The sequence below is a fragment of the Meles meles genome, chromosome 5, assembly GCF_922984935.1.
Source record: "Meles meles chromosome 5, mMelMel3.1 paternal haplotype, whole genome shotgun sequence".
Lineage (NCBI taxonomy): Eukaryota > Metazoa > Chordata > Mammalia > Carnivora > Mustelidae > Meles > Meles meles.
In genome coordinates, this window is record NC_060070.1 from 151050206 (window position 1) to 151106068 (window position 55863).

The window sequence follows — 55863 nt, forward strand, 5'->3', positions numbered from 1 at the left end:
GTGGCCAGGCGGGGGGATGGAGGGTGGAGAATGGTGTTAAAATTCCAATCCCCAGGGGCACCTGGGTGGCTCAGTGGATTAAGCCACTGCCTTAGGCTCAGGTCATGATCTCAGGGTCCTGGGATCTAGCCCCACATTGGGTTCTCCACTCAGCGGGGAGCCTGCTTCCCCCTTCTCTCTGCCTGCCTCCCTGCCTACTTGTGGTCTCTCTCTCTCTCTCTGTCAAATAAATAAATAAAACCTTTAAAAAATATTCCAATCCCCAGGTAACACCGCACACCAATTAAGTCAATACCTGAAGTAAAAACGGCATCAACAGGTTCAGTGATTTTCCAGGTGATTTCAATGTGTTGTAAAGTTTGTGAAATCTCACTGTGTAAATTGTGAAAGATGTTTCAGTAGGTTCTAATTTATTAAACTTACGATTTCATTTTTTCTAATGTGGGAATAAAATGGACATTTTACACAAAAACCGTATTTTTAAGTTGAATAAACAGGATCGGCAAGCTGAACTTAAGATAAAAATGCTGAAAATGTATCGCTGACTTTTTAAATTCCTATTTAAGTATCGAATATCAGAAATTAGGCTATTTCGGTCGAAACACTGTTAAGCATACTCCCCCCCCCCCCCCATCAGCAACGTCCCGGTAGGCCTGAAAACCCCCAGGGACAGCTGGGTCACAGCGTTTCACAAGCCAGCGCTCGGGGCTGCAGGAGAGTTCAAGTTCAGGAGCCGCGTTTCCTCTCAGCCGCGGCCCCGGAAAAGGATCACACTGGCCAGGAAGTTTTGTCTGGTATCCCCGCAGCCCGGGCAGCGACTCCAGGGTGACTTGCTGGCCATGCCCGCGTCTTCGCCGCTCGGAGGCGGGTGAAGCTCCGGGACCCGCCGCGCCGAGATGGGCTCCGGAGCGCGGCGCGCGCTGCTCCTGCTGCTCCTGCTGCGGACCGTGGCCGAGCCCGGGCGGCCGCCGCGTGAGTCCGGGCCGCTGGGGGACGAGATCGAAACCGGCTTTGCTGAGCGCCGGGGGTCGCCAAGGGCGGGGGGCACGGCTCGGCCCCGAGCGCAGCCTGCCCCCGACTCTCCCGGGAGGGGCTCCACCGCCGGGGGCGGGCGGGTTTGCGGGTTCCCTCGCCCGGGACCTGTGCGGTCCCCAGCTGCGTCGCAGCTCCCCAGGGTGGCGCTCGGAGCCTCCCGCCCCCCTCCGCCGACTGCGACGCTTTTAACTACTTTTAACTCCAAATCTGCGCGTTTCTCCTCCAGGCTGAGCCGGGATCCCCGGGTCCTCGGACTCCGAGCTGGGTGCTGTTGCTCTGCTTTGGGCCACGCCGTGGTTTTCCCCGGTCGTCCCCAAACAGGAAGTTCTTCTCCCCAGAGACGACGTGGGCCCGGCCGGGTGTTGACACCCAGGGCTGGCAGAGGGCAGCGGGCCTCGGCTGAGCGACCCCCCCACCCCCACACAGCATCCAGCCTCGCAGACTCGTGGGGGCGCGTGATCGAGCGGGGGCTGGGCTTCCCCCTCCCCCCGCAACACACCCCTTTCCAACTCGGGGTGGGGAGAGGCCCCCGAGACAGATCTGACCGGAACCTTACTGACTCTCGGCGGTTATTCCTTTGCCTGGAAAAAATAACGTATCTGTGATTTCTGGACTTTTGAACTGAACGGAACAGTTCGCATTTTCAGCCGCGGGCGGGGGGGGGGGGGTTGGGGATTGATTTGCAAAGTTCATCGTAGTATATGTAACTGACGGGCCTTTAAAAGGATGCCAAGGTGATAACTGACATTGAACTCGGTTTTAAATCACCTTCCTCGCTTTGATCAGGTTTGACTCCGCTAAGCATTCGGGAAGTAGGAGCCGTGAAATTCCTCAGGCTCAGTTCCTTCCCCAGGTTAGAAAGAACTTAGGCGATCTGGTTCTCGGATGCAAAATGAAGAGCTATCACTGTTCCTAATCTCAGCTGAACGGGGACTCTTCACACACCTGTTTACACAGTCTCAGAACGCTGGGAGGGCAGGTCGAATGTGTGCCCACGTTTTACAGACATGGAGAATGACGCATGACCTGCTCTTGGGTAATTTTTTTCCACAGCACCCTGGGCTCTTGAGGCAGCACCCGTTTCTCCACAGCTGTGATTCTTAAATGTCACACCACAGTAGAGGCTGAATACTAAATTTGATGTGGAAGAGAAATATTCGTGGTTCACACTTATAAAGGGAGCAACGGAGCATGAGTTGCCCTGTTCTGGACCCCTGGAGATAGCAGGGAGCCAAGCCCTTGCCCTCTGGTATTTTGCATTTTAGAGGCAAGATGACAATAAACTAACAAACAAAAGGACACAGAGCCCCAGGTAGCAGCAGGAGCTGTGAAGATGGGTGAGGAGGGGAGGCTGGGGCAGGCTCCTTTCAGGCTGAAGGAAGTAGGGGTGAGCCTTCTAGAAGCACCGCTTCCCAGACAAGCTGAGGGGACCCGCAGGTTGAGTTGAAGCAGAGACTGCAACCTTAGGGAAACTGACACTTTGTGACGTGGGGACTGTTCTGTGCATCGCAGGATGTCGTTTACTCACTGGATGTTAGTAGTGTCCCCCCAGTTCTGACGGTCAGAAGTGTCTCCAGACACTGATGAGGGAGTCACAGCGTCCCAATTAGGAGTGGCTGGGGTGCAGGAGGAGCAGCGACCAGAGGTGGAGACTCGCGGGGGGCTCAGCCCCCCCCCACAGGCAAGGTCTCTTAGGACCTCACCGCTGCCATGCGGGTTCTAGCCGAGGAGGGACACGATCCGCCATAGGTCTGGCTGCTCTGTGGGAGGCAGGGGTGAAGGAAGTCACAGTCAGAGCTCGGGAGCAGCAAGGGAGCTGTTGCTGGGATGCAGGGGGGGAGATGGCAGTGGGGCCTGGGGCTAGCCGAGGAGGCGGTGAGCAGCAGGTGCTTTCTGGATGTCTTTAGAAGGAAGTTGGATCTCGGCACTGTGTGAGAGAAAGAGAAAAGTCAAAGGCGACTCTGTGATTTTAAATTATTTCAGATGTTTCATTGGCCTGAGCCATGGGGTGATGGGTGATGCCATTTCTGAGACGGTGAAGGCGGAAGAGCCCGCAGCTTGGGGGAAACCAAGAGTTAGACCGAAGTTGGAGTTTTCCAATGAGTTATCCAACCAGTGTGTCCTGTTGGCAGTTGGGTGCAAGAATCTGGAGTTCAGGGCCAGAGATAAACAGCAAGGAGTTATCATCCATTCATCTAACAAGGATGTACCGAGCCCTGAGTACATGCCCCGCGCTGTTCTAGGTATTGGGCGTCCATCCCAGAGTCCCTCTTTCCACAGCGGAAGGAAGGGAAACCCTCTCTTGCCCTTCCTGGGTCTTCTTCCGTGTTTGCTCTGAAAGTATCCTAGTGATGGGGCAGATCTGCCGGCATTTCACAGCAAACACTTACACAGGAAAGAGTTTAGAGATGGGAATTATGAAAAAACCAACCAACCAACCAACAACAACCCAGCAGTGAATTCCTCTGCACGTGGTTCTAATTCCCCGTGAGCGTCCTGAGCTCGGCTGCCCCAGTTAGAGACCCTTTGGGATCTTAGAGAGTTGGTGGGCCGCAGGGGAGATTGCCCTAAATGTGGGAACCGAACCGGGCAGAGGCTGGGAGCTCCAAGCGGGTGGTGGCAGCCCCGCCCCCCCCCCCCCCCCCCGGGGAGGGGAGAGCACCCAGGCCTGTGGGGGGTGGGGCCAAGAGGCCCCGCGGCTCACGTGTGGTGGGTGGGCCCAGACGGAGCAGAGGTGCAGCCCCTCTGCCCCCCAGCCCGTTTCGCGGCCCACAGAGATGTCCCCTTGCCTTCTCCCCAGGGTCCCATTCTCTGCGCTACCTCTTCATGGGCGCCTCAGTGCAGGATCTCGGGCTGCCCCTGTTTGAGGCCTTGGGCTACGTGGACGACCAGCTGTTCGTGTCCTACAGTCACGAGAGTCGCCGTGCAGAGCCCCGCGCCCAGTGGGTCCGGGGCGGGGCCACCGGCCAGCTGTGGCTGCAGCTGGGTCAGAGCCTGAAAGGCTGGGATCACATGTTCATCGTGGACTTCTGGACCATCATGGACAATCACAACCACAGCAAGGGTACATGGAGAGGGCGCTCTCCTTTCCCAGGGGGGCAGAGCGCTTCTCTACCTAGAAGAAGCATCTGGGGAGAGCAAGCGGGGAGTCTGCAGTTCCGAGGGAGGAGGGAAGGAGTCTGAGGTCCTAGGCTCCCTGGGGATGACGAGACAAGGACTTTCTCCTTTGGTTTCAGTAACGAAGCTCGGGGTGCTGTCGGAGTCCCACACCCTGCAAGTGATCCTGGGCTGTGAGGTACAAGAGGACAACAGCACCAGGGGGTTCTGGAAGTATGGGTACGACGGGCAGAACCATCTGGAATTCTGCCCCGAGACGCTGGACTGGAGAGCAGCAGAGCCCAAGGCCCAGGCCACCAAGCTGGAATGGGAAGTGAACAAGATTCGGGCCAAACAGAACAGGGCCTTCCTGGAGAGGGACTGCCCCGAGCAGCTGCAACGCTTGCTGGAGCTGGGGAGAGGGGTCCTGGGCCGGCGAGGTATGGTGGGGGCGTCCGGCTGCCCCTGGACTGTCCAGATGACGCGGAGGGGAATGCAGGGCGAGGTCCCGGGCTGGGCTTTCCCAGGTGGCCAGGGTCACATTGACTCTTGGGGCCAAGAGGTCTGAGGTCTGAGGGCTCCGCCTTAGAACTGAGATGTAGGACTCCGCTGAGGGTCAGTGTTTTAGGGTTTTTTTCTTCCTACGTATGGCCGAAGAAGCATCTGTGATCTCTTGATTTCCCCGAGAACCCTGTGTATATTTATACCTTTTAGGAATTTCAGAGATGTCAATTACTGCATGAAAGCCCAGCCAGGAAATTACCAAGAGGCAACCAATCAGAGTAGCAGAATCGTTTGGAGGTTAAAGGTCCCTGAGGGCTGCCCATCTTGGGAGACCCCTTCTTACAAGAACCCTTACTGGGTTGAGCCAGGGAGAATTTGCCAGTAGGGCTCATTCGATCACATCTGCACACTGAAATTTTATCTGATTCCACTTACTCTATTGACAAAGGACAGAAGCTGCATGCTGCAGGTAAGTGTGTTTATACATGGGCAGGAGAATGGCCTTGACTGTCCACCGTGCAGCTCCCCATCACAGCTGACGCTCCTGCGACATGGTTTAGGACACAAAACGAGGACTGTCCTGCAGCTGTGTCCGGACAGGGTTCGCTTCCTCCTCCAACCCATGGAGAAAGGGAAGTGAAAGTTCCAGTCTTCCTGGCAAGGGTAGAAAGCTCCCCTCTCCAGATCCTTCCTCCTTCCTGTGCAGTGTCCCCTCTGGTGAAGGTGACTCAGCGTGCGGCCTCGGCTGTGAGCACCCTGCGGTGTCAGGCCCTGAACTTCTATCCCGGGAACATCACCATGAAGTGGCTGAAGGACGGGCAGCCACTGGATGCCACGGACGTTGAGCCGAAGGATGTGCTGCCCAACGGGGATGGGACCTACCAGGCCTGGGCAGCATTGGCCGTGACCCCTGGGGAAGAGCAGAGATACACCTGCCAAGTGGAGCACCCCGGCCTGGATCAGCCCCTCGCTGCCGCCTGGGGTACAGGAGGGGGGGGCAAGTCCGTTGTTGGGGGAGGCAGAGGGCTCAGCCTGGCCTGCACCAGAGCTGGGCTGGGGCTGGAGTGCCAGCTTTCCCTTGCTTTTGCCTTTTTAGAGGCCCCGATGTCTGGCACCCTGGTCATTGGAGTCATCGGTGGGATCGCTGTTTGCGTCCTCCTCCTTTTTACTGGAATTCTGTTCAGAATCTTAAGGAAAAGACAGGCTTCAAGTGAGTAGGAGGAAGGAGGCCATCTCTCAGTTCCTCTGACCCGGGGACACACTAACGCGTCAGGAAGTGGGGCTGAGGGAGGGCAAAGGGACTTTGATATCCATCCAAGAGAAGCCTGGTCCTCTTTTTCTCTTTGGGAACATGTGTACGGCCCTGGGAGCAGGAATTCATGGTTTTCCTCAGACCGAAAGCTCCAAGTTCAACAAACTTCTCTGGAGAACCTACCATGTTGCAAGCTGCTACTTAAAGCAGTGCGCGGGCTGTAACGTTGAGTTCATAGCTATTGCTGTTCTCGAACCCACGTCCAGAAGAGAATGAAATCTAGCACAAGTTAACACAGGGAAAGGAGAGCCCCTGAGGTCCTAAGACAGACACGAAGAAGAGGGGCGGATGAAGCCAGCCTCATGGAGCTCTGGGGGCCTCGAGGCCAGTGAGCCCAGGGAAGCCAGTGCAGGAACGGTGGGTGGGGACAGACTCTTGGCAGTTCGGGAATGGGCATCAGGAGGTGAGACGGGACACAAGGAGGTCCAGTTAGAAAGCTGGTAAGCAACTCCGGGTGAGAGATGATGATGTGAACCCTGGGAGGTCTCCAGGCAGTCCCAGTTGAGGTGAATGGATGTGGGAGGTGAGGGCCAGGGACAAAGCAGCAGGGTGCTCGGGTCTGCGATGCCACTTTCCTGTCTCTTGTCTCTGCAGGAGGAGCCACGGGGGACTATGTCTTGGCCGAGTGTAAGTGATGGACAGCCTGCAGACCCCTTGTGGGGAGGAGATGTGGAGACTCAAAGAGAGGGTGCCACTGTGGCCCTCTTGGTGTTCCAGAGCAGGACTGGACTGAACGAACAGGAACCGCACCAGGAAATCTCTGCTTGCATCCTGCCTTCTTCATTTTTGGAAAGTTCCTCCCATTTCAGTTTTTGAGTTCTGGCGTGCCAAAGAGCCCCCGCGACGGCCGCTGGGCAGAACGGGCTCCCTTGAATCACCAGCTGCCTCTAGAGTCTGCCTTCGCTTCTGCATCACTTCCGACTCCGCATGGCCACGTCATCTCATCTCCTACCTCTGGAATAGCGCTCCTGAAATCTGGGGGACTCACGGTTCCTTTCAACATCTGAGATAAATGATGAACTTTCTCCTCGGGACATAACACTCTCATGCCCTTGCCAGAATTTTGCACATACATCCAGGCATTTCCTAGGCCCATCTGAGTTTCCTTTTGGTCCCCTCTCTCTCTGTTGTCCAGTAATTCACCTGTCACCAAGCTCTCTGATCTCTTCCATCAGAAGGTAAAGTGGGTTGGTGTACAGCAGCAAAGGCTGTGCACTGCACAACCCAAGGAGGCACCTTTCCCAGAAGAGCCACTGTGGATGTCTCTGTTTATTTATGATAGTTTTCCAGAAAGTGGGTGGGGAATGTCTTGAAGAGGGGTATCTTTTTCTATTTGGCAGCAAGTTGTCACAGATTCACACAGACTCACGATTTGCATTAATGCATTCACAGCGCCTCTCTGGTGTGCCAGGCTTGAAGTAATGCAGTCATTTCCTACCTGGTCTCTGCTAATGAAAGGACAATGAAAATGATCCTAAGAATGAAGACGGTGGTGATACAGGGGCCGACACTTATATATATATATTTTTTTAAAAAGGCATTTTACTTGCCACCAGACTGAGTTCTGAGCACCCACTTACAGTATAATTCTCACAATACTGCTCTGATGTAAGTACTGTTATCCTCGTCCTTTGTTTAAGTGAACAAAATGAGGTACAGAGTAGCTCACAGCCTGCCAGGGCTACAGATGGGTTTGCAGCTCGGTCAGTCTGACTCTGACCCATCTCACCCGCCTGGGCATTCAGTGTTTTAGCTGTGCCATGAAATGGAGAAGGGAGGGGCACGGCTCTTCCGTGGCCCCAGGGTCTTTATTTTGCCCGAGCTTGACCAAAACGAAGGGAAAGAGTAGAAAGTAATCTCCACCATTTCCTTTTGAAGTCTGGGCAAAGAAGTCTCTGGCACCCCAGGGTCGCGACAAGGGTCGGAGCTGTGTGTCAGTGGCTGTGTTGGACCCCACGGTGTTTTCGTTCCGCCTACACCTCCAGAGTCACAATCCTGATGGCATTTCCCTCCAGGAACCAGAGCGACATCTCTCATATTAAAGATGGCAAAATGGACTCTCTTCCCCAATTGTGCACATTAAGAAAAGAAACTCATCTCACCAAGCTGCCCAGGAATTACTCCGTTCTGAGAAAGTAATTCATCTGACCATGTTCAATAGAAAGTGACATGACGCCCAGATGGCGCGTGTCTCCTTTCTGCTGCTATGTACATTCGGCCGCAAACAGTGCAACAAGGCATTCTGTCTCCGCGGCAGGTGTCTCAAAAGTCCAAATATAGCTCAATAGTTTGGTAGGTATTGAATTTGGGCAAAGAGCTCAATGATTTTTTTTTTTTAACTTTTCTTTTTTTCTGGTTACAGAAGTTAAGTGGCTAAAAGTACATGTAATTTGTGCTTATTGTCAAAAAGTTGAAAATGAGTTCAATTGAAACTCTCGTTCCAATTAGCTAGTGATAAACGATCTGTGTATCTCCTCTCAGTTTTGCTATATAAACATATAAAATCAACATATACACTTTAATAAACATACAATCAGTGTGTTGCGTACTGCATGACTTTTTTAGGGGATTGAGGGGCAGAAGAGAGAATCGTACGCAGGCTCCACGCCTGCGTAAGTCCTCTGCAGAGTCCAGCGCAGGCTTCAATCTCACCACCCTGATATCACCACCTCAGTGAAAACCCAGAGTCAGATGCTTAACTGACTGAGCCGCTCATTTTTTTAATAATGGAAGTTATAAACCTCTATTTTCTTTCAGTGTTTCTTACCTTAATTTTTCTTCCCTTGTCCATCAATTCTTAAGATCAACTACATTTGAAAAATCAAAGACTTACATTTTAAATTCTGGATCCTACTTGGCCTCTAGCAAAACCAGCCACAGATCGCCGTCCGGTGGAGAAGGGTGCCACCTGGTGGCTACCGTCGAAAGTGTCACACTGGTCATGCTACTGTCTAGCTATGGGGTGGGGGCGGTGTTTCCTGCAGGAATAAGGAGACAGAAAGAGGAGAGGGCCACTGGACATCTTTTGTGGAGAAAAGCCCCAGAGAATTTGAGGAATTTGAGTCACCAGCTGGTTTCATCACAGCGTACTGCTGAGCTGCCTGAACAGAAGAAAACCTTTGGTAATCTTTGAAGTTCAGGTGCAGCTGATTAAGACCTGTTCCGGGGGGTGGGGGGGTGCACCTGGGTGGCTCAGTGGTTTAAAGCCTCTGCCTTTGGCTCAGGTCATGATCCCAGAGTCCTGGGATCGGGCCTCACATGGGGCCCCACATCGGGCTCTCTGCTCCATGGGAGCCTGCTTCCTCCCCTCTCTCTGCCTGCCTCTCTGCCTACTTGTAATCTCTGCCTGTCAAATAAATAATAAAATCCAAAAAAAAAAAAAAAAAAAAAGGACCTGCTGGGGGGTTAAGGCAGACATTCTTGCTCTACTTGAACAATATGGTCTTACAGGGCTAGTGGGCTTGACTCACTATGAAGCATTTTTCACGTTCTCACACACACACACACACACACACACACACACACACACACACACCCCTTCAAAAACATAATGCCATCTCTAAAATGCTGGAAAACTCTTATAAGCTACCATGTTTAAACTATAATTTTTTTTCTAATCTTACTCTAATCTAACAATGACTAGAACTAAGAATGCATGACTTTAAACATTGAAGATCTTCACATTGATGGACGGGTATCTGAGGTTTTGATTTCTATCTGTAGACTTTACATCATCATTTTTTTTTTTTTTTTTTGGTTTCTCTTTTGGAATCAATGTTAACAGGTAGAATGTCAACTCATTATTAATGATTATACCTGATGATTTTGTTACAAAGCCTGGATTGACTTGACATCCAACAGACGTGCCTTCCATGGCATGAATATTTTCTACAACTTTTTTTTCAGCTAATAATAAGTATGCATTTCCTAGGTGTCAGGCCTTGTTCAGGATATTTTTTGTGAAGAAAACAGTGAAGTAGGAACTATAGTCATTTCATTACCCTTATTTTGTTTTATGGAAACCAAAGCACAGAGAGGTTACCTAACTTGCTAAAGGTTGCACAGCTAGAAAATTATTGTGCTCAATTTTTATTTTCGCTTGTCTGGCTCAGAGTCAAGCTCATAACCTCTTTCTGTGTCAAGAAAAAATGTCATGGGGCACTGCTCCTGTCTCTCAGGGCTGCTCCTGGTGACCACACCTGTGATGTTTGCTGCAGTGGGGAGAGAATCTGTTTTAACATTTCAGAATTTGTCATATCCCTGTAACTTTTTCATAAATATTTGGAAACATTTTCTTTGGGTGTATTTTTTTTAAGGTTTTTTTTTTTTTTCAGTTAATAAACAAATTCCTAATGAATGAATTCTCATCTATTTATTCTCTTTCTCATTAATGGAGAAATTTGAGTATAAGTAGCCTTGAAACACCTGTGAATCCTTTTATTCAACAGATTTGGGTAGAAACTGTTGTTGCTGTTTGTGTTTTTGGTTTTTTTTTTAAAGTGTTGTTATTTTTTAAATATAAAATTCTAGCTTTTAATCCAAAGAGTCTAACAAACAGTTCTGGAATCTTCTGCATACTCTTGGTGGGACGGTGTGGGGGTGAGGGGAAGTACCAGTATCTGTATAAAGCCCAGTGGTCTCAGTTAACCTTACTCTAGGGTTGATTAAATGCCCTGAATTTAATTCCTTAAATAGTTACCACAATGGCATTTTCATAAAGCAGTGAATAACCAATTTTGATCCTGCCAAAACGTCTTGACAATGTGTGCAAAAGAGGGCATCTGTCTTAAATACAGATGTAACAGTTAGTGTAGTTTCCTTTTGTATACGTTTGGAATTACAGTTTTGCCATTAAAACAAGAGCAAAATACTTTTTGTGTTTTGTGTATGTGATTAAGAAAGTATCCAAAGGGGGCACCTGGGTGGCTCAGTGGGTTAAAGCCTCTGACTTCGGCTCAGGTATGATCCCAGAGTCCTGGGATCGAGCCCCACATCGAGCCCCACATCGAGCCCCACATTGAGCCCCACATCGAGCTCTCTGCTCAGCAGGGAACCTGCTTCCCCCCCCTCTCTCTCTGCTTCTCTGCCTACTTGTGATCTCTGTCTGTCAAATAAATAAATAAAATCCTAAAAACAAAAAAAAAGAAAGTATCCAAGGGAATTTGAAAATCAAATTTAATTAGAGACTTTTTAAAAAAATTTTTGAAACAAATAAATATATACAAAGGACATTTTCAGAAATTCTCTGTCCAAAGAACTTTTTTTAGTAGGTCAAAACAAATTCAGAATGTTTAATTAAGCGCCCACAAAGACAGCAGGCTGAGGAAGCAGATGGGACAAAACCTTTCAGTAGACTGTTTGTACTAAAAAGAAAACATAGAGCATTTTCTAGAACAGGACAGAGAGGAAGAAAAAAACTAAGGAAAGACTTTGTATATGTTATGGGCCACAGATAATCCAATGGGAATGAAAACTGAATTTAGGGAAAGTGACTAAGACAACGCATATTCATACCAGGGAAAAGAGAAATGTATTGAGGCCTTAAATTGCAGTAAGGTTCATCAGCCCAGGGCTGGAAGAGCTGTTCGCCCCAGACTAGCAGTGATGTCCCCAAATACCCAGAGATAACGAATGTTATAAAGCCCTGGAAAACTAAGTTGGGTCTGGCTGAACTTTACCCTTCTTTGACTATAATATAAGTCAAAAGTATTTCTACTCTAATATTTCCTCTCACTAAAGAACAATTATATTCTTTAAAATGATGATATATAGTGGTAGTTCTCAACCCTGGGCAAGTATCAGAATTATTTGCCAATTACAGGGGTGCCTGGGTGGCTTAATCAGTGTGTGCCTTGGGCTCAGGTCATGGTCCCAGGGTCCTGGGACCAAGTCCCTCATTGGGTTCCTTGCTCAGCAGGGAGCCTGCAATTCCCTCTCTGTCTCTCTGACAAACAAATAAAATCTTAAAAAAGAAATTGTTTGATACACACACACGTAATCTATACATGATTCCACAGCTCTGATAGTTTGATTGAGTCAGTCTGCTGCAGACGGTGGCTGTAGGCATTTCATATTTTTATCAGACCTTTCATTAACCTCATGGTTTTATTCATTCAAACGTGTGATGTGACCTATTAGCCACAACTTGTTTGTAGGGTTTTTAGCTGAAAGACGTACCTCACATGTTGAATGAACGGGGTTCTCTGAAGCCGGGTTCTCTGAAACCGGGTTCTCTTCTCTCTGAGGGTAAGAGAGGTGAAAAGAGAAGTCAGCCATAAAGGTTCCAGAGTGAGCCACCCCTCTCCCAAACCTTAAGACCAAGAAAGGCAGGCACTCCTCACCGAGTGGAAGGATCCATTTTCTTTCTTTCTTTTTTTTTTTTAAAAGAGTTTATTTGTCTGTCTGTCAGGAGAGAGAGAGCAGCAGGCAGAAAGAGAAGCAGGCTTCCCGCCAAGCAGGGAGCCGATGCAGGATTCCATCCCAGGTCGGGCATCACGACCTGAGCCCAAGACAGATGCCCAACCAAGGAAGGATCATCTTTACTATACATCTGTATCCACATATCTTTTTAAATATCTCCGTTCTGACATTCACAATTTTTGAGTCAACGTCATTGAGAAAAAAATGATTAAAAAGAACATTAGGAGAAGGGAATAGAAAAAAAGAATAAAATGTCAAAATAAAAGAGAGGTTTTATTAATGATAGAGTGGGCAAAATAAAATTGGGGGACAACTGGCCTGGATCTCTGGCTGAAATGCAGAGGGCACCTGCTGGGATGTGTATCCGCGGTTGCTCACACCACGGATTTTTGCATGGAATTACTGTATTATATACATGCTACTTTTATTTATTTCCATGAATTAAAAAGCATGTTGAGATTTCAGTTTTACTTATAAGCTCAGACCTTAGACCTTTTCTCTGTAGTGTTCGACATTTCTTCCTAGCTAAGTAAGTCCTCCTTGTAAAATATGTGTTGTGGTGGGGGAAGAGAGAATAAAAGTCAGGAACCTAAAAACCCTCAACCTAAAAACCCTCAATCTGGGGCAGAAGAATGCTTAATAATTCCAGATGTGTTACAAATCAGGGCTTTCCAACCCTCTCCTGGAACTCTTTTTTCATCTGAGAAAGTATGAGATTATATATACATATATATAATCGCTCTCAGGCCATAGTCTCATTCTAAGTATCCACAATAGACATTTATTTATTTATTTATTTTTTAAATTTATTTATTTGACAGAGAGAGATCACAAGTAGGTGGAGAGGCAGGCAGAGAGAGAGGAGGAAGCAGGCTCCCCGCTGAGCAGAGAGCCTGATGCGGGGCTCGATCCCAGGACCCTGAGACCATGACCTGAGCCGAAGGCAGAGGCTTTAACCCACAGAGCCACCCAGGCGCCCCTAGACATTTATTTATTAACTAGGATGAAGGGTTTGCACGCGCCCCCTTTCCGGTTTTGACTAGAGTAAGTCTCATCATGGAAATTTTCAAAAGCTGCAGCAGGAGGCTAAGGAGAAATGTTTTATTTGAAAAAACCCTTTTCCAAACCACATTCACATCCAATTCTGCTCTTTTTGGCTTTTTTTTCCCCTTAATGGGATTAGCCTTGTTTAAAACACCAATACTCTCATCAAAAGCCCTCCAGAAGAGGGCCCTGTAGGCCTTGTAATGACCTTAATCAAGTATTAGCAGGGCCCTACAGTTAATCCCCAACTCAACAAAACATTTGTTCTAGTCTCTAAACCTGAGAAGGCTGACAAGGCTTGAGTTAGGGAGGGAAGGGGAGGTTACTAGGAGTTGCAGGCAGATCCGACAGGCCCAGCAGGCCAGGAAGAGGGTCCAGGGGCAACTGGCTGTCCAAGCTTAGCTCCAGGTTTTTGTAGAAACATGAGTCACTCAATAATTTTGAAAGGGAACAGACGTTTTATTTTGCAATTGTTCGCCTTCCCACCCACCCCGCAGACACGGGGCCAGAGCTTTTAGATAGCCAGGCTTACACTTCGTCCAGCATAAAGAAGCCCTTCTAAATATGTCAGTTTCACAGGAGTATTAAAGAAACCGGAGGGAAAGTCCCTTGACCTATAAATCCACCGTCTTTCCCATATGACCTCTACATTCCCCCCAAGGGATCATTACATAACTTACTAGTTATTAAGTGGAAATAAAATGAAACGTTGAGTGGTTCTCTTTGCTCAGAGGCTTTACCGGATAAAACAGAACACATTCTATCTGCAAACGCGCCCGGAAAAAAAACAACCAGGACAGAAGAGGAAGGAGCTTCCAGTCAGAGGAGAGCCATACGCCTCCTCCAGCGCGCCGGCGCAGAGCGAAGTTTCACCGGCCAATGAAAACATCGATATGTTAATGAGGGTTCCTTGCCCCACCCTCGCTTACTGACCTAATATGGAAAGAACGCCAGAGCACGTGTTCTCAATCAGGTCCGCAGAAATGCTATTTAAAGGGCTGCGTAAAAACGGCACTGTCACTTCAGCGACGATCATGTCTGGTCGCGGCAAGGGCGGGAAGGGCCTGGGCAAGGGGGGCGCCAAGCGCCACCGCAAGGTGCTGCGCGACAACATCCAGGGCATCACCAAGCCCGCCATCCGGCGGCTGGCCCGGCGCGGCGGCGTCAAGCGCATCTCCGGCCTCATCTACGAGGAGACCCGCGGGGTGCTCAAGGTCTTCCTGGAGAACGTGATCCGCGACGCCGTCACCTACACGGAGCACGCCAAGCGCAAGACGGTCACGGCCATGGACGTGGTCTACGCGCTCAAGCGCCAGGGCCGCACCCTCTACGGTTTCGGGGGCTGAGCGCACGGGACCCGCCCACCATACTTTCAAACACAAAGGCCCTTTTCAGGGCCGCCCACAAAATCTTTTAAAGGGCTGTATGCTTAGTAGGCCTAATTTTGGGTAGTGTAAGTTTCGGTCATAATTGCTAAGCATAAATCTAGAAAGACTACGTTGGTAGTGTTTGTGGAGTGTGCTGTAGTCTCAGGTTATAGGGCATTTATACCATAGTAACAGTCGCAAGATTGATTTTAACGGTCAAGTGCTGGCAATGAGGTGTTTTCAGCACAGAAATGCGTGTACTTTACGCAATCGTGAGCACCCCGACCAAGGTCCTTTACATAAGCGCAGAGGCGGAAGCCCACGAAGCAACAAAGCTCTGTGGTCACAACAGCCGCGTCTTTGTAAATGAAGGTCCTCTGGGACAAGTTCTGATTGGATGATACTCGCTGTGGTGCGGCACGATTGCAGAGGGTGGGATTTTAGCACCATTTTCCTGTTGGCTGGAAAGGGTTTAATTGTTAGACTCGAAAGTGGAGGAAGAACCCTGGTTGGTTAACTTTGTTTTTAACCCGATGTATGCCAGGCGCTAAAAAGGAGAGAGGAACAAAGGCGCGCAGGATCGCGGGGTCAGCTCTAGACTGATTCGAGCAATGTCGGGCACCTGCCGGCTGCCTGGCGGAGGTCTGGGGTCAGTCCGCTGCTGGGCGCGGCAGTCGGACGGGGGACTCACGGCCTTCCCCGGTAAGTGAAGCATATTCCTGCGCCGCCTTTCCAACCTGAAAGAGAAACTGACCGCCATGTCCAAGCAAGACACAGGCTGTGGCTGATTCTATACAACTTTAAACCATTATGTGTATTCGTTTTCCCTTAAATAGAAGATTGTTAGAGGCTTAATTACATAGACGAGTTTAGAAAGGCAAGGCCCTGACGAGTTGTAATAAAAGCTTGCGCATGAAAGAATGCGTTACATAGTTTTTGCATGGGTCTTTGTTCAAGGTTGCTCCAAATACCAAAGCCCAAAATAAGATTAATAGTATGAATTTAATATAGTAATCTTTAAGAATGCTAACTCCCAAATTAAGTGAAAACTGAAAAACTGATTTTGCTTAAAATGAGAGATGCCTTCACTCAGACCCAAAGAATTTCCAAGTTTTTGTGATGTAGTTCAGTTTGGGCCCTAAAAAGTGTAGCCCCAGTATTTCCATAAAGATTTAGTATTCAGCCTGTGGAACACAATCTGGACAAGCCTATCCACTCTTCATAAAACAATTACAATTATGTTGGACTAATTGTATTAACAAACCAATTTCTTTAATGTGGCAATATAGTACTTTGGAAATGATATACGGTATTTCAATATTTTTTTAAAAATGTTATTTGAAAGATCACAAGTAGGCAGAGAGGCAGGCAGAGATGGGGAAGCAGGCCCCCTACTGAGCAGAGGTCCTCAGGCTAGGACCCTGAGATCATGACCTGGGCCTAAAACAGAGGCTTAACCCACTGAGCCACCCAGGTGCCCCTCAATATTCTTTCAACTGCAGACTGAAGGTACTTGCTATTTCTGTTTTTAAATGTTAAACCCAGGGGACCTGACTGGCTGAGTTGGTTAAGTATCTGACTCTTGATTTTGGCTCAGGTCATGACCTCAGGGTCTTGGGATGGAGCCCCCAGGTCAGCTTCCTGCTCAGCGGGGAGCCTGTTTCTCCCTCTCCAAGTCTTCAAAAAGTAAATGGAAAACTCCACAAAGATTTAAAATTCCAATCCTAATCTTGTTACAATTCCTATATATTGACCCACAGAAAGCTGTGGACAGTGAGTTCTGGAACCGTATTTTCAACAGTACCATGTAACAAGGTCAACTGGAATGCAAGCCCTTGGAATGTCAGCTACATTCCTGCAGAGCTGATCTCCACTCCAACCGCAACTTACTATGCCTTTCCAGAGAAACATGGCAACGCAAGGCCATGTTCCTTGTTTAACTCTACTGTACGACCTACTTTTGGGCGGGGCTACAGGATTTCCAAATACTGATAAACCTTTCTAGATCGGTACCTTCTCTAACAAGACCCTACTTCCTACAGTAGAATTCACTTAACGGACCACTATGCGGTTACCCAACTTATAGATACTATAAGTTTTCAGTGTCACGCCGTTTTTTAAGTACTTGAGGTGGCTCTTAAAAGAGCCTTTGGGTTCACAACAGAGCTTCTTTTGGCTTATTTCTTGGACGCCACTTTCCGCTTGTTGGTTTTCTGCTGGCTCAGCTTGGGCTTCCCGGCCTTCGCCTTCTCTGCTCTGGCCTTCCCCGGGCTCTTTCGTGCTTGCTTGCCCTTGGCCCCCATGGCCTTCTTGCCGCTCCTGGCCGTTTTCTGCGGTGCCGTTGCTCTGGGCTTCTTGGCTTTCTTGTTGGTCTTGGCACCTTTTGGGGATTTCGAATCTTTGGATAAAACCAGCTTCTTCGCCTTGGCGGAAGATGGCCTTTTGACCTTGCTCTTGGTAGGCCCAGGAAGGGCCTTCTTGCTGAGCTTGAAGGAGCCCGAGGCGCCGGTGCCCTTGGTCTGCACCAGGGTGCCCTTGCTCACCAGGCTCTTGAGGCCCAGCTTGATGCGGCTGTTGTTCTTCTCTACGTCGTAGCCGGCGGCCGCCAGCGCCTTCTTGAGCGCCGCCAGGGACATGCCTGCTCGCTCCTGGGACACAGACAGTGCCTCCGTGATCAGCTTGGACACGGAGAGGCTCGGGGCCTTGCGACTAGCGCCCGGCTGGCCCCCTGACTTCTTCCCCCTCTTCTTAACTGGAGGATTCTCCATTGAAGCCAAGACAGTGTCAGCTGTGGCTGCGGGAGCCGTCTCAGACATGGCACGAAGACAATCGAAGGGCGACTACCGACGAGCACAAGATGCCGCGCGGCCTCCAGGCCTTATATAGGGCAGGGCCTTCTGTGATTGGTGCGTCACCCGGGCATCGCCCCGCCCCTCGGGGGAGGAGCTTTTGTGTTTGTTTTACCCCCAAAAGTTGGATCCCGCAAAAATCCTCCGAGCAGAATCGTCCATCTTTCACGGCTGGGTCATCTGCGGAGACGCAGATTTCATGTGCCGTTTAACTTTTTCATGAAAAACGACCCTGAATGCCAAAACTGTTAGATAAAGCTCTCGATTTTCAGGAAAATTCAAGGAGAAGGAAATAACTTCCTCTTTCCTTGTAAATTTAAAAGGCATTTTGAACAAGGGGTTTACTTCAGCTCTTCTGAGTGGTTTTCTAAACGACTGGCTTCCAATCGATGGAAAAATAAATTATTCACACATTGATTTTTATTGGATATTATTTATGTATGTTAAGGAAGTAACACATCTCCTAAATGTCTCACGGCGTGCTTAGGAGATGCTTATAGAATTGTCTAGAAAATCGCAGAGTATGACTTTATTTGGGTAAACACAATCTAATGAACCATAATCTCCAAGGCATGTGAGTTGTTTGTGACTTAAACCAGTCTTAGGTCCCTGTGGCTTGAGGGAGTGAGTCAAGCGACCTAACGTGATATCTGTGTTCCCAAATCAGGTCACCTCCGTGAGCCGTGTCCTCAACTGAATTTTGCTTCTGGTTTCTTTAGGCCAAACCCCACCCCCACCCATACCCCGGTCTACCTCCTAAATGCCAAGTACACACAAAGAGAAAAAGATAGAGTCCCTACTCCCAATTAACTTGAAAATGGGAGTCAGGAAGAGCTCAGTGGGAGCATAACCCCAGATCTCCAGCAGGACTGGGCTGACCCGTGTGCTTGCAAAGCTGTGGGAGAGGAGTTACCGAGATAAGGTCTGGAATGCTTTTCTGGGCTTTTCCTCGGACTTGCCTTCGTAGGAGGTCCAGATGGGAATTTATCAAGGCCAGACCTTCTAGAAGGATGTTGAGAGAGGAGCGCAGTACGGCTGAAGCACAGGCTTCAGCAGAGAAAAACCCCGAAAAGACCATCTTGTGGAGATCCCCCATCACCAACCCCCCATGCCTGCATGAGAAGTTTGTTATTCTGCAGGCTGGGGAACGATCTGAAGTTTTTAAGGACAGGATCTGTGTATTGTTCTTGTAGCTGTCTTGGTTTTAGAATTTTCACATAAAAAATAATTCTTGGAAAGGGCTCAGTGTCAGAGGTTGGTAGTCTGTTGCAATAGTCTTAGAAGAGAGACAAGGGCTTCACCTAAAGAGACAGTGTGGGAAAGGAGAGCCCATGTTTGAAATATTTCTGAAGCGGAAATCAAATGAAGAGACTTTCCAACTTCTGGTTGCAAAGTGGAGTAGCAAAGTCTCTGCCTCTGTCTCATGGGCACATGCTTACACACACACCTGAAACAAAAATTCAGAAAACAACACCAACTTAAGTGTTGCTTTCTGATGCATTCCGATCTATTTCATTCTTTTAATGCTCCTCGTGAACTACGGGATTGATTTCACAACACAGTAAGGCGCTAATCTGACCAATTAATATGAAAAACCGTTCTTCTAAGAGAGATTACAGGTGCATCTCCCCAAGGACCCGAGGTTTTAACATGTGTTTGGTTTTTCTGACCCTGTGTGACCCCTGAGTATTTGTGCTTAGGGGTCAGGTTGTGAAGTAGCTTGAGCCTTATAATTCTAGGTTGACAGAACATATCATTCTATTGCTTTAAAAGTAATAAAGAATTGGAGAATTTAAAAAATTCTTACATTCCATAATTTAAGATACAGAGAAAGAACCATGATTCATACTTTGTATTGGAAATCTAAAAGCTACCACACACACAAACACATGCACACAGTGCTTACTGCTGTGTTAGTCATCATCCCAAGTTTTTCCCCTTCAAAAAATGAAAATGTATAGGGGCGCCTGGGTGGCTCAGTCGTTAAGCGTCTGCCTTCAGCTCAGGTCATGATCCTAGAGTCCTGGGATCGAGCCCTGCATCGGGCTGCCTACTCAGCGAGGCACCTGCTTCTCCCTCTTCCACCCGCCCTGCTTGTATTCCCTCTCTCTCTGTCAAATAAATAAATAAATAATCTTTAAAAAAAAATGAAAATGTATAGAAACTAATTTGGTCATTAAGAAACTGAATGACAGAAAAGTCATAAAACTCACCCAGGGTCCAAGAGCTAGGAAGCAGGAGGCTGGCTTTAAAAGGTACTAGCTAGTTATAAACATCACCGATGTTGGGTCATTTTTTTTCTTCCTCTTGATATGTTACAACTGCTGTCCATGTAATTACATTTTTATAGCATTTTTTTGTGAGGCCATACTGTATTTTTATTTTGGCAAATTTTCTATTGTGGGAAAGTCAACCTTCTGAACTTTCATGAGGGAAATAATACTGCCATAAACATTTCCTTAAGATCAACTTTTGCTGGCCTTTCGGATTTCTACATAGTAAAACAAGGGAGGCAGTCGCAAGCAAACTAAATGTTTTCTTTTAAAAAATATAATAAATTAATTCTGTCATGATAGGGAAAGTGTACAGCCCATTTTTAATATTAATTTAACATTCTAGTCTGTTTTTTTATTTTTTTAAGTTTATTTATTCATTTATTTTTTTAGTAATCTTTATACCCAACATGGGCCTCAAACTCATGATCCTGAGATCAAGAGTCACGTGCTCAGAGCCGAGATTTGAGGTGGGTCTGACCTCCAGATCCTCTTATTCGCCTTCCTTGTTTTCTCTGAGCAAACACTTGGAGGTACTTAGTCTGGCTATGTGACCTGAGGACACCTTCTTTTTCTGGACAACTGTAATCTCTTTGGTCCAGGTGTTGCAGGATTTTTCTCCATCGGTGCCCACCGTTCTTGGCCACACCACTTTGAAGACCGAAGAGGTAGACCAGACAGAGTGGTGGGCAGCAAAGCAAGGTTTATCAAGCAATAGCAAAGTGAGAGTACAAAGCTCCCAAGGAGGGAGGGGGCCTGAAGGGGTTGCCCTGTAGTCTGTTGTTTTAAAAGCTGTTTACTTTATATTTCTCCATGTATGTGTGTGTGTGTGTGTGTGTGTGTGTGTGTGTGTGAATAAAATAAAGGCATCTACAGATTTTCAGTATGTTCAGTGAGATCAGCAGAATTTCACTTACCAGAATGTCTATCCAACATGCTTCTTAGATTTTCCTAGTATCTAGACCTACCTTTCAAAACTGTTAGCCTTTTTCATATGTTTCTTCTTTTTCCAACAGCTATATTTGAACTTTGTGTCAAAGATAGCTTCCTCTATCTTTAACAAACATTAGTTCACATTTGACTTCACCTCTTTTTCAACTGATCTCCTCAGGTTTGAATCATTCTATTTTGATTGGTTGCTTGTTCTGCTATTGAGGAATTATTTTGTTTGCTTGTGAACAGTTCCATGGTTTGTAAAAGTTGTCTCTAAAATCATCAAGTATTAAATATCAAGTGCAGGTCTGATGTTGTTCCAGGGCTGAGGGACATAAAAATGACAGTTTTTAAATTAAGAAATAAGTATTACTTGGTCTCCAAACTAAAGAAATCACCACTTTCCTTATTTGGGAGGTAAGATTTAAATATATGCAATAACAACAATTATTTGGTGCTGAAATCGATGCCCAAAACAATAATCTGCCCAGGGTTTCAAGATGGAGAGGTCTCTTTGAGAGAGGGTGGCAGGAAAGGAGTCTTCAGTTGAGTCAGATAGACCTGAATGACTTGTTCAGCTTGTTTCTGCCCCTCCTTATGAAACAGCTCACCTTCCGAAGGAGTTCTAGAAACTTCTCAGAGGAAAGAGGACCAAACCCACCAAAGGCTAATTAGAAAGCACCGGAAGCATCTGCCCTCTAAGAAAAGTGATTTGCATAATTAGAAATGCACTGGAGGAGCCATTCAGGGACCTCATTTCTGTTCTTCCTGACATTCCCACCTGGCTTATTAGCTATTCATCTGTAAACGAAGACACTACTGGTATCATGCTATTTCTTCATTTGTGACTCCCACGTGTAATGCTAACAACATAGACTTCTATGCAAAACCTGTCCATGGATGTTAATGAGCCAGTCTTCAAAAGTAAGGAGACACAGGCATTAGAACTTGGTGTGAATTTTCTGTTGTGCTTTAATACAGAATATGGAGTCACTAGAAAAAAAGCAAGAAGTCTATTTTGTTTTTTAACTAAGTAGACTTAGATGGCGCATGCCTATTTCCCCTTGATTACCCCTTCTTCCAGTCTGGAGCAGAGATTCGCCCTCCCGAGGAGCTAAAGAGGACCATGAGGTGGAAAATTACACAGAGGATGAAAATTGCACGATTGAGAGCGCAGGATGCTAGAAGGAACCTGTACACTTGGGCAGCCTTGGCTGTTCCCCACCACCCATGACAAAGCAGCCAAGCTCTCCTGCTAATTGGGAAGAGCAAACATCTTTCTAGTTAACCGACTACAGACGGATTTCTGTGAAATGCAGCCCAGTGCATTCCTGAGTCAGTGGATAATACCTTTCCACGAACATGCCAAGTTCATGGACCCGGGATTTTTGTCTACCAGGGATACTACTGAATCCTTCCACAAGAGCGTCTGGTGTGTGGATGGGGCTTATCTGTGCAGACCCACTGAATGGGAGGATGGACACATAGTCCACCTAATTTCCACCTGTAACTCCTATGTTTCCGTTATTTTCTTTTAAGATTTCATTTATTTATTTGACAGAGAGAGATCACAAGTAGGCAGAGAGGCAGGCAGAGAGAGAGGGGGAAGCAGGCTCCCCGCTGAACAGAGAGCCTGAGGAGGGCTCAGATCCCAGGACCCTGAGATCATGACCTGAGCCGAAGGCAGAGGCTCAACACACTGAGCCACCCAGGTGCTCCGCTTTTAATTTTTTTTTAAATAAACATTTTAGGGGATCCTGTGTGGCTCAGTCAGTTAAGTGCCCGACTTTGATTTCGGCTCTGATGATGATCTCAGGGTCATGAGGTCGAGCCCCCAGTGGGGCTCCACACTCAGTGCAGAGTCTGCTTGAGACTCTCCCTCCATCTCCTTCTGCCCCCTGCTCACCCCCCCAATAAATAAATCTTTAAAAAATATTTTTAAAAAATAAAGAAACATTTTCCAGTATATATCTTTCCGGTTAATTTACCTGTCTGACTAGGACTGCTCTGAGATCCTGCTTCACGGCACGTATCACCCTCAATCAATGCTGTAAGGATATCATTAGGCTTGACGTCACTTCCCACTGGGTGGGCAAAAATGGTTGTGCACACGGTTTGCGTTTTAGTTTTGCAAGAAGTTCAACATTTCTCATGAGGGAGCAGTCAAAGCCTATTTATTTAAGATTAAACATTCACCTTCTGGTGACAAGTCTCAGTCTAATACTGGTTGTGGGAACATGTGGCCCTCGGCCCTCCAAGGTTATTGTCGGTGTGTGGAATGGAGGAGCTCTGGCCTTGGAATAAGGACACCTGGGTGAGCTTCCAAACCTTGCCTGTTTCTGACTCTTGTGATTGGGGCCAAATAGCATTTATTTCTCCTAGTCTTATTCACTTTCCTATTTTTATTTTGTTTTTTTGTTTGTTTGCTTTGTTTATTTTATTTTTTCAGTGTTCCAAGATTTATTGCTATTCACGTTCCTTGTCTGTAAGTCACAGCGAAGACAGTCTTAGTCTGCTCAGGCTAGCGGAAAAAAATACTATAGACGGGGGTGGCTTAAACAATAGAAATTTATCTCCTCATATCTCTGGAGACTTGAAATCTGAGATCACAGTGCCAGCATGGTCAAATTCTGGTGAGAGCTCTACATGGCTGTCTTCTGGCTCTGACCTCAAATGCTCTTTTTGTGTTACATTCATCCTGGAACTGTCTTTCCCTCTCACTCTTCTTACAAGCCCACTGATGTAATTCGATTAGGATCTCACTTTTATAACTCCCTAAGCCTCAAATACCTCCTACAGCCCATCTCCAGATAGAGTCACATTGGGAGTTAGGGCTTCAATGCATGAATTCTGGAGGGAGAGAATGCAATGCCCATTAGATACCTTTCTCGTGGAGTCGTTGGAAGGCTGGTAAGGAGAAGTGTAGGTATAAAAGTAGGTTTGGCTACACACACAGCCAAATGCAGTTTATTATCCCAGCACTGTCCCAGGCAGAGGAATCCCTGCTAAATACTAGTTTTCAGTCTTAACCTTAGAGCCTACTTATTCTGCATATGGTGCCTTCTGCCGAATGATTGTGACCATGGGCCACAGTTCATTTCTTATGAGATCGTGGCTAATGAAAACATGGGGGAGAGGTCCCAAGAGGGAAATGACATTTCAAAACATTTGACGGGGGCCTGTCAGGTTAACAATGCTTTAAAGCAGTTCTCAGTGTAAATATGCATGCGGTAAAATAGGGATTTTCATAAAATGTTGGGATTATAAATGGGCACGTTCCTTCTGGATGGCAATTTGGCAATGTCTGTATCAGGAGCCTTACAAAATGCGGTGACCTAGTGATTTAGTATTTCCACTTCTAGAAGTCTGTCTTAAAGAGATAATCACAGGGGCACCTGGGTGGCTCAGTGAGCCTCTGCCTTCGGCTCAGGTCATGATCTCAGGGTGATGGGATCCTGTCCTGCGTCGGGCTCTCTGCTCAGTGGGGAGCCTGCTTCCCTTTCTCTCTCTCAGCCTGCCTCTCTGCCTACTTGTGATCTGTCTCTGTCAAATAAATAAATAAAAATCTTCAAAAAAAAAGAGATAATCACATATTTAAACAAAGATGTGTGATCTGTTAGATCTCGAATGCATAAAAATGAAATGCAAGGGGTGCCTGCCTGGTTTGATTGCAGGGGCATGTGACTCTTGATCTCAGGGTCATGAGTTCAAGCCCCCACGCTGGATATAGAGGTTACTTTAATAACTTCGAAAAATAAAAAGTTTTTAAGTGGACCTAAATCTAAATAGAAAATAGCAGAAGGGCTGTTTGTATAAGTAATGATACAGGCACTAAATACTGTTTCTAAGCACATCACCTAGAAAACGATATATGTGGGTCTATGGCATGATACCTAAACAGGTTTCATATATGCATTATACATGTATCCTATGTATCCACATCCATCTCTACAGATCTGTCATATACATTAAAAGGAGATACTAAGAGTTGTTTTAATTCTCTTCTTTTTTTACAAAATTGTACAATAAACATTTAATGTTTTTATACTCAGAAAATAATATTTTAGCCAGGTTCTTATAGATCCTTCTGTGATGTTAAAAATCTTTCCATTAACCTTCTTATACCGTCACTTGTTTTACGTGTGAGATGCAACGGTGTTTAGCAGTGGCCGGTGGTGGAAAAGATGTCTAAAACCCATCTGCTCCTCCTGTGAAAAGAGAGAGACTGATCAATTCACTTTTACAATTCATCAGATCCCTGATATTGTACTTGAACTCTGAGAACAACAGCAATAATGAGGATGGTTAATTTCACTGGGAGCTTGTTCTGCTCCTGGTGGTGTTCTAAGCATTTTACGGATACCAACGCACGTGATCTTGCAGCAACCTTATGAGATACCTCTGGTCCTTCTCTCTGCTGTGTAGATGAGAAAATGAAGGTTGAGTTTCCCCGGTGACACAGCAGTTGGATGATGAGTCTCTGTAGTAAGTTCACACCCTCTAGCGCCGGAGTCTATGTATACTCTTAAACAAAGGATGAATATGGTGCAGCCAGTGTCCTTTACATTTGAGCTAAGTTTATTTTCAAGATTTTATTTATTTACTTGAGAGACACAGAGAGAGAGAGAGAGAGTGCATGAGCAGAGCAGGGAGAGAGGGAGAGAGAAGGACAAGCAGAGCCCCCACTGGGCAGGGCGCCCCACTCGGGAACTCAAATCCAAGACCCTGGGATCATGACATGAGTTAAAGGCAGACGCTTAACCAACTGAGCCACCCAGGTGCCCCTGAGCTAAGTTTTGAAGGGCAAGTAGGACGTCAGGTTAGAGCTTTTCACAAAGGAGACGCAGTGACAAAGGCCAGGTCGCGGACACTGTCTAAGGTGGAGTGCTTGGTGTGGGCTACAGCTCGAACTGCCTGCGAGGGGCGAGGAAGGTCCTTATATAACCACAGTTAGAGTTCAAGCTTGTTATTCCCACATGGAGCAGCTGAAACTGTGCCCAGAAGCCACCCTTCTCCCAGCTGCTCATCCCTTTGGGCGGCTAACAGATGAGGTCATCCCCCGTGAGCTTTTAAATAAGTCAGATGAAACATATCTGATGGAAATGTACACAAATAAAGGCTGAGTCTACTTCTGGGGTGTTCTGAAATGCACTTTTCCTCCTCCTCTTGTCAAGCAAGCAAAGGCAAGCCTGATTTTATCCCCTGCAGGTGTCCAAATCCCATGCAGGAAGAGGTACGGAGGGTTTGCTTATTAGGGAATTCTCTTTTATATGTCTGGACTGATGCGTTCCTTGGGCAGGGAGATATGGGTTCCTGTGGCAAGTGTTTGCATGCCTGGCTAATCTCAGGACCCATGATTATAACCCGTGCTTGACACAGCTAACACCCCAGTGATCATTTCGCTTCCCAAAGACAAAGATTTGTGCCTCCTGCTTTGTTTGGACTTCTAGAAGAGCAATCGCCGTCATATTCAGGTAGGTTCAAAGCAGAGCCTGCTGGTGGGGGGGGGGGGGTGGGCCGGGGGACAGCGGTCCTCTCCTTTTAGCTGACGAGGGGCAGTCTCCCCCACAAACGACGACCACCTCTGCTGACTCAAGTCGTGACCCCTGATGTTCCCATAGGGCGTTTAGTGGACTCACTTTCGCTTCAGATGTAGTGGTCTTAAGTCTTAACAATGACGCGTGCCATGGGTTGTCTTAAACCCTGTGGAAAAGGCCCCCAATTTAAAGCCTGAGCTAGAAGAAATCACGGCTCTCCCTTTAGGGGCTCACGCTCACACATGACCTCACAAGCTCACGCTCGAATGAAGACGCTGATGAGGGCAGCAGAGAAGGAGCGACAGGTACTGGGAAGGCTCCGCAGGTGCAGAAGGGCGTTGGTTTCCCCTCGTTCCTCCATTCCAGGCTCAATCAACTTCAAGGGCTTCGGCCCTCTCTGCTTTCCGGCTAACACATTATCGTTTGGGAATTCACTGAGTTAATAGAGTACACATTTAGATGCTGCCGGTACACACTTCGTGCCACCCCAGTGTTAGCAACTATTGTGATAGTGTTTTAATTCGTGAAAGTATAAAAATGACATTTACTGCCGCCCCTGACCTGCCTTTCCCTGCTGTGACTCCCCAGAGTGTTTTTTTTTTTTTCGCATCGTATATAATTACGTATGATAACTACCATTTGTGGTCTGTCTTCTCCAGCCGAGATGAAAGGTCCAAGATGGCAGCGAATTGTCCCTTTTCAAGGGGACGGTCGCTGAAGGTGCAGCGACAGAGCCAGGGGATAGTCCTTCGGGGCTGGAGCAGAAAAGGAAGACTTCCCCTGCACATGCCACCCCAAGACTCTGTCCTCATCCTTTCTGTGCCACACATTGTCATTGGCTGGTGAAAAGCCATTGTGGGGCTAGAAGGGACAGAAGGGACAGAGGCAGAGGGGCGGTGGTGGAAGAGAGGGCAGGGAAAGGGAAGTGGCTCTTGGGGCTCACGAGAGCTTCCTTGCTCTGCCTCCATCAACTCCTCTGCCCGCTGGCCGGATGTGGAGGCTCCAGCAGAGATCGCTAAGACCCCAGGGTCTGCGAGGCGCAAGCTGGAAAGACATGGAGCCACGCCCCATCCCCTTGTGGCGGCGCATCATATTTGTAACAGATTTGTAATTTGTAATTTGTAACAGATTGAGGACCTTTTGTCTTGGCTCACCACTAAGTTTTGGGGATCTGCTCCATAGAAGAGAAAGTATCACAGACCTTGCTTTGACCTGAGGCTGGTCTAGAGAAACAGACTCAACACAGCCCTTCTCAGTAGCACCGGGATCCTAGATCCAGTCCCCCAGGCAATGGTTAGCAGCTGTCAGAGCTCCCACACCACCCGCGGGCTCCACTCGCACTGGGGCCGCCTGCTCAGAATTTCACTCCTGAGCTCATCATCGTGGTCCCTCCTTGTCGTCCTCACCACTTTAATCCTGGTTCTTTTGCTTTGGGTTTTTTTTTCCCCATGACACTTGCCTTCCTGCAGACCAGATATTTTCATTATTCATTATGTTTTCCAGTCTCGCCTCCTGGAGTCCTAGTTCCCTGAAGGAAGGGATTGTGACTTTGTTCAATGATACATGCACGCGGGAACTTGGCACATAGTAGGCATTCAAAACAATTATTGAATGAACTGGCTCATTCAATCATTTATGCGTACTGACCGTGTGCCAGGCCCAGTCGCAGACCCTGGGGATACCGTGTGACCAAACCAGAGCCCAGAGCCTATTGGACATGACAGCTAGATGGGTAGTAAGAATTAATTGCAAACAGAGCAAGACGCACACTGAACGATTGGGAGGGCTGGTCCAAGGGGAGGCGAGGGGCAGGAGGATGTGTGCAGAATGATGATGAGGAGTTTGCAAGGCAGGAAGGAGAGGGAAAGAATCAAAAGATGGAGGTCCAGCATATGTGTGGGGCGGGGAACCAGAAAGCAGGATGTGTGCAAATCTGCTGTGATCCACATCACAAAAAAACGGGGGGAAGAAGGATGTCCGGACACTGGGCAGGGACAGCGCCTGTCAAAGTGTGTTTCATGGATGCAGAGAATCCTGAAGGCAAGATAAGTAGCTCCTTCAACCCCATTCCAGACCAGCCATGATGTCCTAGTTCACACACTAGCAAGACAGAGGTCCCATCACCCCTTCCCCTCATTTCCAGTTGATTAAAATTTCTGATCATTTTAGGGCAGTGAAAAAACAGTGTGCTATTATAATGTTGGGTAGTATAATGTATAATGTATAATGTCATTATACATGTGTCCAAACCCAGAGAATGTACGACACCGAGAGTGAACCGCAGTGGCAAACTATGGTCTTTGCGTGATTGCGATGGGATGGGTCGTTGTAGGTTCATCCTTGGGTGAAACAGAAGAACCATCCTAGTGAGTGGTGTGGCTAATGTGGGAGGCTCTGCATGTGTGGGGATGAGGGTACATGGGAAGTCTGTACCTCCCTCTCCATTTTGTCGTACACCTAAAAACTGCTATATTTTAGACTGTAGGGAAAAAATGCCCAATTCACTCAGGCGTACTTATGTTTAGAACTGACCGGGCCAAATTCTGTCTCTGACCCTTAGAGCGGGGCTGGATCCCGTGACTCATGAGATCACAGCCTGAGCCAAAACCAAGCATCCGTTGCTTAACCAACTGAGGCACCCAGGCGCCCCAGTCAGCATTCTTTTTATATCAAATCACTTGTGAAATTCCTCTGACTTAAGGAAAACCGGTTTTTAACCAAGATCTTCAGTCATCAGCTGCCCTAGGGGCTAAGGGTCAAAGGAAGGTTATAAATGAAACTTGGCAAATATCAGCAGACCCTGAGAACCTACCACGTACCCGTCCCTCTACAAAGTGCTGTCTATGCATCAAAGATCTCCGATCTTCGCCAACATCTAGAAGGCAGGTGTTATTAACATCATCCTCAAGACACAAATGAGGACCCTGAAGCACACAGAGAGGAAATGTGGGTCAAACCTGGAGGTCCCATCTCCAGAGACCACAGTTTTTTCCTCAGGGAGTCATCTCACTGGCATGATACTGTTTCTGGGACAAGTATTTTGTATTCGTGGTTTCATTTAATCCTCACCCCATTTTCATGTGTGAGTAATTACGACCACCTTACAGGCTCAGAGCGGTAGGTTTGTCGAACAGTAACTCAAAGACATTTAGCTAATTATTAGCCCACTGTTTTCTTGTGTACAGGTATGCCAAGCAATAGGAAAATTTCATCCAACAAAGTCCAAAAAAGGTGATTATCTAACAGAGGGGAGAAAAAGCCTACAGAATAAGAACGAGATGTCATGTTTGCGCGTTATTTTTAATATAGACAATCTATTCTAATGTAGACTAACGAGCCCTTTAAAGAAAACAATTAGTGATTCTTTAGAAACTCTCCAGTTCCTAAACTCTGGGAGCATGTGACAGGCTGTCTCTGCGTAATACATTCTTCCAACCCTCAGTCAGCATGTCCGTCCTGGGTTGGCCATATCTTCACCCCTTCCATCATTGGACTTTCTCAACTCCCCCACATGGGTCAGAAAAGTTGTGAGGGCAATCACAAATATAATAAGAAGAATCTGAAGTCCATATAGTCTCCAAGTACTTATTTGACATGTCTTATGTAGAAGAATAGTTCTCAAAGATCATTTTGATGTATTTTAGCTAAACAAGTATCATTTTTCCTAATTATTGTTTCAATTGTAATTTGAGCCATAGTCAGAAATAAACCATGTAGCACCCCTTCTGGTTTAGGAAATTTTAGTCAAGATGTAGAAGTCTAGGCTCTGAAGAGTTTATTTTATTTTACTTCATTTTATTTCATTTCACTTCATTTTATTTCATTTCATCTCATTTGATACTGGGGAAGACGAAATCCAAAATCGAATCATTGGAAAGACTGATAATGGAGAAAAAGACAAAACGGCAACGCGGGAGGAAAAAGAAGGAATGGTGGTCTACTCTAGTTCTCGTCTCGATCCGTAGAACCTTAGGAGAAAGATTCCTACTTCCAGAATGCTGGAGAACTTTCAATAAGTCTCAAGATTGTGTTTCCAAAGAGAATGTATATCCAAGTGGTGAGATTCTAAATGTGTTTGCAGTGAGAAGCAAATATCCATCTGTCCTGGAGTGTAAAAGCAATATTTTTAGTTAAAAGGACTGGAAATGGCCCTTTCCATCATCGCTATGAAGTTGACTTCTTTTCTTTTCTTTTTTAGAAAGGCAGACTGCCACATACAGGGCCTCATTTGGATGTGTCTGGAGTCTTGGAAGCTTGACTACCCTACGTTCTCCTACAAATGGACCTTGAGAGCTTGTTTGGAGGTTCCAAAAGGGAGCGCAGCTGCTCCTATACCCTTGACCAGAGAATGGTCCTCCTCTATCCAGGAATCATTCTCCTTCATGGAGCGCACAGCTTCCAGGAGGGACGCACATGGAACAGTGAGGGAGGAAGGGGACACCTGCCAACCAGCCAGATGGGCCAGATCATCCTGGTGATCAGTGCAGTGACAGATGTCACGATCCGATCACCCTCACATCCTATAGCTGACACTTCTTGAAGTCTTTAATCGTATAATTTACACAAGTGTGTCTGGTGGCATCTTCTCTCCAAATGTAGCTTCCATTTGTTCAATTATGCTAGTGTGGGGAACAGTTATTGATAATATCTGACAATATCAGAAGGCCCTAAAGCAAAACATGTCAGAAACCATGTCCCGTGGATCTTTTGGTACAATTTCAAATGATAAGAAGTTACGAGAATCTTTAGGTAGGGACACATTATCGTGATTATTAGGGTAAGGAGTAAAATATGGACACTGTAAATTTAAGTTATTTTGGGCAAATTTTAAAGTGTCTTGTATTATCCTCTTAACAGGTAGCAGATGATACAGACTGACGTGATCTGTCCAATAAGAATACTTTTGTACAGATTTTTGAAAGCATTTTACCAATGATCTCAGTTCTATCATTTATAAGTAGTAAAGGTATTACCAGGTGGGGGAAAAAAAAAAAAAACAACCCTATGTTTTAACAATAACATGAAATTGATTTGTTCACATGGTTCTTGAGGTATGGTTTGAAGCCCTGCCTCAGCTTTATAGTTTTGAAATTTATATTAATTACAGATAACACAAGAGTCAATCACTTGTCCAGTCTTTGGGCTAATCAACATTTTTATAAAATTTGAACTGGTTGGTGTAATCACTGGAGTTATTTTTATTTACATGATTATGAAGTCAGAGACGGCTGAGCCACAGAAGCGGTATGAGAGATTTGTGACAGTCAATTTTTACTGAAGGGCTGGTTATATTTGATTTTCTTTTTAGAAATCAGACTAGACAACTGGTATATTACTGATGGTGGGGAATCCTTGAAACAGTCTTTTTTGCATTGCAATTTGGGTATTTTCTTTAGCATTAGGTTTAATTTTAACTACCCAGTTTTTTCTTTGGTTGCTCCTTTTCCTCTCATGAGTACTTACCCACCTCCAGCTCCCGCCCCAATATTGACTGAGCCGTCCGCACAAGTTAGAAATCCCGTTTGTTTTCATACGAGTGAAAGCAAATGAACAACCGCCGGACACATGTATTTTAAGTAAATATGTAAATATGTCAACTCTTGAGCTGTGAGCGAAGTGACATTCTCAGATCTGACCTGTAGACTGAGTTATTGGTTATAGAGAATAATGGGAAAACATAACGGTAAAATCTACTTGGATTATTCTTCAGGGACAATTAATTATCAAATGATATGGCAAGGTTTTAATTAGGGAGCCAAATGTGGGGCTCCATCCCAGGACACCGGGATCATGACCTGAGCCGAAGGCAGAGGTTTTAACTCACACTGAGCCACCCAGGCACCCCATATGTAGTTTTTTTTTAAAGATTTTTAAAAATTTATTTCAAACAGAGAGAGATCACAAGTAAGCAGAGCAGCAGGCAGAGAGAGAGGAGGAAGCAGGCTCCGCACTGAGCAGAGAGCCCTATGTGATGTGGGACTCAATCCCAGGACCCTGAGGTCATGACCTGAGCCAAAGGCAGAGGTTTAACCCACTGAGCCACCCAGGTGCCCCCGTGATATGTAGTTTTATAGGAAAATACAGCATATTTTTAATTAAGATAACTTTTTTCATAAATTCATTGGCCTTACTAATCTTGCTTTAAAAAATGGCTTTATGTCTTTTTCTTTATTATTGTCATAATGTAAGAATAAAGGGTTAGCATGATATTCTAGTTCACACAAGTCTGGGGTTTATTTTCTTAAAAAAAAAAAAAAAGAAAAGAACCCGAATTAATTTGAATTTACTAAACATCTTCCACTAGGTTTACTGGCTGGAAGAGTTAAAATCATTTTATTTAAAATCATATATCTGTAAATTAGGCACTGAGCTAAATTAAACCACAATAGTTCATATCTTTTTTTAATTTAAATTTTATTCTTTTTTAAGGATTTTATTTATTTATTTGACAGAGATCACAAGTAGACAGAGAGGCAGGTGGTGGGGGGTGCGGGTTGGGCGGGAAACAGGCTCCCCACCGAGCAGAAAGCCCAACGGAGGGCTCCATCCCAGGACCCTGAGATCACTACTGAGCTGAATGCAGAGGCTTAACCCACTGAGCCACTCAGGTGCCCCAGATCATATCATTTTTAAAACAACTGATGTTTATAACGTTTCATCCAATCACAAAAACTCAGTGCGTCAGCTTAAATGGTGAATTCATAATCTATAGATAACCCTGAGAATTTTGATGACTATTGCAATTGAGTACATTAATGCCTAATCTTCGGATACCTGGACAATTTCTAAATCAGAGGGTGCAAAATATGCATCCCTAAAAACAATTTGATCTATGCAAGGCTCCTATTTTTACACAGTTTAGAATGATGCTAGATAAACAAGTTAGAGAACATGCAGATGTCTTAGGAGAACGGAATTAGATAGGTTTGGTTTTGCCACTTTAAATCTGTAGAAGCAAATGTAATGAGTACGCTTGGCCCAGAGGCCCTGGCAGACTGGGATTGCTCCCAGTTTCCTCAGGCCAACGAGGGAACAAATCGCCTGCTTCTTTTAAGGGCTGTTGTTAACACATACAGTTCTGATCCTGTTAATTATTATAGCTTCAGAGAAACGCAGATATGCATACAAGACAGTGGCTATGTTTAGTCTGTTCATTTATTAGGAAGTTGTTACAGTTTGTTAATGTAGTAAATTCAGTTTAATATGTGTTATTTTCGGGGCGCCTGGGTGGGTCAGTGGGTTGAGCCTCTGCCTTCGGCTCAGGTCATGGTCTCAGGGTCCTGGGATCGAGCCCCACATCGGGCTCTCCACTCAGCGGGGAGCCTGCTTCCTCCTCTCTCTCTGCCTGCCTCTCTGCCTCCTTGTGATCTCTCTCTCTGTCAAATAAATAAAAATTTAAAAAAAAATGTGTTATTTTCTTGATGTTGATTAGTTAAATATTCTTTACAAGTCAAGACATAGGCTTTGAATGTATCATTCTATGAATTTATCATTTTGTTTATCTGTGGTTGGTTTGTGTATATCTAAACACACGCACAGAATGGCTTACTAGGATTGGTTAAAAAACAAACAAAAAACGCTCTAAGGAAGAGAAAAATTCAGGATTCAAATGGAACTTTCGATATATTTTTGTGCCTTTGCCAAACTTGAAATCATTTCTAACAAGTGCTTGATCTCACCTCAAGGAATTTGCTGTGATCACTTTATGCTGTGTTTTACATTTCACTCTAAAATATGACTGCAGCCATTTTCTTATTTTTATATAGCTATGATTTATGTTTACATATTAATGTAATAACCAGCTTTCTCTGACAAATTTTTTTAACATATCCTAGATTCAGGTCTAAGTACAAAATAGTGAAACCGTTAAGATATCTTTTACGCCAAAAAATATCCCTGGGCCTTCCTTGACAGCCATGGCGAGCCAACAAATTATTCCCACAACCTAAGGAAAGGAGGGACGATAAATTTATAAGGTGTATTTGGTATTTTTCAAATATTGATTGTCAAATCATGGTGCAGTCTGCCTTTTATGTAATTCTTAAATGTTCCAATCTAAATCCAGCTTTCCAACTTCCTCTGATAAGAGTAAATCCCAGAACTTAAAAAAAATTTTAAATTCAATTAATTAACATATAATGTATTATTGGTTTCAGAGGTAGAGGTCAGTGATCCGTCTTACATAACACCCAGTACTCATTCCATCACGTGCCCTCCCTAATGTCCATACCCAGTTACCCCCTCCCCACACCCCGTTCCCCTCCACAACCCTCAGTTTGTTTCCTATGATTAAGAGTCTCTTGTGGCTTGTCTCCCTCTCTGGTTTCATCTTGTTTCAATTTTTTTCTCTCTTCCCCTTTGATCCCCTGTTTTGTTTCTTAAATTCCACATATGAGTGAAATCTATGGTAATTGTCTTTCTCTAACTGACTTATTTCGCTCAGCATAAAACCCTCTAGTTCCATCCACCATGTTGCAAATTAAATCCCATAACTTTTTAACAACTCTTCTCAGGCTAAACTTGTTTTGGCCAGTTTGCTTCCCCCTCTCTCTCTCTGCCTGCCTCTCTGCCTACTTGTGGTCTCTGTCTGTCAAATAAATAAATAAAATCTTAAAAAAAAAAAAAAAGCAAAAACTACATATCATGAGCTAAAAAATTTAAGTTATTCAAAAATAAGTTCTCTTTTGTTTCTAAGCCTATAACCTGTTAACTAAAACCACTAATTAAATTCACAGTTAAACTTTCCTGTTTTCTCTGAGTTACAATTTAAAGAGGAAACACATTTAAAGCATCAAGTGAAGTTTTATTTTGATTTGAGGTTCTTTCTTTTTTTTAAGTTTTTATTTAAATTCTGGTTAATCAGCATACAGTGTTAGATTAGTTTCAGCTATGTAATATAGTGATTCAACACTTCCCTACATCACCCAGTGCTCATCAGCCCATGCCCTCCTTAATCCCCACCACCCATTTAACCCAGTCCCCCGCCCACCTCCTCTCTGGTAACCATCTGTTTGTTCTCTAGAGTTAAGAGGTTTTCCTCTCTGTTTTTCACCTATAATTCTTTGTTTTGTTTCTTAAATTCCACATAGGGGTGAAATCATGTGATAATTGTCTTTCCCTGACTGACCTATATCGCTTAGCTTGATACTCTCTAGCTCCTAGTTTTTTTGCTCTAAATTGTGTTTTTTAGTCTTTATATAAGCCATTTAAAATTTTAAGTTTGTCTTATAAGTTATTAATTTCCTGATGAGGTAGAGTGGACGACTTGCTCAAAATTATTTGTATTCGTAAAACAAAATATTCTCAATCATTGTGCAAGTTAGAGGAGCTAATTGTGAAACTGGAATAAAATCTAAAGGAGGTAAAACTGATGTGGGAAACAAAGGCAGAAGAAAAATCATTAAATTGCTTTACTTTCTACAGCCCATTGACAGGTCCTTGAAGCAGGCAGAGGGACTCAGCTGCCTCAATGTTGACACTTTGCTAAGGGCAAAAGGCTATCCTAGCAGGACACCCAGGACCCTGTAAGCTTACGTTAACATGTGAAAATTCTTCTGGAAACTTCCTTTATATATACCCCTCAAGCTACATGTTGGCAATGATCCCCCGATCTTATAGCCCACTGATATACTTCTGAAGGGTCTCATGACTCAGGTTCTATTAGATGGTAATAAATGACCTTTTCCCAGCAATAGCGAGCCCCTTCAAAGTCTTGGAAAACTTGCTTCCAAAATTCCTTAGAGACTTACGCTACCCCTAACCCCCTCCCAACTTGAAAGTAGATAATGAGCCACTCCTCATGACCCCATTGCTGCTCTTTCTGCCCACGGGTCCTATCCCCGCGCTTTAATAAAATCACCTTTTTGCATCAAAGATGTTTTAAGAATTATCTCCTGGCTGTCAGCTTCGAACTATAACATCTTTCCTACAACAAAACCAGGGCCACAGATTTGTTAATGAGTTAAGAGAAAAAAAAAAAAAGAAGAAGAAAATTAAGAAAAAATGTAACTGGGCTCCCAGGTAGCTCAGTTGGTTAAGTGTCTGCCCTCAGTTCGGGTAATAATCCCAGGATCGAGTCCTACGTGGTGCTTCTTGTGCTCCTTACCCAGCGGGGCATCTGCTTCTCCCCCTGCCCTCCCTCCTGCTCATGCTCTCTCTTTCACGCTCTCTCTCTCAAATAAATAAATAAAAATCTTTAAAAGGAAAAAAAAGAAACAAATGGAGTTAAGACCAGAGATCTCTCAGCAAACACCATTGCTGAGAATGTGAGTAAATTCTCTGATACCCTTCTAAGTTTTGTAGGAAATTCTACTTACTTTCCAGTGCCCTAGCTCTTACAACAAACACATTAAGATTTAGTAACTATCAATGTCTGTTTTATAAGGGTACTGGAAGCCTTCTCTTTTTGTCTGTCTCAGTAATCTGATTTATAATACCATGTTTCTTCTCTCTTCTCTCTAATCTTACTTAGAAAGCCTGAAGGGACAATTCCTTGGAATTATTGGATTATTCACTTTAGAGGCTTCTGCAGAGCAAGGGACAGGCTTCTGCATGCTGGAGATTGGTTAACTGGTGTTCTTTCTTCTTGTCATTAGTCTCCTGTAAAGCCTAACCACTTAAAGTTATTACAGTTTGTCCTTTTTCACTTGTATTATCTTTGAGGCAGGAATCTTGTTTTTTGCAGATGCTGACTACTATTTGGATACATAATGTGTAAACACAAGAAAAGAACACTTTGAAAGGAGGAAGGAGACTCATCTTTAATTTTGGGAATCCACACCACGCAAACACAAAACACCAAACCCAGTGGATCACATTAAAGGCCAGAAAGAAAAACACCAACTTCCGGTTTATATGCTCTCAAATGCCAGAGAATATCAGAATCCCCAGACAAACACAAACAACCCAGAAAAGATTAACAAGTGCCCTAGGCTTCAGACTGCCTGTCCTCTGCCACCAATAATCACTTCATGATCTGACATAAAACCACTAATGTGTAACCGATCGACAGAGCGCACTCGGAATAAGAGCCAAAATAAGAAACAAATTTAGGCGAGAACACATTTCAGCACGCAAGAGCGGAAGGTAGACAAGCATAAAACTCAAACTGCCAAGGGTTGGACAAGAAACTTCTCCAGGTCACACATTTCTATTGATTCCTTGGCAGAACTTAGGTAAACAATGTCTTGGTGAAACTTTAGAAATAAATGATCAAGTTGTTAATGATTAGCCCGTCCTTCACTTGTATAGAAGGGGGAACAAGCTACAGGATTACTCCATCCAACACAGGCAAACCAGAATTTATAGAAAAGACAAAGGGAAGGACAACAAAAATAAAAATAAAAACAAACCAAAGACCTTGTAATCAGCCTGGGTAATAGTGAACCTGCACATTTTTGGGGTAGCCAGTTGTTGGCAGTTAGGTCAGTCTGAATTGGACCATCAGTCCTTGAGCAGGTTCAGTAGACACATAGAAATTAAAAAAAAAAAAAAAAAATCCAATTTCAGTTGTTGAAGGACTCCGGAAGCCTTAGTTTGGCTGAGGAGCTAGTGTGACTAACATCTGAACTGTCCTGTTTTTGCACTTCGACCTTAACTATGTCAAAACGCTTCCAAGTTAGGCAACCAGAGCTGTGCTCCAACGTAAGGCTAAGGCCAGGCAGGCCTTTAATATTCTTCCCAAGTGTTAATTAAAACTGCAGGTATAAGATTATGAGACCCTTATGTTAAGTAACTTGGTAATCTATATCATGTTTTATCTAAAATTGTATGTCTGTGTTCTTTTGTAACAGGACTTATTCCCTGTATGTTCCCATGTTTTTAATGGAAAAAAGCAAACTTCACCGCTAAGTACTGAAATGTGTTCCAGACCTGGCTAAGACAAAAGGAGAAGTGCTTCTTTCACCTTAAAATCTTTGCTCGGAGCAAAGCTCATGAGTAAAGGGCTTAAACTGTAATTTCCCAGGCTGCACTATTTGCTAAATTAAAGTTATCTAGTGGGAGATTTTGAGTATGCCAAGTTCAAAAGCGTCTTTCCTATCCACTCACCTCTGATCTCCACCACTAGTACTTACCTACCTTCAGTTCAGCCGCCCTTGGAAACAAGCAAGTTAACCAGCAACTTTGGGAAAGGTCTAATAAAGCCACGGGTCGATCCTGATTGTTTAACATAAGCCACCTTTAAAGATCATAATTTTTTTGCTCAAATGAATCAGACCAATTACGGCAGAATTTGAGAATGGAGACTCAGAACAGCATGGGCTTTCACTAAGATGGCCCCCAAGAGCATGGAATAATAGGTTAACTTCCGCTTCGCATTGTCTTAACACTCTTTAGAGGAACTAGAAATTCCTTCTCGGGTAATGACTTCCTAATCAAGGTAGGATACTTTCTCCCAAGCCCATGAAGCACAATTCTCAGTGTTGGATTACAGCTCTCTTAGTGGAAATGTGGGTGGCTCTGAAAAGAGCCTTTGGGGTTGGATGACAAGATGCTTACTTGGCAAGTTCACTTGGAGCTGGTGTACTTGGTGACGGCCTTGGTGCCCTCGGACACGGCGTGCTTGGCCAGCTCCCCGGGCAGCAGCAGGCGCACGGCCGTCTGGATCTCCCGGGACGTGATGGTCGAGCGCTTGTTGTAGTGCGCCAGGCGGGACGCCTCGCCCGCGATGCGCTCGAAGATGTCGTTGACGAACGAGTTCATGATGCCCATGGCCTTGGACGAGATGCCCGTGTCGGGGTGCACCTGCTTCAGCACCTTGTACACGTACACCGAGTAGCTCTCCTTGCGGCTGCGTTTGCGCTTCTTGCCGTCCTTCTTCTGCGCCTTGGTCACCGCCTTCTTAGAGCCCTTTTTCGGGGCCGGAGCGGACTTCGCTGGCTCTGGCATTTTCAAACCTCAGAACGCCCGAAGTGAAATGAAAGTAGGAAGCGAATCTGTGCTACTTATAGGGCTTTTATGCTAATGAGGGATGCAGACAGCGTCTTAGTTCATTGGAAGACAAGCAGCGAGGCTGTCATCCATGGGCGGAACTATGCAAATGAGGTATGGAAATAAAGCTTTTCTATTGGCTACTTGACTGAGTCTTGTTACCAGCCAATCAGACAACCGGACTTACTCCCCAGGAAATGCCTATAAAAGCAGCGGTGTTCCTACTTCCATCACTGCTAAGTCAGCTTTGGCAAGTGACTTCTTTTCTTATTTCGGCTTTCCTTTTTTGTCTCTACAATGTCTGGACGTGGCAAGCAAGGAGGTAAAGCTCGGGCCAAGGCCAAGTCCCGTTCTTCTCGCGCTGGCCTGCAGTTTCCAGTCGGCCGCGTGCATCGCCTGCTCCGCAAGGGCAACTACGCCGAGCGGGTCGGGGCCGGGGCACCCGTGTACCTGGCGGCCGTGCTCGAGTACCTGACGGCCGAGATCCTGGAGCTGGCGGGCAACGCGGCGCGCGACAACAAGAAGACGCGCATCATCCCGCGCCACCTGCAGCTGGCCATCCGCAACGACGAGGAGCTCAACAAGCTGCTGGGCCGCGTCACCATCGCGCAGGGCGGCGTGCTGCCCAACATCCAGGCCGTGCTGCTGCCCAAGAAGACCGAGAGCCACCACAAGGCCAAGGGCAAGTGAACTGACAAGCATCTTAGTTTCCGGAAGCGTTCTCAAACCCAAAGGCTCTTTTCAGAGCCCCCCCACCAGTTCAAAGAAAGAGCTAACACCACTTTAGACTAACGCGAAAATAGGCAAAGGTAAGTAAACTTTTTCTGGAAGGATATATGGAGGCTTCAAAGGCTCCGAGAAGAGGCTCACGGGGTAGGTTTCAATCATTAATGGGAAACAGCAAATTGGTTAGGATCTGACAATTGCATGCACTTCAGTGACTCCTGTAAACCAGGCATACTCTGCGGGTCGAGTAAGGCCCAACTTAAAACAACTTAACTGCAGAAGTCTGCCGTATTTGAATTTTGTCTTGCAGACTTGGACGTTCCCGAAGGCAAATTAACTGAATAACACGGGAACCTCCCTGGCCAAACCATCTTAGATGCTTCGTCTTAAGCGGCAAGCAACCGGTCTAGACTAATCCCGTAAAGGAGTTGGGCTCTGTTCCCTTGGTTTTCAAAGTATCAACTGAAACTTGGGCATTAAGAGGTGCTTCTGGAAAATGGATTTCCCTGCGGTGATATAAGGGGGCTGACTGAATTCAGATTGGAATTGCAACTTTACACATTTATTGTATTTGAGGCTACTTTCTAATTTTGTCATCCACAAATTGGAGGTAGATTGATGGTGTCACCCTTAGGTTTTGTGCCAATTAAACCACTTGAAAGCCTTTAACCTAAATTACTGCCTGACATTCAACGAACTGAAATTAATACATTTGAAGAGGCTCAAATGCCTAGATTCCTAAGGCAGCCAGAAAAACAAACAAATAAAAAAACTATGGCCACAGGCCTCCCAAAGCTGTTGCTACTAAAGATCTGGCAACTTAGCTGCTCCAGCCCCAGAAATGGCAATCTGGGGCCGTGGAAAAATTCCTACGATCTTATTTTCTAGGGTCGAGTCTCACCCAAGAGTTTCTTCAGGATGACTCGGTTTAGGTTTTGGAGAATGAGTGGACCATGGTTTGCCCAGGCCTCTGCGCGCTGCTACTCGGACGACCCAAGCAAGAACCACCTCTTTCCCCAAAAGCTCCTTGAGCTCCCACTGAAGCATTTTCTGGGATCGTTCGCCTGGAGCATTCAAAAGGAAACGTGTACGCTGGGGAGGTCATCTAAACAGAAGCCGGTTCCCGCGGACGCGCCTCCCACTTCTGAATGTTGACGCTCGCGGAGTGGTCCGGAGGCAGCCTCCACCCTCTCCCCGCCCCTCCACCCCCTCCCTCTCACCCCCTTCCCCCAGCCCCGCCTCCCCTCCCTTGGCCTAGCTGTCACCTGCGGGAAAAAGTGGCTAGTGTCTGGGAGTTTGGTGAAGGCAAAGTGGCGGGATAAGAGGTAAGCACCTTGACAGGCACACGGTCGAATTTCCAGAGGACCTGCTAACGATTCTAATGGGTAGCAGGACTGAGAATCTTCACTCGGGGAGGTCCGGCCTGACAGCCTTCCGGAGAGGTCCGCTCAGGCGACCAGGATCTTCCCACCCAGAATTTGTTGTATGCTGGAGAACTTGGGTCCTTAGGTCCGATTGCTTTATATGGACCTAGCAATCCTCTTCATTAACTTCCAGCTTGCTTTGGACTCCGCTCCAGCACTGACTAGGCGTGTGACCTTGGGCTTGGTGGTCAACCTCCCCCTGCTTCCATTACTCCGTGTTCGCCTTCGCTCACCTGATGAAATGAGTAGGCTCAGCAGTGTGGGTTCTGAAACTAGAGCACGGGCATTCAAGGGTAATGGCTAACAGTTACTAAGCATTACATGTTTCTAGAAAATTCATTAAACCCAGCAGTCCAGCGATAAGTGCTATCCGTATCTTGATGTTAAAGAGGAGGAAACGAGGACAGAGCATAAACAATTTGTCTAAGTCCCAAGGTCAGGAAGCCAGTACTTTGACCGCTGGCTGGTCTGTGAACACCACTCCCTAAGAGATTATTGTCAGAACAATGAAACCAGTAAAAACTCAAGACATAATGGGTTAACTTTGTCCACATACCAGAATGTTACCAAGCATCCTAAACTAAGGAATTCAAGGGAAGGAGGAGAGGTGTTCTTGGAATCGACATCAAGGGAGGAAGGAAGGTGAATCTTGGCCCCGTGTTAGCGTGGTAGACCGAGAGGGAAAGTAAATACACTTTCGAAACAAGGGGACAAATCAGGAGATGGTTTGGTAATGAGCTACCTGACGTGGTAAACGAATTTCCTGTGGTGAATGAAGAAGGAGTTAGAGAAGGTTGGACTTTGAAGTCTCTCCTCTGTGTGCTAATAACAAAACTTTGTATTTGATTGGTGAATGATACATTGTGTTAATTTTGCTTGTTTTGTCTTCAGCAAGACCTCCTTAAAGTCAAAGACCCCATCTCGTTAAACTGTTAATAGTCAGCACAGACCCCACCTTAGGGTAAACACTTGAAAATGGGGCCTTGTGTAAATGTTGAGCTGAGTCTGTGGCCGGGCCATCAGGAAGCACTCTGTTCTAGAAGGTTGGTTTATTAGCAGAGGAGACGTTAATTAGACACCAGACTAACAGGTTGCTAATAACATCTCTTTCCAGTAGAAAATCCCTTCTGAAAATCTAATTTGTGGGGGCATCTTGTTTGGAGAGCATCAAAGAAACACGGAAGGTGCCAACCGACCAGCTCTTACCTAAGAGCTCCTGCCAAAAGGCTTTCCGGAGGACATGCCTCATAGACCGACCCATCCTAGCTCCCCCTCTCCAACATGCTTCTTTTCCTTCTACTTGGAAACATCACTGTTTATATCCAAGAGCCCTAGTTACATCTTTGGAAAATTCTCCAGTGAGCAATAAATTCTCAGTAGCTTCAGTTGGTTTCCAGACGTTGAGCAGGTCTCCATCCACCATGCCTCAAGGGTCCCAGGGAGGACCATTTCAGTTGGGACGAGTTCATGAGAATGGTAAACCCAGGCCTTCCAATTACTGACAGCAGCTGGACGCCAGGGACAGACATTGATCTCAGGGATTTACTGAGGCGTGAGGCTAAGATGGAATCATTTGGTTATGTAGGGCATATCCTACATAATATATATGGATTTGGATATGTAGGGCATATCCTACATAATACATATTGTGGTGACACAATATCACCAATTAGAATATCTCTTTCTATATTTCGAAATCATCTATGCAGTCTTCCTTTCCTCTGTCCACCATCCAGTCTCTTACCAATTTTTTATGTATCATTGGAATTCTCTTTTTATGAGGATGAGATATTTTATAATTAGTTCTAAAAAATTGTGTGTATTCTCAAGTCAATTACATTACCATCTAATTGGTAGTGTAAAAAATTGTAAAAAGATGACATCTTTTGATCCAAAGTTATAATTATAAATGTGAATATTCCTGTTAAATATAACATGTGTGTATTATTAGACGATGTTAGGAATTTAACTGAGGATTCGCCATGCATACTGAAATCAAGAATTGGGCCTCATATGCAGACAATGACATGCAAACTTGAAAATAAAGTGACGTTGCAGGCATGGGATGGTGTAGCCCTCAGTTTCACTGGACTGCATTAAAATATCAGAATTTCACTGGACTGCATTCCATCTCAGCTGTTCGTTCCGTCGCCCTGGGCAGGGCAATGGAACCAGCATCCCTTAGGGCTTAGGACTAATGCACGTCACTAGAGTTGGGGCTCCTTGAGAAAGAAGCAAGTGTGTTAATGTCTTGTTTGTCTGCCAGCTGGAGCTTCAACCTTGAGCACATTCGTCATCATCAGGGACAGCAGGCAGGGGAGGAGGTCCGTGCCCTCCTACCCTTGCCGATAGCCACAGCCCGAAGGACCGGGCTAGATTTGACACTGCGACAAGTTCTCTTTGCTTTAACGATTGATCTCAACGAGGTTGGACAATCACGTGCTCTAAATTTGAGAACCTTGGAGCTTGGTAGCGGTTTCTATTCCTTTGATGATCTCATCAAGAGTGCAGTTTCAGAGACTGCCGGTAAAACTCCACGTTTACATCTCCAGCCCGGATCTCCCCGCTGAGGTGCACATGCGTGTGTACACACGTGTATACGCATTTCTCCTTCACGCCTTCACTTGGAACTCTCATCTCACCCGCAAGACGTCTAAGACACAGGAGCTGACACTGTGAACCTTAAGCTTGTTATTTCCTCCTGTCCTTCCAACTCAGGAAGTGACACAGCCTTAAATCCATTCACTCCAGCCAAAATTTTAAGAGTAAGCCTTGCTCCCTTCCCGTCATCTCTACAAACCCGAACTATCTGTGGGTCATGTCACCGGCACCCCAACATATGCCTTGATGCATTCTCCACACTTCTCTACCATGACCTGAGGGGCCCCCCATGACCACCTCTGACCTCTGCCCACCACCTCCCGGATTTCACCTCCATGTCTCCGTTCCAGCCACACTGGTCTCTTTTCCTCCTGCCACGCTCTTTGAAGCTTCAAGACACATTCATTGGCGCTTTTCCTCTGAAATAACCTGTTCTCTGATGTGTCTTTGGGCAAGCTCCTTCTCCCCCTTCAGGCCTCTGTCCTTCTTCAGACAGGCCCATCTGAAATGGAGCTACCCAGACAGATTACAGATCTGAATACAAAACCCAGACATTAGATGAAATTTCAGGAAACACTTTAACCTCAGTTCTGTGCGTGGGTGTGTTTTGAGGGGGAGGTATTGTTATCGAGCAAGGCAGGAAACACTCAACCTTATAAGAAAGGACATAAACCGCATAGGCCAAAAGGAAATTTAAGACATAATATAATAGACAAAAATGACTCAACAGGATATTTTGTATCTTTTGCTGAATTCAAATGGTCAATGCGTCTGAGGGAAAAAAAACCATTAACCTTTCTCGTAGTTGTTTTGTATATAACAGTAACAAAAGTATTAGAACCCAAGACCAAAACTAGCAATACTCGGGACTACTAAGGAGAAGGACGTTTTGTCACTTGCTTATAAGCTTTTGAAAAATTCTCCTGGCAGTATCTATTTAAATGTATTATTAAACACTTGGCCTTTGATACAACAAATTAGTACTAGATAAATAAAGGAGTAAAACAAACAGGAAAAAAAAAATTAGATACTTGGAGAAAGAGGGCATCTGCCATCTAGAAACAAAAATCCCAAAATGTAAGGTTATATGAGGAGAGATGGTTAAACTTTAGAAACACCTGAGTGTAAAGCGTTAAAATGAGCGTGTATTAAGTGTGTAACTTAAAATGTAAGAAGGAAAATTAAAAAGTAACCTCCTTCCGTTCATTTCTCACCTCAGATCACTCTCTATCAATCTCCTTATTTAGATCCTTAAAATACAGCCCCAGATGTTATTGATTGGATCCCTTGCCACGTGCCTCTCCCTGTTACATCCTCTGCTCCGTGAGCTAGGGGGGACCCGCTCTGTCTACTCACTGTGACTTCCCAGCGTCCAACAAAGGCGGCCACGCACCTCTGCCACATGAAGAGGGAATGGATGCTGTAGCCCGGGAAGCCTTCGCCGAGCCCCGCACAGGGTCAGCTGAACTTCCGTGGAAAGACGTCCACCCACTGACCATTGTCCGGACCTCACCTGCCTGCCTCCGAGGTCACCAGGCGTGCGGGGAAATGGGGAAGTCCGGCCGCTTGCCTTCGCACTCTACCTTCTCCCAGCTCCGTGCACTCACCTCTCCAGACGTGATGTCTCACGATAACCCTCAGGAAGCCCTTAATTCTTTTAAGGGCCTGTTCTCTGCTGGCTGATATCATGCGTAAGAGTCCTCTTTAATACGCTACGGGGTCTGTGATTACCAAATGTTTGCTTAGCATCAAGGAAAGAAAAGGCTCTCACAGCTGGAGGGTGTGACAAAATCAATGTTTTTTCATCCGCTCACACTGTCGGCTCTGCACAGAAGGCCAGCTCGCTGGCTTTTCCATTCTAATGCCGGGATTACCCAGGGAACACGCTCATCTCCAGGGTGTTTGTTGAAGAATTCTACTGTCTTCGTCTCTATGCCCCAGCCCTTCACCCCTTCCCCTGTAACAGAGCTCCAGTAAATACTCAGAAGGAATGTGTTGACAACAAAACTTATATCTGCACAGAAATGCACTGATCACTGAGCTGTAGGGACTCGAGGGCTGGCTCTTGGGTTACGTGCCACGTTAACCACCGCTCATCGTCAAGTCCGGTTTGGAGGGAGACGCACGACTGGTTCTAAAGCTGCTCTGTCCAATACAGTAGCCAGGAGCCACAGGTGACGGTTTAAATTTAAATAAAATAATTAAGTGAAAAATTCAGGCCTCAGTTGCACAAAGTACATTTCGAGTCGTCAATGGCGACTGTTTGAGGTAACAAAGATACAGAACACCTCTGTTGTGCCAGAAAGTTCTATTGGGAGCCCTGGGCTAGGTACTCCTGGTCCTTCAGGGATAGCGTGTTCAAGAGCACTTAATCAACACCCTCCAGGTGGCACCTGATGATATAGGGTCACCAGATAAAATACAGGGTCCCCGGGGCGCCTGGGTGGCTCAGTCAGTTGAGTGTCCGACTCCTGGTTCTGGCTCAGGTCGTGATAGCAGGGTCAGCGCTCAGTGCAGAAATTCTCTGCCTCTCCCTCTCCCCCTGCCCCGTCCCCACTTGCTTGCTCTCTAAAATACATAAACTCTTTTTAAAAAATAAAATAATAAAATATAGGGTGATCAGTTAAATTCAAATGTCAGATAAGCAACAAATAACCGTTTTCGACTAAATGTGCTCCAAAATATTGCATGAAACATACTATACTGAACCAAAAATTGCGAAGTATCTGAAATTCAGACTTAATGAAGTATCTTGCGTTTTTATTTGCCAAATCTGGCAACCCAAACTCAAGAACAAAATGACAGCATCTTCCCTGGGAGCCTGGGTCCTCGGACCCTGGGGGGGGGTCTCTCTGTGAGGAACTGAGAAGGGCTGTTACTAGAAATGAGGCTGTAAGTTTTTCTGCAATCGTTGAGGGTGGCTGAGAAAGAAGTTCCTTCCTACATTTACTTTGGTTTCTACTTTTTCCTTAGGTTTCAAAAGCTTCTCCCTGCAAAGATGTCTGGGTCCAGAATGTCCGTCAAGCGCATCAGATCTCTGAAATAAATGGACAGATGCCAGCGTGCTGACATCACTGATCAATTCTGCACCTGCAAATGTTTTCCTATTGGAAACCTACTCTGTGTCTATTTCTTTGTGTGTACATGTGTGCCTTAGGGATAAGGAGAATAAAGGGGGAGAAAACATTATTGAAGGGAAGCTCTCTTTAGTACAAAATGTGTCTCATGTCTTGAATAAGTAATACATTCAGAGGGTTCAAACAAACCAACATCACAAGGTATATATCGAGAATCCAGTCATCTGCTGGACGACTCCACTAGGTACTCATTCCTTTTCTTAAGGATCTGCACATTGTTAGTCCATACAGATGGGAGTCAGAAAACACACTCTTCCCATTTCCCCACGCTGTCTCCTAATCGCTCTTTTTTTTCTTCAATCAAGGTCAGGTTTTGTCTATATAACAAGTCTACACAGAGTGGTTGGTGCTCGTGCACACACACAAATCCGTCTACGCACAGTGGATGTGCAGGAAGACCTTCTGGAAAGGCAGGGGAATCTGGAGCTGAATTACTTGGGTCGATGTTCCAGCTGGGCCATTTACTGAGGGTCTGACCCAGGGTAAGTCACCTGCCGTCCCTGAAGATGAGACTTTTCATCTGTGAAATGGAGCAGCACCTCCCAGAGTTTTGAAAACGAATCAAACGAGGTGGCGCAGGAGAAAAGACATTGTTCTGGGGCACCTGGGGTTGCAGTCCCTCAAGTGACTGACTCTGGATTTCCACTCCAGCCGTGATCTCAGGGTGGTGGGATCAAACCCCTTGTAGGAGACTCTCCCTCTCCTTCTGCCTCTCCACCGCACTTGCCTGCACACACACGGGCAGGCACATGCTCTCGCTCTCTCTCTCAAACAAATAAATCCTAAAAAAAAAAAAAAAAAAGGCACATTATTCTTGGTAAAGGCTAATATAAACATGCGCAAAACCGTGTCAGTCGATCTATCTACCTACCCATCGTCTACGGCACACTCCCTGTTTCTGGTGGCAGTCGCGCTGATGGCCGCAGGAAGCTCCTGGAGGAGAGAGTCAGGTAGACAGGCCACGGCCCTGGAGGCCTCCCACTCCCCTCCCAGCAGGACTCTCCCGCCTTCGGAGCAGCAGCCCTGCGGCCTGGGTGGGCCTTTCACACTCAGCTGAGCCGAGACGCCCCAGACAGGGACGCCCCACGTGCTGCCTCTCTGTTGGGGCTCAACTGACTCCCCGGATATGGAGAACTCGCCCTGACCCGGTGTCTGAGCAACCTCAGAAGGGAAAAGAAAAATGCAGGAGGCTGTTTTATTTTTTTTTAAGATTTCATTTATTTATTTGACAGACAGAAATTACAAGTAGGCAGAGAGGCAGGCAGAGAGAGAGGAGGAAGCAGGCTCCCTGCTGAGCAGAGAGCCCGATGCGGGGCTCAATCCCAGGACCCTGGGATCATGACCCGAGCCCTCAATCCCAGGACCCTGGGATCATGACCCGAGCCAAAGGCAGAGGCTTTAACCCACTGAGCCACCCAGGCGCCCCTGCAGGAGGCTGTTAAAAGGAAAGGTTCAGGGGCGCCTGGGTGGTTCAGCCTGGTTAAGCGTCCGACTCTTGGTTTCGGCTCCGGTCGTGATCTCAGGGTCGTGGGATCGAGTCCCGCGTCAGGCTTCTTGCACAGCATGGAGCCTGCTTCCCTCTCCCTCTGCTCCAGCCCCTGCTTGTGCTCTTTCTCTCTCTCTCTCTCTCTCTCTCTCTCAAACAAATAAATAAATAAAATGGGGTGTTGGGGGGTCTCTCCAAAGCTCAGTCCCTTCAGGCAGCCGATGCAGGGACTGGGGCCGGGAAGCAGTTGGTCGTCTGCGCAGGCGCCGAAGAGCTCGGTGGTCCGCGTGTCCCCACGGTGAGATCTATCCTGCCCTGACGTCTTCACTCTCTCCGGCCTCCCATGGACGATCCGCATGGCGCTTGGGATCCTTCCCTTCCTTTCTTCTGCTCTGCGTTGGGCGTCTCCCTGGAGCCTGACGGCAGCCAGAGCAGCACGATTTACTCATGGGAATTAGCAAATGCCCCGCGTCGGGGTGTTTTGCTCGACACTGACCAGCGCACGCCCCCACCCCACCCCACCGTGGACACGCGCTGCCCCTGCCCAGGAAGGAACGCGGGTTGGCTCACGCTCTGTTCCTGCCTGGAAGGGTCGTGCCTCACCCGCCATGCTTCTGGGCTGAGTTCAGCCCCTCACTCTGCCGATCTGCACCGGCCACGAATATTTCTGTATTGTTTCTCATCTGCTGGTGTTTTCATCGCTACCTTCCAAATTCTATGAGGAAGCCGAGAACACCCTTCAGACAGATACTCACCTGCTTCACCCCTCACTTCCTTCATGCTTTTTGCTCCCTCATCGTTCTCCCACTTCCAGAGCGGGCGGCGGCCCTGGGCCGGCAGGCCGTGAGCCTGGAGCACGACTGTCAGCAGACAGGGCCGGGAACGCCGTGAGCCAGGCCCTGCAAGGACCAGGACCCGGTTGGGCTGTGTAGCCCGTGACCCCAGGGACCTCATCGGGGTTGCCTGGCGATGAACTGAGAACAATGGCTGCTTCTCTCCCTGTGGGAGAATCAGCCAATGTTCCCAAGTGCTGGGAGGCTGGCGTTCCCAGCTGACACCCACACAGAAAATGTTTCTTCTCCCTGTTCAAGTCAGCTTTCTTGCTTTCTCCGCGGAGGGAACAGTGCAGGCAGTGGGCGCCCGTCTGGAGCACAGAACCTCTAGGCATCAGGGGCCTCCTTCCTGGAGCATGAGCCCCCACACCCCCCAGCATGGCAGGAGAACAGACCCTGCAGGCAGCCCTCTGGCCCCCAGTCCCAGCAGACACAGGATCGATGGAAGCCCTAGATAGGAAGGCCTGGTTGGAGTTGGAGTCAGAGGACCTGTAGGGGTGTTCGTCCGTGGACAAGAGTGGAGAGCTTTAACTAAGGGGCTGGGATCTAACTTTTTAAACTTGATTTAAATCTCCTTGTGTCTGTCTTCTAGAACGTTCTTCATGAAAGCTACACTCCAACAGTTGATTCTGTAAGTTTCCATCTCTCTCTGGCAGACCCCCTTTCTACTGCCCACCCGCTGCCCACAGTCTCTCTTTCCTCTCCACCTCGCATCCATGAAAAGGACTTTTTTTTCTTGCACCAGGTGGTCTGTGTTGAAATATGCAGAGATGCCTCCCTCCTCCACCCTCCTACTGCCTCCGCGGAGGCTCCAGGGAGACCTGGTCCCCGAGGAGCTCAGCTGAGTCCCGCCGTGGGGCAGCAGTACCAAGCGGCCCTCTGGCTCCATCATCAGGAGCCACGCTGCGGGAGCTCGGAAGTGCGCCTCAGAATCAGACCCAGGCTCCTGTTTCCCACATTCCCTGCTCTCCAAACTAGAGTTGGATGGTGAGGAATGGAGTTCCTGCCTCATTTCATTAATTAGCTTATAAGGTTCACAATGAGCCGAGCACTCCCTTATTTCGTCTTCAAAAGGAGTTTATGAGGTAGGCGCTATGATTATCCCACTTTGTAGGCTAGAAGACTGAGACACAGAGACAGAGGTAATGCGCCCCGATCATCTTTTTTCGTTACACGATGATACCAGTGGCCTCAGAGCCCAAGGACCTAAGAACTCCGTGTGTCTCTGGAGGTTTGTTTGACTTGACTCGGTCGTGCCTCCAATTTCATAATGACTCTGTAGCTTTGTCTTTAACTAAGGAACACCAGAAACAAAGCCCTGCTCATTTTTTATTTTTTTGTGATTTACGTCATTCTGCGAGAGGGAGCATTTCTGAGAGATGTGTTCGATTTTAAGAAAGCAAGAAGGTACTTGATTTTGAACAATTTGTTCTTCTTCTTTGTGCCCAAACCCAAACAAGATGACAGCAACCGTGAGGGCTGGTCACCGTGATCCCTGGGACACCATGGGAGAATGGAAATAAAAACACAGGTGTGGCCATACGCCAGGCCCTACTTTTTACAACCTACGTGACCTTGAGCAAAATATTTTCCCTTCTTATCCTCAACTGCCCTGTCTGGAAAATGGAACCAGCATCTCACCCACCTAGGAGGACGGATGTCAAGATTAAGTGGGGATGATGTACGTGGTCCATAGTAGACACAGAAGACCATGCCCTCTTCTCCTCTTATCTTTGCGTCTGGTTCATCTCTGCATGTATCTGTGATCTATTGCCACATCACAAATTACCCCCAAACTGGGCAGCTTCAGGATCGGAGCTCGGCCACGCTGGGCCTTCTGGCTCTTCCACAGGTTGCGTTTAAGATGTGGCTGAGACTGCCGTCACCTCGAGGCCCAGCGTGGGGTCAGTCCACTTCCAAACCCATGCATATGGCTGTCGGCAGGACTCAGTTCCTCAAGGGTTGTTGGACTGAGGGCTTCAAGTCCTTCTTGGTTGTTTCGTCTTGTGGGCCTCCCAACAGGAAAGCTTCTGCCTGGCTTTCTTCCGAGGGGGTGAGCATGAGGAAGAGTGTAAGGCCCAAGACAGAAGCCACAACCTTCTGTGACCTAATCTGAAAAGTGACATGCCATCACTTCTGACACAATTCTACTTGTTGGAAGCAAGTTACTAAGAGTAGTGCACACTCAGGGGAAAGGATTACCCAAGGGTACAAACCTTCAGAGGCAAGGATCATTGGGGGTCATCTTAGAAGATACCTACCACCAGGCATAGGTCACAACTTGTTTACAACGAAGGGAAAGAGTCTTCGTGATCCCACATCTTTAAAAGTGGTAGTGTATCTCTGTGTTTTCATGCACAGGGGGCCCGGTGGGGTGCCGATTGGGTCATCTGCTCAGGCATCAAAAATTGCAGAAGTATTTGCATTTCTGCCCGTCCTCTGCTACGGTTGAGTGTCAATGGAAACTACATTTCCCAGGCTCCTTTGCTCCCCGGTTTCCAGTAGATTTGAGCAATGGGAGACCCTGGTGGGATGTATTGGTGGGTCCAGGGCACTTTTTCCCTTCCCTCTTCACTTCCTGGGGTTTCTCCAGCCTCATTGGTACTCTGGCTCAGTCTCATCAGATGACCTTTCTTTTTTGTGGTCTCAGCTCTAGCTACGCTGGGCGTTCCAGCCCCAGTTCCTCCCTAGGGGATAGTTGTCTCCTCTTCTTCCCTTGGTCCCTGTAGCCCTTAGAGAGGTGGCATCTTCTTGCCGCTGCTTCTCTTTGGGTTACTCTTCACCCCTCTTTTGTTTTCTCTTTCATTATCTGTTTATATACTTATCTCAATTAAATTCTTTCTGTAGGAAATCCCTAGGATGGTGTTTCTCCTTTTTAACTGGACTCTACGAATGCCCTGATAAACCGTGAGACCAAACACAGCTGATGATCATTGCCCATTCTTGAATAACCAATGCACAGAGCAGTGTTTCCAGCATTTTCCATGCTAAATCCTGACCTGGGCCTCATGCTGCTGGAAGTCCAGAGGGCAGCTGCTTCTTGAGGAGAGAGGCTCACTATCCGGGCTCATGTTTTCTAATAGGGAGCGTGGGAGGCTTTGCGACATCTGTGATCTCTTAAATCTCTGAATATGGGGGCCTCCGGAATTTCTCCATAGGGAAAGTTTAGGAACCAAATTCTAACTGGGAAATGAATCGGGAGCACTTTATATGAAGCCAAGGCATGCGTTTGGTTGGGGTAGGGGGAGGGGAAGAAACAAGCAAAACCCCAAACCCTGTGTTGTCCACGTCAGAAAAGGGGATGTCCCTGGTGGAGGCCACGGGGGAAGCTGACGAGGATTATGCTAAGGTTTCATAAACTAAGTATGTTGTCCTACGACCTGCTTTCTGTTTCCTACTCCACCCCGAGCTTTCTGCCCCACCCCTAAATCAAAGAAGACAGCTGAGGAATGAACTTTGAAAATACAAAAATAACATCTCACTGCACAGGGATAATAATAATAGTTTACAAAAGGTGACAGAGTTAGTCACTGGAATCATTTTACCAGAAAGAGAGACAGTACAGGTCAGCTCTTGTAGCTTAAGACCCAGGGTCACTATCAGTTATAGAAGTTACTTCTACAGTCCCTGTAAGTCCAGAGAGTTCCTGAAAGAGCTCCTATGAGAGAAGGAAGGTTTGTGGTCAGCTAGGAAAAGAAGAGTTCAAGAATGATAATTTGTGGGGCGCCTGAGTGGCTCAGTGGGCTAAGCCTCTGCTTTCAGCTCGGGTCATGATCCCAGGGTCCTCGGATCGAGCCCCACGTTGGATTCTCTGCTCAGAAGGGAGCCTGCTTCCCACCCCCCACACACACACCTGCCTTTCTGCCTGCTTGTGTTTTCTGTCAAATGAATAAATAAAATTTAAAAAAAAAGAATGATAACTTGTTCAATATGTCTTTTCTGCAGATGAGAACACAGTACCCGAGGGTCCCCAGGCTGGAGATGCTGATGCATGATAAAAGGATCCTGTATTGTAATTCTATGCTCCAAAAAATATCCTCTAGTCTATATCTTGGTTTCCTGACAAGAACGTAAACACACGTCTGATATTTACTTTTACTATCAAGTGTATCATTATAAATTAATTAATGACATGGCTTATAAACTCAGCTCATGTGAATTTAGGACTATATAAAGACAGTAATAAGTAACACGTATGGGTACTTACCATGTGTCAAACGGTGTGAACGCACTTCAAAAAAATGAACTCATCTATTCCTAGCAACACTCCTACCAATTAGATAATAGTTGTATCAATTAGATTTGTGCCAAATTATATAATAAACCCCAAATCTTAGTTAATAACAATAGCAAAGCTTATTTCAGACTCACATTGTACTTCCTTGTTCATCAGTCATGGCTCTGTTCTGTGTTCTCTTCGTAGAGGGCCCCAGGTTGAACACGACATAAAGGGATCTTGTTGCTGTTATTGATTCTGCTGAAAAGGGGACACATGTCCCTTCTCATATTGTATCATGTGGCAATGACTGACGTCGACGTGGTGGGGAAGTGTACTCACATAGGGAGCTGTACCATGAATCCATGTTGATGAACAGGGACGTATAATCCTCCCAAATGTGCAGCAAAATTTTGGGAATAATAGTACAATCTACTACACTATTCTCATCCCAATTTTAAAAATGACAAAATTGAGAAATAGAGTCTAATTAAGTTCTTTTCTTAAGATTTTATTTATTTGTTTGAGAGAGAGAAGGTGAGAGGGAGAGTACGAGTTGCAGGTGGAGTGGAGGGAGGGACAGAGGGAGAGGGAGAAGCAGATTCCCCTGCGAGCAGGAAGCCAGTTGTGGGGCTCAATCTCAGGACCCCAGGATCATGACCTGAGCCAAATGCAGATGCTTAACTGACTGAGCCACCCAGATGCCCCAAATCCAATAAATTTCTTAAAGTCATAAACCCAGTTAGTGATAGGATTGGGATTTGAAATGGAGTTGTCTGTCTCCAGAACTGTGATAGCCAGATTACAAGATAGCCCTGGTAATCTCACCTTCCGGTGGACACAGACTTGGATAGTTCCCTTCCCAAACTGGAAAGGCTGACCTATGTAACTGATATAATATTGTGACTACGAAAGTTAGGTCATAAAAGATATTGTGACTTCAGTTTTGCTCCCTGAGACCACTCATTCTCGAGGCGGTCAGGGGCAATGCAGACAGTCCTGGAGTAGCCCTACGGACAGGCCAGGGAGCTGAGGCCTTCTACCAATAGCAAGCACGGACTTGAGAGCACGTGAGCCAGATGAACCATCTAGGAATTGGGTCTTCCAGCCCCAGTCAAGTCTTCAGATGACTCCACTCCCAGGTAATATCTTGACTCTAATCTCATCCGATATCCCAAATCCAAACTACCCAGTTAAGTCACCCCCAAATCTCTGACCCATGGAAACCCCGTGAGATAATAAATGCTTATATTTTATCATTTAAAGCCACGTACTTCTGGGATAATTTGTTATGCAGCAGTAGACAACCACATAAGAGTCCATTTGTTTAACCATTATGCCAAGCTGCCCCCGTGTACGAATTAATCATCTGTGTAAATGCATAGATTTTAGATTTCCAAACAGCAAATACATGTAATTCAGTGGGAGTGAAGAGGGAAAGTAAAAGGATGCTGAAGAGATAATAAGCACAGGTATCATGGATAAAGAGAGAAAGTGAAGAACAGAGTAGAGATACACAAGGAGGCCAAATGCAGTCTGTTCTTGTTCACTGAGCCATCTCTCCCAAAGACACCAGCAAGACCATAGACAAAATAGATGCTGAAGAGATTGACTAGGAAAATGATTATGAGTTCAATATCAAGGTTAATGAAGATGCAGTTAATATCACTGAAGTCATTGTTTCTCTAGGGGTTTTCTTTCCAGACAGAAGAGAGTATTTGCTGGGATCTTGCCATGATTAAAGGATCTGTGTTTTGACTCTTAAGAGTGTATACATAGGCACATATGTTTTCTATTCTTAAGCTCTTCTAGGCCAAGAGAGAACATCCCAATCTTCCATCTCATCCCCAGATCCAAAGTGTTCTCCACCTGAACCTTTTGCATGGATCCTTCCTTCATCCAGATTCTATAAGATTCCTTTGCTGGCAACCCAGAGGGCAAATCACTAACCTTGCTCAGGCTTTCATGTTGAAACAAGATGGATTCTTGGAGTCTCAATATGCTTCAACGTCCAAATTAAGTTTAGAAATATCAGATTTACTCTTTCCACATTTTTTGTTTTTATTTTAGTGACTTATTTAGCCTTGGGCCAATGTAGAACAATTTGACTGAGTTTAGAACTTAAAAAAAGTGTATGTAT

At 46.2% G+C, this 55863-nt stretch overlaps 5 protein-coding genes across 8 annotated transcripts; 3 read left to right on the forward strand and 2 right to left on the reverse strand.

Moving 5' to 3' along the window:
• Nucleotides 1–372: 372 nt before the first annotated feature.
• On the forward strand, nt 373–8004 carry HFE (homeostatic iron regulator). Of its 3 annotated transcripts, XM_046006244.1 has the most exons (8): nt 373–972; nt 1262–3278; nt 3836–4099; nt 4272–4571; nt 5342–5617; nt 5732–5845; nt 6542–6574; nt 6665–8004. In XM_046006244.1, coding segments are annotated over exons 2-8 (1335 nt in total). In that variant the 5' UTR covers nt 373–972; nt 1262–2932; the 3' UTR covers nt 6667–8004. The 3 variants fall into 3 exon arrangements, with proteins under 3 accessions (XP_045862200.1, XP_045862199.1, XP_045862201.1); XM_046006243.1 differs by having other exon boundaries at nt 376–972; nt 6542–8004; XM_046006245.1 differs by lacking the exon at nt 1262–3278 and having other exon boundaries at nt 390–972; nt 6542–8004.
• Nucleotides 8005–14073: 6069 nt separating this feature from the next.
• Nucleotides 14074–15028, forward strand: LOC123942367 (histone H4-like). The gene has a single exon (XM_046006271.1). It carries the CDS (start codon nt 14350–14352, stop codon nt 14755–14757), a length of 408 nt encoding a protein of 135 aa, XP_045862227.1. The 5' UTR covers nt 14074–14349; the 3' UTR covers nt 14758–15028.
• A 1418-nt stretch (nt 15029–16446) lies between these two features.
• Nucleotides 16447–18004, reverse strand: H1-6 (H1.6 linker histone, cluster member). The gene has a single exon (XM_046006261.1). It carries the CDS (start codon nt 17592–17594, stop codon nt 16956–16958), a length of 639 nt encoding a protein of 212 aa, XP_045862217.1. The 5' UTR covers nt 17595–18004; the 3' UTR covers nt 16447–16955.
• A 6415-nt stretch (nt 18005–24419) lies between these two features.
• On the reverse strand, nt 24420–39281 carry LOC123942384 (histone H2B type 1-C/E/F/G/I). Of its 2 annotated transcripts, none has more exons than XM_046006290.1 (2): nt 38869–39281; nt 24420–25041 (listed from the first exon to the last, which is right to left on the reverse strand). In XM_046006290.1, exon 1 carries the CDS (start codon nt 39256–39258, stop codon nt 38878–38880), a length of 381 nt encoding a protein of 126 aa, XP_045862246.1. In that variant the 5' UTR covers nt 39259–39281; the 3' UTR covers nt 24420–25041; nt 38869–38877. The 2 variants fall into 2 exon arrangements, with proteins under 2 accessions (XP_045862246.1, XP_045862247.1); XM_046006291.1 differs by lacking the exon at nt 24420–25041 and adding an exon at nt 33508–33746.
• Nucleotides 39282–39562: 281 nt separating this feature from the next.
• Nucleotides 39563–41362, forward strand: LOC123942368 (histone H2A type 1-C). Its single transcript, XM_046006272.1, has 2 exons — nt 39563–40109; nt 40337–41362. Exon 1 carries the CDS (start codon nt 39598–39600, stop codon nt 39988–39990), a length of 393 nt encoding a protein of 130 aa, XP_045862228.1. The 5' UTR covers nt 39563–39597; the 3' UTR covers nt 39991–40109; nt 40337–41362.
• The last annotated feature ends 14501 nt before the right edge of the window (nt 41363–55863 follow it).

Coding starts and splice junctions, on each gene's coding strand:
- HFE (XM_046006243.1), top strand. CDS start 2,933: ATGTCTTTAGAAGGAAGTTGGATCTCGGCACTGTGTGAGAGAAAGAGA. Junction 5,618..5,731: donor GCCCCTCGCTGCCGCCTGGG/GTACAGGAGGGG, acceptor TTGCCTTTTTAG/AGGCCCCGATGTCTGGCACC. Junction 5,846..6,541: donor AAGGAAAAGACAGGCTTCAA/GTGAGTAGGAGG, acceptor TTGTCTCTGCAG/GAGGAGCCACGGGGGACTAT.
- LOC123942367 (XM_046006271.1), top strand. CDS start 14,350: ATGGAAAGAACGCCAGAGCACGTGTTCTCAATCAGGTCCGCAGAAATG.
- H1-6 (XM_046006261.1), bottom strand. CDS start 17,594: ATGTCTGAGACGGCTCCCGCAGCCACAGCTGACACTGTCTTGGCTTCA.
- LOC123942384 (XM_046006290.1), bottom strand. CDS start 39,258: ATGCCAGAGCCAGCGAAGTCCGCTCCGGCCCCGAAAAAGGGCTCTAAG.
- LOC123942368 (XM_046006272.1), top strand. CDS start 39,598: ATGTCTGGACGTGGCAAGCAAGGAGGTAAAGCTCGGGCCAAGGCCAAG.